The sequence below is a fragment of the Adiantum capillus-veneris genome, chromosome 24 (genome assembly GCF_014529385.1).
Source record: "Adiantum capillus-veneris isolate H3 chromosome 24, ASM1452938v2, whole genome shotgun sequence".
Classification (NCBI taxonomy): Eukaryota; Viridiplantae; Streptophyta; class Polypodiopsida; order Polypodiales; family Pteridaceae; genus Adiantum; species Adiantum capillus-veneris.
The window spans coordinates 77,361,627-77,433,715 of NC_140954.1; the positions used below are offsets into that span (position 1 = coordinate 77,361,627).

General features: G+C 41.9%; 1 protein-coding gene across 5 annotated transcripts; it reads left to right on the plus strand.

Moving 5' to 3' along the window:
- Window positions 1-2,204: 2,204 nt before the first annotated feature.
- LOC147426619 (RING/U-box superfamily protein) lies at window positions 2,205-51,170 on the plus strand. 5 transcript variants are annotated; one of them, XM_086499154.1, is made up of 5 exons: window positions 2,205-2,614; window positions 2,934-3,112; window positions 3,715-3,798; window positions 31,363-31,539; window positions 41,617-41,769. In XM_086499154.1, exons 1-5 carry the CDS (start codon window positions 2,464-2,466, stop codon window positions 41,662-41,664), a joined length of 639 nt encoding a protein of 212 aa, XP_086355280.1. In that variant the 5' UTR covers window positions 2,205-2,463; the 3' UTR covers window positions 41,665-41,769. The 5 variants fall into 5 exon arrangements, with proteins under 5 accessions (XP_086355280.1, XP_086355279.1, XP_086355283.1 ...); XM_086499153.1 differs by lacking the exon at window positions 41,617-41,769 and adding an exon at window positions 31,985-32,452 and having other exon boundaries at window positions 31,366-31,539; XM_086499155.1 differs by lacking the exon at window positions 41,617-41,769 and adding an exon at window positions 51,132-51,170 and having other exon boundaries at window positions 2,206-2,614.
- Window positions 51,171-72,089: the final 20,919 nt, after the last annotated feature.

The window sequence follows — 72,089 nt, forward strand, 5'->3', positions numbered from 1 at the left end:
TCCCATCCTCAAAATCATAGGTTTTAGACTTCTTTGCTCGTTGTTTTGTTTGGCATTTATTTGTTACTTCTTGATTCAAATAGGCTCTCAATCTCCACTCATCTAAATTCCTTCACAATACAATAAGGACCACACTACACATGGCTTAGATTTCCAAGAAACATCTCATGACGTGCATCATATAAAAAGACTAACTGCCCATCCTCAAAATCATAGGTTTTAGCCTTCTTTGCTCTTTGTTTTGTTTGGCGCTTCTTTGATACTTTCTTTATTGAAAAAGGCTCTCAACCTCCACTCATCTAAGTGTTCTAATGTACCCAACCTCTCTTTCAAACTCTCCTCCAAGGGCAAGGAATGCTCATGCAAAAATCTCAAGGTAGCAATCTCATGCTCTATAGGCAACACACACTCTTGACCATACACCAAAGAGAAAGGAGTAAACAACCATAATATGATTATTAGGTCTCAAATTTTTCTTAAGATGAGCAGCATGCTAGCACAAATCACAATGCTTACACTAGTCAAATGAGTCCCTAAAAACACTCCCCGCAATGTTATTAAAGTCAACTTTAATAATGCCCCCCTCAAAGGGGTTATCCACTATCTTCTCTGTCAACATCCAGGTATATTTGTTTTACTAACCCACTACCAATCTAACTCCAAACACCTACATACATCAAAAGTTCTCGAGGACAACCATAAGCTTTTGTGCATCCTCTATTGTGTGGAAGGTCAAATGCGCACATATTATTAATGTCACTCCTTCTACACCTTATTATACCTTGGTTGAGATATGATCAAAGTTATTACAAGCTTTATACAATCAATGGGATACATCAATAGGCTCTTTCGGAGTCGTAGAGCTTTTCTCACCTAGTGGGGACACATGCCAAGCTTCCTCGGTGTGGACTAGAGGCACATTACATGGCACTAAACACCTCCTTAGTGATCAATGTCTTGTACTCTTCACATGCCCTGCTCAAGTCCTCAATGGCAGCTCTGGTTTAGCACTCTATAGACTTCTTGGCGATGCCAACACTTTATAGACTTCTTGGTGATGCCAACTGGTTCTTCTCCATCACCTTCATCATTGAATATTATCTATTTTGTGATGAGGAAATGGTTCTAGTTGGTGGTTGACATTGAGTTACTGCCTTTAGCAAGCAAGCTCCTTTATCACGGACACTGCTGGTGGCTTTTTAGATGTCTTGGCATTTTGAAATATAATTGCAGAGAGCAAATTTGATGCAAAATGCCTATCTTTCAGAGGGAGTTGTCATCCTCTCTCTTCGTAGATGGCTAGGGCATTTTTTACTCTCTTTAGGAGAGGTTCCATGTGTCCTTTTCAGTTTATTAAGTTTTTCAAATTTTGACCATGTGGCTTGTTTTATATGAGTTGTTAGATGTCACGTTGGGACATGCGTTGTACTTCTGTCATGTACTTGTACTCAAAATTGACACTAATTGGGCTTATTAAGGGATTTTCAAGTAATAGAAATCAACCTCTCTTTCTTGTGTGTGTGTGTGTGTGTGTGTGTGTGTGAGAGAGAGAGAGAGAGAGAGAGAGAGAGAGAGAGAGAGAGAGAGAGAGAGAGCTCAAAAGTAGAGTATGTGGGCTGAAGCATGGGATTAAGGAAACGCCAATCAAAGTTGATTAAAGAACCTTACAAACGCTCATTATCGAATGCTCCATGATGCTACTGTAGTCAAATAGCATAAGCTTTTTTGTAAGTGTGGTGCCTTAGCTTGGTTTCTTTAGTAAAGTTATGCTACTTTTTTTTCCTTCAACTCAAAAATCACAAGCTTATGGAGATAATTAAATACTCCCTTCACGGACTAAGGGTAGGAATGTGGTTAGCTCAAGGTTAATTTGAGTTTGCTCATTGTCTTTCTCCTGATTAGGGTTTCTTCAACTCAAAAATCACACGTTTATGCAAAAGATTAAATACTCTCCTCGTCGACCAACGATAGGAGTGTGGTTAGCTAAATGCTAATTTTACATTGCTCATTGTCTTTCTCCTGCTCTGAGTGGGTTCCATTTTGCTCCTTTCTCACCTCGTTGGGATCTATCAATATATGGGGCTTCACACTATAACATTAGTGCACAAATGGGTGAGTTGGGCCAACCAACATATCATTGCACACCTTTGGCGTGACCCACCTCCCCTCTCAACTCTCTCTCCTCCCTTCCCTCCCGAGGAACATTCTCCCACTTGCATTGCGTAATCTTTCCAAGCCTCCCTTAAGAGGCCTTTCGCGCCTGTGCGCTACAGAGATATGCAGAGATGTATTTACATTTCTTTTTGCAGTGCATCGTCCCGCTCTCGTACACAGAGCAAGTGGGTTGTTTCGAGACACTTTGAGCCCACGCTTTCGCTCTCAAGGAACTGTTTCTGTTCGTGTTCGAGAGAGAGAGAGCGCCGACAACCAGATCAAGAGTGAGAGTCATTGCCTAATCCAGAGATGGGTGATGGGGATTTCGCCGCAGCTGCTGTGAGACAAGGTGACCTTACGGCCGCTGCTGACAGCTTGGTTCTCTCTACATCCGTGTGCAATGTACCTCGCTTACTCGCGGGCGCTCTTTCTGGCGCCCTCACTGGTGTATTTGCTGTAGGTTAGTCCTCTATTTTGTGCCCATCTGACAGGAGGCATGTAAGTCTCTTCAATTCAAATTATGCACGTTATGCCAATGAAATTTTGTTGAAGGATAGTATTTTCTCTTGGCAAGTACTTGTTTGATTTGGCTGTTTTCTTTGATGCACTCATTTTTATAAAAAATTGCGGGTGCTCTCTGAACAAGAACATCACAGTAAATGCTTTTTTGTGAGTAGGTTGAAAGGCTGACATCAAGGTATTTAGTGCTGTGTATAAGTATGCCCTTGTGCAAGGCAAGTTTGCTAAGCTTCTGCTCAATGTGGTTTTTGTACATGCAGTTGGCGCATTCACAGGGGCAGTGACTGGAGCCTTGGCAGGCCGTGCAACAGATAGTGGGCTGCTGAGGGGTGCAGGCCTAGGGGCAGTAGCTGGTGCTGTGCTGTCCGTCGAAGTGTTAGAAGCCTCCAGGGCCTACTGGTACTCAGAGCACGCCAGCTCACGGCTTTCCTCTTCTGTGGTTAGCATTTTACTAAGCACCTTTCTAGTCTACAGGGGAATGTGATTCTGCATATAATTTGGATAATTTAAGCAGCTTTGTACTTACAAACTGTAAAAGATTGAATTGGGAGATGAACGTCCTTTTGTCCTCAATAACGTAAAGAGCAGTGGGGGACTCAATAGAATCCTTACATTAGGTAGGAAGCACCTCTATCTCTATGATACATGAGAGAACATTTTTTATTGCATTCTCAACTCAAACAAAGTTCTGAAGGGGAGTTGGCTGCTAATGTTAGTATGTGATTAAATCTGAGGCATGTTAATTGTTTACCATGGAATTTTAAAAGAGAATAAGGCGCTTGAAAATCAACCCTTTGCGTGCAGCCACATGTGGACATGAACCGTTACCAACCGATTTTTTGCTTGTCAACGTTGTAAATTAGGTGACATAGGAGCCTGCAGAAATGTTTCTATGCCCCTTGAACTATTCACAAGGATCTTGGATAAGAGAATGCAAAACAATATATAGGATCCCAAGCTTTTGTCAACCTTTTTTACAAGATTATTCAAGCAAATCCCGCACATTTGTTTTGGTCATCATTATTTTTGTATTATCTGCAGGCTGAATTCCTTGAAGATCTGCTGAATGGAAGGTTTGTACAAAATCAGGTCGCTCCCACGATCCTAAATGTGCATAGATGGCAGGTACTATTCTTTGCCTTGAAGTATGTGCATGCTGGTTGTGTTCTGTTTAATTGCAAGGGTTGCATGCAGGTGTATTTGTTAATTTTAGATGAAAATGCTTGGTGCATTGTTTACACCTGATGATGAAATATGGCCATTGGCTATGGAGCCCTCTTTATAAAGGTTTCGCCCTTCTTAAAAGCACAAAATAAGGCAACAGCATAAACATCAAGCATTAGGCCAAACAGTTGCAAAATGTAGAGCAATCTCAAGAATAGCATCTAAAAAAGAGGGCCTTGCCATTTTTAGTGCTAGGATTTCTTTGTTAGAATTTGGCATCTCTCTAGAATGTCCAATCGGTCCTTTATCTAGTAGGGACAGGTTATAAGGATTGAGGGATTGAGGGCTATTTTGTGGCTGTGCCCGGCTGAGTGAGATAGATGCCTATCATCTTGGGTCATTTTTAGCCATGTGTAGGGCCCTGCACCCTCTTCCCATCTATTGCCCTACTTCTCGTGTGCAGTAAAGAACGGGTCAGTCAGGAAGCCTTGGGTCCTATATGAGGGCAGTGGGGATGTAACCGGCCCGTAGGGCGGTAGGCGTTGGCTTTCACCCGAAATTCTCTACTTTATACACACACACAAAGCACTTTGCAAAGAGAACCTGCGACGGGAGTTAACACTTCAACTCACACACGGCTCGGAAGCTAGAATGCTCCGAGCAGACGCCGACAACCTGTAGGCCCCAAAATTGGCGCCCCTTTCGGTATTTCTTTATTCTTTAGGAGGGTAAATTACAAGGTAAGGTCCTGGGAATCCTTCACGTGTATCCACCTAGATACCATTTGATTTGGCCAAATTTCGGCAGCATAACAGCCCCAAAACTTGCACGAAACCAATTCCCCTGCTGGAACTCGCTTGCACTGTCGTATACCCTCTGATTCCTGTCCAAAAACAGTAAATTCAGCACGCTGTATTTACTGGTTTTTGCCCTGTTTTCAGCCCCAAACAGTCCCCTAACTGTCCTTTGCCAGTGGGGCATGATTCCCAATGATCCTGGCGTCCGTATGGCTGAAAAACAGTCAAATTACAGCGCATACACAGCGCTGATTTTGCACCTGTACGGTGAGGTTATGACCCTCACCAGTGCCTGCTTTGGAGCAGCAGTTAGCTACCCCTGTTCCTGCTCAAGGAGGCTCTTGCCTCAGCACAAAAGCATGAACCCACACAACTGTACATCAGTCAAATGAGTAGCCCTCTTGTGGGGCATCACATAATTGCACGTAGGGGAGAGAGAGAGCAGTATGTAGCGTGCGGGGCATCACTCCCGTCACCATACTGTGCATAGAGGGCAAGGTAAGCATTCCATAGCTTCTGTACCTGTTGCAATCCGCCTGTGGCTGAAAATGGCGCCCCCTTTGATGATATGCAGCTCGTTTTTGCCTCCCAGAGTGGCAGAATCGCTCACAAGCTGACACGTCGCCCAGTTTCCGAGTTTGGGCTTTTCCTGCTAAAAATATCTCAATTGGTGCGTCAGTTGACTTCGCGGCAGAGTTGTAAAGTGTTCCCCTAGTCATACCGAAGGTAATGACGCGAACACATTTCGTGGCCCAAAATAGCAGTTCCCTAAATTTTAGGAGATGCTTCCGTTGGGCTCCCGCTGGTCTTCTGACCATCAATCCTCATTGGGACCGCATCCAAAAGTGCAATGTGGCCCAACTGTCGAATACTTTCTGTTGGTAGTCCCACCTTGACTTTACGCCTTAATTGAGTTCACTTCCTAGTATCCACCAACTTACTAAGTGCGACGGGGGGACCTATATGATCTTGCTCTGAGCCTAGACATCCTCTTACCATACAAATTTCCAGTGCCGACCACTTCCCGTCTGCGGGTGAATCTACCGTTCACATTGGCCATACAATGTCCGACCGTTTGCTACTTCAAAAAGAGGGTCTTAAACAAATAAAATAAACCCCATTGGAAAGAAACCAACAACCAAGGTTAGCAGTTGCCACATCTCTGTGACATGGTTAATAACTGCCACGTCCTCGTGACATACCCCCCTCTTGAAATCGCAAACGTCCTCGATTGCATACCATAAATACACGCCATTGATGATCTTGTGCTATTAACACTCTTTTATCATCGCATGTATCCGCAAGAAAGGTCGTAACATACATAGATACAAATGACTTAATGAGGCCTTCATACTTTTGTCATTTCCATCTATGGCACTGAATTCATATGTACATTTGATGTACTAGCTCTATCATTACCCCTCCTTTGCACACGTTGGGTTGGGGCATAAGTAGGCTGTAACCCAAAGGCTTCAAGGTAAAGCTGCAATACATTTGGTGACTCTGACAGTTCATGCTCTTCCATCCACTTTGCATCCATAGGCGGATAGTTCTTGAACTTCACCAAATAGCGTCTTGCAACTTGTCCTTTAACTTTTCTGTCCTTATGTGCCAAAACTTGCTCAGGTACCAGGATCTCATCAAGTTCCTCAACTTCTGGCTGATCCTCAACTGGCATATCTTCTGGCACATCACCCACGAAGGGTCTTAGAAGACTCACGTGAAACGCATTATGAATCTTCCACGCATCAGGCAATTTCAGCCTGTAAGCCACATCGCTGATCTTGTCAAGCACTTGAAAAGGCCCATAGTAACGCATGCTGAGCTTAGGAAACAGCCGTTCCTTGCCCTTCATCTTCTTTAATCTTGCCTTTTCGAACCTTAAGAGAACCCAATCACCAGGTGATAGTAGCAATTCACGACGGTGACGATCAGCAGCCTTTTTCTGTTTTGCCTGAGTCTTCTCCAAGGCAACTTTAATCTTCTTATACATCTCATCCATGTTCTCAACATATCGATCTGCCTCAAAGATCTTGTCCTTTGTGTGCAAAATGGGAGGAACCTTTTTGCCGCCTTCAACAATTTCAAAAGGTGCTTTGCCAGTAGACGAATGCACTGTATTATTGTACGCATACTCAAGCATAGGCAAATACTGTTCCCACTTGCCCTTATTATCTGACACATAGCATTTCAGCAGATCTAAGACAGTAGAATTGGCCTCTTCTGATTGTCCATCAGTTTGTGGATGAAACGAAGACGAGAACTTGAGCGTAGTACCCATGTTCTCAAACAATCCTCTCCAGAACAAACTGGTCATGCGAGGATCACGATCACTGATAATCGATTGTGGCATACCATGGTACTTAAACACATTGTACATGAACAAGCGTGCCATCTGATCAGATTTTATCTTCTTCCTGACAGGGATAAAATGGGCCTGCTTGCTGAACCTGCAGATAATGGTCCATATACCATCATTCCCTGTTGGTGTCCTTGGAAGATCAAAGATAAAGTCCATAGCAATGCTTTCCCATGGCTTATCCGGAATCGGCAGTGGTTGTAACAACCCTGGTGCCTTTTGCCTGTCAAACTTGACCTTTTGGCAAACTATGCATGCTCGCACAAAGGCATCCACATCTCTCCTCAAGGTAGGCCAATAGAAGAATGTCTATACTGCCTTAACTGTCGCATCAATGCCACGATGCCCTGCATACGGTGGGACATGACTCTCTTCCATGACCTTACGTCGCAATGGCCTAGTGAGACAAAGTCTGCCATGCATCATCATAAAACCATCTCTGAGGAGGTAGTGCTCGTGATGTTGCCCCTCTTGTAACTGTTCAAAGATCCTTGCAAAATCTTCATCAGCAGTATACTGTTCCTTCATGTCATCTAACTCATGATGATAAGGAATTGACACAGCTGAAATTTGTGGCTTTCTTGATAACGCATCAGCCACAACATTCTTCTTGCCTTCCACATGCATAATTTGGAAGTGGAACATGGAAAGAATGTTTGCCCATCGCATATGCTTTTCGGATAACTTTGACTGTGTCAAGAAGTATCGCAAGGTCTGATGATCTGTTTGGACAACAAAATCAGCACCTAAGAGGTAGTGCTTCCAGCTAGAAAGCGCATGAATCACGGCCAAGAGCTCTTTCTTATAGACTTGCATAGTCCTCTCTGGCCCTTGCAAAATTCGGCTTTCATAGGCTACTACCCGTCCATCTTGCATTAGCACTGCTCCGATGCTACTGTCACACGCGTCACATTGGACCACAAATGACTTCCTGAGATCTGGCAAAACAATAACTGGATCTGAAGTCAACTTTTCCTTTAAGAGACTAAAAGCTGAAATCTCTTTTTGGGTCCATCTGAAAGTGACCTCTTTCTTTTGCAATGCGTGAAGAGGCGATGCTATCTCTGCAAAATTTCTGATAAACCTTCTATAGTAGGAACACAATCCCAAGAAGCTTCTGACATCGTGCACAGTCTTCAAGTCTGGCCATGTCTTGATAGCTTCGACCTTTGCGGGATCCATTCTTACACCATCCTTTGAGACTATGTGGCCCAGAAAGTGGATCTCTTCAAGGAAGAATTCACTTTTCTTAGGATTGACAAGTAACCTGTGACTGCGCAGCTCTTCGAACACAATGGTCAAGTGACGCCTATGCTCCTCTTCATTCTTCGAATACACAATCATGTCATCGAAGAACGTTCCAACAAACTGTTGATGCGAGCGGAAAATCCGGTCCATCATTCTGTTGAACGTGGCTGGAGCATTTGTTAGCCCAAACGGCATCACTAGAAACTCATAAAGACCAAATGTCGTTCTAAATGCAGTCTTGTGCACATCCTCTGGGCTTATACGAATCTGATGGTACCCACTCTTCAGGTCTATCCTGCTGAAAATTGCAGCACCCTCTAAACGATCGAGAATATCATCAATGCGAGGAATAGGAAACCTATTCTTGATGGTATTCTTATTCAACGCACGGTAATCAATACACATGCGCCATGAGCCATCCTTCTTCTGCACTAGGAGCACTGGGGAGCAAAAGGGTGAAGAACTAGGCTGAATCAGCCCCTTCTCTAATAACTCCTCAACCTGGCCCATAATCTCTTTCTGCTGTGCCGCACTAACCCTGTAGGGAGGTCTATTTGGTGGGCTACACCCTGGCACCAAATCTATCCGATGGTCCTCAGGTCTATCTGGCGGTAATTGCGACGGTAATGAATCAGAAAAACAGTCACTAAACTTTTGCAAAAATGCTGACCTTTCTTTATCTAACACAGATAAATTTGACTGATCCCTATCTGAGACATCACGTGCAAAAATCAAGTACACAGAAAGATGATTCTTTATTACAGAAGTGATAGCAGAAGCAGATACAATAGGGACTGACTCTCCTTTAAGCTTTACATCCAAGATGTGAGTTTTGCCCCTATGCTGTACAGTGATCTTTTTGTTGTAGGCATCCAAGTCTCCATGCACTCGGAACATCCACGGGATCCCCAACAAGGCGTCACAACCTTCCAGCGGCATGATGTAAAACTCTTCAGTGTCCACATACGACTGAATATGCAGACGCAGTTTTCCAATGATGGGAGTAACACACTCTGAGTGGCCAGGACATGCCAACCCTGCCTCTGCTGTGTACCCCATCTCTTCAGCTTTGATGCCGAGCTTCATAGCTAACTTTGGTGAGATAAAGTTGGCTTTGGCACCTGGATCAAAGAAGATGAGTGCCGTCTGATCCCTAACTTTACCCCATGCCCTGCATAACTCACTGGCATCTGTGCTGGGCCTGTCACCCACCATGTCTGGCACTAAACCTGCCGTGGGTTTAGGCTTCTTGCCTTTCTGGTCTTCTTTATCCTCTGAGTCAGCTGGCCTTTTCCTTTGTGGACAATGGATAGAAATATGACCAGGCTGCTCGCATATAAAGCATTTGTTTTCAGCCATTAGGACCTTCTTTTCCTCGAGCGACTTGCGCACAAAAGGCTTCCTTTTCTGTTTCTTTGCCTGCGCTCCAGAAGTCCCAGCTGAATCCTTATCTTTGGTGGCCTGTTCTGACCCCTGTGACGCATCAGGAGCCGTCTTCACAAAGGGCTTCTTCGCTGAATTTTTCTTTTGCTGCCCTCCTTTATCACTGCTCGGAAATCCACTGTCCTCTCCTTTCAACAGGGCAAGACCAGTGTTCGCAACTTCCATAAGCTGAGTAAGGGTAGCCACTCTATTCTTTGTACAGTAATCGCGAAGCCCTTTAGGCAACCCACAACAATACTTCTCTATCTGCTCTGTCAGTGGCACAAATCTGTAGGAGGTCACTGAGAGTAATGCTTTACAAAACCTCCTATTGTACTCCAGCAAGCTCTTGCACGAAGCTGCCGTAAGCTGGTGCCAATCTGTCAAGACATCGGCTTCAAATTCATTTGATAGCCAAGCAGATGCAAACATTTGCTTGAAGTAAACCCAAGTGGCGGGTGCCTGTCCTTGCATTAACAATGTCGTCCACCAGGTAAGCGCATTGTCCTTTAAGAAAGTGGCAGCTTTCCTAACCTTCGAGGCCTCTGTAAAATTCCCTCCCGCATAAGCTGTATCAAACTGCTGGAGGAAAGTGAGTGCCTTTGTCTTGTCCTCGAAACCACTGAAGGTACTGAACTTTACTGCTGCACCACCCTCTTTGTAAGCCTTCGGCTTCTCTAGTGCCCCCAAATTGTCATACGGAATGGTCTGCAACATGGGCACTGTAGTAGGCATGATCGGCACGTGTTGGCCATTCACATTTTGCGTCAGAGGTGCGATATCTGGCTGCTGTCCAGAAAAACCAGCCATGCCAAAATGACCCTGTGGCACCCCAAACTGGCCTTGGTTGCCGTGGAAACCTTGCTGCATGCCGATAGTACCATACATGGGGTTTGGTATGATGCCTTGCATACCCCCGAACACTGTTCCTGGCAGGTACGGCTGACTTCCAGACACATAACCAGCCATACTTTGGAACACTGATCCACCCCCGAAATACCCAGGATGTACCGTGGGTGGTGGAAAAACTGAGTGCATAGCCTGGTATCCAGCTCCCTGTCCATTCAAGACAGCATGCTGGCTCTGAAAGGTGGCGGGCTGAACTGGCATAACCTGTGGAATAGGCGTTCTAGCCACCTGTTCAAGCACGGGAGGAACCTGCTTTGGAGCCCCCGACTCCGCAACATGCGAGTGTTCCCTTTCCTCCTGCGCCTCATGAAGTACCTGGGCTTGAGCTTCAACAAGCTCCGTACGCGGCGTAGGTTGTCTATTTTGATGTTGCACTGGTGGCGCTTGCAAGAATTCCATAAACCTCGGATTCTGCACCAGCTGCGAAAAGACATTCACCGCGGCAACTAACTGAGTCTTAAACGCATCATCCTCAAGTTGCCCTGTCATAAAGCCCTGTACTACTGGAGGGACATTCACGTTGACAGGAGGTACAGACTGACATGGCCGTGAGCTCTCGCCAATCTCAAAAACCATAGGAATCTCCTGCCTGTCCTTTGGAGAGGAACCCTCTTCCATAATTCCCTTCCCCTTGTCGGCCATAGTGTAATCCCCGTGTTCTTGCACTGTGTGTCTTTACCCTGAACAATCCAGGCTCACTCTTTGAGGAAAAAGTGATTGATATCCCGGCGATAATACCATGTAACCGGCCCGTAGGGCGGTAGGCGTTGGCTTTCACCCGAAATTCTCTACTTTATACACACACACAGAGCACTTTGCAAAGAGAACCTGCGACGGGAGTTAACACTTCAACTCACACACGGCTCGGAAGCTAGAATGCTCCGAGCAGACGCCGACAACCTGTAGGCCCCAAAATTGGCGCCCCTTTCGGTATTTCTTTATTCTTTAGGAGGGTAAATTACAAGGTAAGGTCCTGGGAATCCTTCATGTGTATCCACCTAGATACCATTTGATTTGGCCAAATTTCGGCAGCATAACAGCCCCAAAACTTGCGCGAAACCAATTCCCCTGCTGGAACTCGCGTGCACTGTCGTATACCCTCTGATTCCTGTCCAAAAACAGTAAATTCAGCACGCTGTATTTACTGGTTTTTGCCCTGTTTTCAGCCCCAAACAGTCCCCGAACTGTCCTTTGCCAGTGGGGCACGATTCCCAATGATCCTGGCGTCCGTATGGCTGAAAAACAGTCAAATTACAGCGCATACACAGCGCTGATTTTGCACCTGTACGGTGAGGTTATGACCCTCACCAGTGCCTGCTTTGGAGCAGCAGTTAGCTACCCCTGTTCCTGCTCAAGGAGGCTCTTGCCTCAGCACAAAAGCATGAACCCACACAACTGTACATCAGTCAAATGAGTAGCCCTCTTGTGGGGCATCACATAACTGCACGTAGGGGAGAGAGAGAGCAGTATGTAGCGTGCGGGGCATCACTCCCGTCACCATACTGTGCATAGAGGGCAAGGTAAGCATTCCATAGCTTCTGTACCTGTTGCAATCCGCCTGTGGCTGAAAATGGCGCCCCCTTTGATGATATGCAGCTCGTTTTTGCCTCCCAGAGTGGCAGAATCGCTCACAAGCTGACACGTCGCCCAGTTTCCGAGTTTGGGCTTTTCCTGCTAAAAATATCTCAATTGGTGCGTCAGTTGACTTCGCGGCAGAGTTGTAAAGTGTTCCCCTAGTCATACCGAAGGTAATGACGCGAACACATTTCGTGGCCCAAAATAGCATTTCCCTAAATTTTAGGAGATGCTTCCGTTGGGCTCCCGCTGGTCTTCTGACCATCAATCCTCATTGGGACCGCATCCAAAAGTGCAATGTGGCCCAACTGTCGAATACTTTCTGTTGGTAGTCCCACCTTGACTTTACGCCTTAATTGAGTTCACTTCCTAGTATCCACCAACTTACTAAGTGCGACGGGGGGACCTATATGATCTTGCTCTGAGCCTAGACATCCTCTTACCATACGAATTTCCAGTGCCGACCACTTCCCGTCTGCGGGTGAATCTACCGTTCACATTGGCCATACAATGTCCGACTGTTTGCTACTTCAAAAAGAGGGTCTTAAACAAATAAAATAAACCCCATTGGAAAGAAACCAACAACCAAGGTTAGCAGTTGCCACATCTCTGTGACATGGTTAATAACTGCCACGTCCTCGTGATAGGGGATACACCCTACGACATTATCTGAGGCCCTCGGGGTTAGGCACCTCAGGACGCCTTAGGGCAGCCCTCTCGTCTTTGGGCAGCTCCTATGTGTTCTAGCTACAGCCCCTTTAGAGGGGGCAGCACTATCCTGCTGGGCAGCAAGGGGGGGCAGGCCTTTTCCGTCTGTACTCGGAGTCGAGATTCTGTAGATTCCCAAGCGTAGGCCGAAGCCTTCCCGCTTCTCCTTCGCAATGAAGTACCTGCAAACACACACAAACACGGGACAACAATTCGTATGGCGAATCCACAATAGATACCTGTCGCTCTTGCGCAGGAAAAGCGACTTCCGTGCTTCGCAGTCTCGCGATCTCTTGCGTCTTTTGGCGGCAAAGTCTTCTCTTGCTGGCGTTGGTAACCCTTTCTCTGAGTGAGGGCATGTGGTGCTTTTATAGCTCCGTGGCCATAGCAGGAATAGCTGAGCAGAGGCTGCCCGCGTACTGCCAGACTAACGAGATATTCCCTTTCGATGCTCCCGTCACCCCATCACGTGACGCATCAGGAATATTCGTTTCCCGGTCTCTCCTACCAAACTAATGGTAAAACCCCTTTGCGATGCTTAATGTCACCCTTCATATGACGCATCAGAGTTTTCTGTTCCTGATGGCTTTTGATAATTCTAGTAGATCTGCAGTTTCTAACCTTACGGTTCAAGTGCACATCTTTAAATATCCTAATTTCAATAAAAAGAAATTACTCGAGAAAATAAGAAAATAGTCCATTTAGCAACATCCCTCTAGCTTCTAAACAGTTGTCCTCAAGTGTAGTGCTTGTACATATCCTTCCAGAATCTTGGGATAGGATGCTAATTCCTGCTCGGTCATCCATTGAGCATCTAGAGTAGAATAATTCTTAAACTTTACCAAATATGTAAGGTGCAGCAGAATGAATGTTTGTGCTTTGCTCAAGATGAGTGCTCCGAACCGTGATCAAGGTTCCTTTTGTTCTTATGGAAGGTAGAGCCTTCCGTTCTTAATGAGAGAATGCTATGATCACAAACAAAGTGATTGGACACTGTGCGTGCAAGTGTATGAGACTGAGAGATAGAGAGAGAAGAGAGATACGACACCAGAGACTGTTGTAAAACCCTCCTCCGAAGGCCCCACTCGTCGGCGAGCGTGGTCTACTTATGATTGCACAATCTGGTACAATGGTGATGCATGAGATTGATGCAAGTTTAGGCTATGATGACGGGGATGACGAAGTCGACCTAAGGGCTGAAATCTGCAATCTTTCTACTGTTGTCCCAAAACGCTATGGGCTGAAATCTGCGACTAGTCCAAAAACGCTGATTTGGGGGCTCTTTTCTGGGGGTCTTTGTCTCTGAAAATCTGCAAGTTTAGGGCTGAAAACAGAGGTTCCTCAAGGCTGAAAACAGAGGTTCCTACCGAGCTGAATCTGCTGCCTTATAGGGCTGAATCTTGCTGGTCTTTTCTACTGCTGAAATCGCCTGTTGAATATTGCCAAAAATGCTAGCTGCTATGTGTGGCGATGATCTTCTTCAAAAACGCTACTGGCTTGAAGCGGCGGTAAAGATGATCCAAAAACGCTAGGCAAGGGAAGGTACTGTGGCTTGTGTCTGATGAAAACCGCCAAGGCTGATGCACTCCAGAAACGCTAGGTAGCTGATGGTCTTTGCTTCCGTCGCGGTGATCTGTTGATGAGAAACGCTAGGGACAAGGGTCTGATGGCGATGGTTCTTCTTGCTTGGAGGGGGAACCGCCAAGGGGTCTTGTTGAGAAGTTGCCTGCTGAGCTTGGCTCCTGTTGTCTCTTCTGCCAATTAGTGCTAGTTTAGGTTTGCTTATATACAAACTTACTCAATTTGCCCTACCTACTTTCCAACAAAAGTCACTTAAAAATAATAAGTGAAAAATGTCAAAAATAGGTAAAATAGGCTAAATGCACTAGAAAATTCCCTTGAGTGATTCTGATGGGAATGCTTATGATCATGCTGTGTGCAACCAGAGGATATGCATCTACACTAAGTGACTGGGCATGCACGGTCTACGAATAGACTGACAAAGTGCCAGATCACTTCTAATCTAGACTGACTGGACTAACTGAATCCTGATCATGTTGTAGCATGTCCACGGACACATAGGGCTGGATGTGTCACGTGACATCCCCTCCTTTTCAAAGTGAGGTACCGGTACCGAACTGCATGGCGTCGAGGGAGATCACCAATAGCATCCGGAATCCTGGAAGGGACTCTTCGCTGGCCCACTTTGATGTGTGGGTCGTGCGGTACTTGAACTTCATAAAGGTCTGCAACGCTTGCTTCTTTGGGCCGCGCCGAAAATGACACAGTCTTTTGTGGCTTCTTCAATGCTTCAACTTCGTCGAGAGTCATGCTTCTTTCTTCTTGAAGAATCTCCATGGCTGAAAATTCCTGAAACCATTTCCAACACAAAACCATGAACATACCCATTCCATGTAAAGTGACTGGAAAAAATCTTGTCTTCTCTAAAGACTGTGCATGCAATGTAGATGAACAAAGAGACGAAGTGACAAACCGTTCATCAAACACATGCAAACAATGAGATCTAATCTTTCTCTTGGTGCTCATACTTTCCTGTGCTCTTTCTACACAACTGTGTCATGCCAAGGAAGAGACATGGAATGTGACTTCCTTACATACATACTTTTCAGTTTTTCATGAACAATCCGCATACATTCGTGCTCATTTATGAGTGAAACGTACTCAACGTACAATATGTCATGCCTAGGAAAAAGGATCACATAAAGACGCTGACTAAAATATAGGAAACGATCACGAATGCAATACTCGAACAATGCGTGCGTATCAATCATGCGAACACATAATACTTCCTCTGAGGGTTCTTTGGACCTAGGCTCGAGAGCCAAGATCAGTTCTTCGTGATTGATCGAATCTGCAACGAGGTTAGCTTCGCTAGAAAAAGCATCAACTAACACATTATCCTTGTGAACAATCACATCATCTTCATGCAACTCATCATGCTTGTGAGAAATCACATCTTGATCATGCAAATCATCATGCTTGTGAGAAATCACATCTTGATCATGCAAATCATCATGCTTGTCATTGGCATCCAAATCATCATGCTCATCATTATCATTCAAATCATCATGCTTGTCACAATCATGCAAATCCTGTGTATCATGCTTCGGAGAAGAAGAGTCTCCTTCTCCTGAATCCGTTTAATCTTGTCTTGCATATTAGCAATGAGAGATGGAGAATGAACAATGTCTTCTCTACGAATGACAATGGGAGAATCACTTTTGGCATTGAGAGTGAGAGTGTTAGCCTCCCAATCAATGAGAGGGTTAACATCACGAAACCATCGAATGCCCAAAATCATATCACATCCTGAGAGAGGACAGACAACAAATCTTCTAGTGAAGGCAACTAGTTGAATTGCAAACAACAAACCAAGACACTCCTGCGTGATGAGAGCATCCATACTGGGAAGAAAGCCAGAGACCTCGAGAGGAGATTTCTGACCAACTTCTAGGCGGGCTCTCTCAACAAGAGAGACTGATCACATCATGCATACTACCTGGGTCAAACAATATGACAAAACGTTGCCCCGACACCTGACCATAACATTTAATGAGAGAATCATCAATGGGAGGGTCAAGAGGAACTTGGGGCACACTCGTGTTATCATTAATTGCATTGACAGAGGAAGTGGGTTCTGTTGATTCTTTAGATTCATTCGATTCAAGCTTAGGACATGTTCTTTTTATGTGACCCTTAATGTGACAATGAAAACAACGACCTTCCTTAGAATAAGTGCTTTGCTCTTCCGACGTGATGTATCCTCCTACAATTCCTTGTGCTACCTTTTCATCTGGAGTAAGCTTAGGTTTAGCAATTGTGTTAGCCTTACCCTTAGATTCATTGGAAGAATTCTTTTCTGAGAGACTGTTGAAAGATTGGCTAGAAGAGTTACCATTCTTACCATTCTTACCGTTCTTACCGTTCTGAGAAGTCTGCGAGGTACTTGTGGAAGTCTTGTTCTCCTTAGGCTTTCCCTTGTTGTGCTTCATCTCCTGTGCGAGAGCAATCGCTACCGCCTTGTTGAGATCGATTGGATCGAGCACCTCTACATCGTACTTGATATACTGGTCCAATCCATAAAGGAAAGCCTCCTTGCGCTCATCATTAGACTTGCGTAATTGGGTACCTAGCTGCAAAACACGATTAGAAAAAGACATAACCGGCATATCATTTTGCTTGAGAGCGCGCCAATCGTCCTTCAATCGTGCGAGGTACTGAGGTGGCATAAACCACGCCTTGAGCTTGTCTTGGAAATTAGCCCAATTAAAGGAAAGGGGCGTGAATTCGTCGGCTTCCTTTAGGTGCGCGGCTAACTGTGCCTCTTGCCATGCGTGGTACCAATTGATGGCATCACTGGCAAGGTACATGGCTGCCGTCAAAGCTTTGCTGTTTCCTGTCTTCTTAGTTGTCGCAAAATAAGCATTAAATGGATGCAACCAAGAATGAATAACCGTAGCATCCATCGTTACCATCATACTTACTGAAAGTGAACTTCTCTATGACTGGATGGTTGGAATCCGCATCGTGGCTTCCGCCACTTGAGGAACTTCCACGATCTTTGGTTGGTTCGAACTTCGAGGCAAGTACTTGTCGCATCAATTCTTGAGTGCGTAGTTCTCTTTGAACCTCACGCTCGATCTCTAAGACCACTCTTTGAGCTGCACGCTCTGCCTCCAAGGCTGCGCTTCGTGTTGCCGCTTCCTTCTTTCTTCGTTCTTTTCTTTCTTTTCGTTCGTCGCGTTCGCGTTCCAAAGCAATGCGATTCTAATTTCTCTTCTTGTTGGGCCATCATGTTAATGCGATTTGCTTCTTGTTGTGCGGCAATTCTTTCGTTTCTTTCGTTGCGCTCGAGGTCCTTAGATTCCTGTTGTTCTGCTTTTCTTGCTAGTTGTGCCAACGCAACTCGATTCGTTTCTTGTTGTTGTGTCATCATGTCCAACATCGATTTGACCATTACCTCGATAGAAATTGGTACAACTCGTGGTGTAGATGGCGAAGGCGGAGGGTCGGAAAATTCTCTTGGTGGGGAGAACTCTTCGTCGCCTCTCTCATGCTCATCACCTGTATGTGAAGTATCTTTGGTTCATGCACTATGATCTTTGGTTCTTAAGTTCACGAGGAACTTGGGTTCTTGCGGGTCTTGGGTTCTTGAGGGTCTTGGTTTCTTGAGGTTCTTGAGGTTTTCTTTCACTTGCAAACCGTGTTTGAGAAGGATCTTCTCTTCACCCGAGCTCTACTCCTTTCCGTGGGCGCACCCCTTGGCGGCCTTGCGCTCACACCAAGGTTTCTTTTTCCCACCTCACGTCGATTGACCGGCTGCTAAGTGCATGGGCCGCTCTCAATGAGTGAAAAGAGACACAAGGGGAGGTTGGACAAGCCCTTCTTTCCTAGGATTCCCGTCACTCTTCAAAAACACGATTAGGAATCGATACGCCCAAGCGAACTTGGGTTCGTGCGACCGCAACAAGCAAAAAAATTCTTGTGATTCCCGTGGTTCTTTCCTTGAGTGATACAGAACACTACCAAAGCTCTAATACCAATGTAAGGTGCAATGGAATGAATGTTTGCGCTTTGCTCAAGATGAGTGCTTCAAACTGTGCTCAAGGTTCCTTTTGTTCTTATGGAAGGTAGAGCCTTCCGTTCTTAATGAGAGAATGCTATGATCACAAACAAAGTGATTGGACATTGTGCGTGCAAGTGTATGAGATTGAGAGATCGAGAGAGAAGAGAGATACGACACGAGACTGTTGTAAAACTCTCCTTCGAAGGCCCCACTCTCGTCGGCGAGCGTGGTCTACTTATGATTGCACAATCTGGTACAATGGTGATGCATGAGATTGATGCAAGTCTAGGCTATGATGACGGGGATGACGAAGTCGACCTAAGGGTTGAAATCTGCAATCTTTCTACTGTTGTCCCAAAACGCTATGGGCTGAAATTTGCGACTAGTCCAAAAACGCTGATTTGGGGGCTTTTTTTTGTGGGTCTTTGTCTCTGAAAATCTGCAGGTTTAGGGTTGAAAACAGAGGTTCCTTAAGGCTGAAAACTGAGGTTCTTACCGGGCTGAATCTGTTGCTCTTTAGGGCTGAATCTTGCTGGTCTTTTCTACTGCTGAAATCGCCTGCTGAATACTGCCAAAAACGCTAGGTGGTGAAGCTCTCAAAAACGCTAGTTGCTATGTGTGGCGATGTTCTTGTTCAAAAACGCTACTGGCTTGAAGTGGCGGCGAAGATGATCCAAAAACGCTAGGCAAGGGAAGGTACTGTGGCTTGTGTCTGATGAAAACCGCCAAGGCTGATGCACTCCAGAAACGCTAGGTGACTGATGCACTCCAGAAACGCTAGGTAGCTGATGGTCTTTGCTTCTGTCGCGGTGATCTGTTGATGAGAAACGCTAGGGGCAAGAGTTTGATGGCGATGGTTCTTCTTGCTTGGAGGTGGAAACCGCCAAGGGGTCTTGTTGAGAAGTTGCCTGCTGAGCTTGGCTCGTGTTGCCTCTTCTGCCAATTAGTGCTAGTCTAGGTTTGCTTATATACAAACTTACTCAATTTGCCCTACCTACTTTCCTACAAAAGTCCCTTAAAAATAATAAGTGAAAAGTGTGAAAAATAGGTAGAATAGGCTAAATGCATTGGAAAATTCCCTTGAGTGATTCTGATGGATTTTGATGGGAATGCTTATGATCATGCTGTGTGCAACCAGAGGATATGCATCTACACTAAGTGACTGGGCATGCACGGTCTACGAATAGACTGACAAAAGTGCCAGATCTCTTCTAATCTAGTCTGACTGGATTGACTGAACCCTGATCATGCTGTAGCTTGTCCACGAACACATGGGGTTGGATGTGTCACGTGACAAAATACTTCCATGTAATCTTCTCGGACTTAAGTGGCCGCTCTTGATGATGAATGATCTGCTCCGGTTGGAGTATTTCTTCCGTTTCCTCAACCTCAGGAGGTTCCTCAGCAATAGACTGACTTGGAGGCGGTCCTACATATGGCCGGAGTAAACTAACATGGAAAGCATTGTGGATCTTCCAATTAGATGGTAAGTCTAATCGGAACGTCACATTGTTCACTTGGTCAATTATCTTAAACGGCCCATAATAGTGATTGGAAAGTTTTACCACTTTCCCTTTATGAGTCGCTTGTTTCTTTAGTCTTGCCTTCTCAAACTTGAGTAAGACTAATTGACCGACTGTTAAGTCTAGATTCCTTCTGTGCTTGTCTGCAGCTTTCTTACTGTCACAAAGTGATGACGTGGCGGACAGCAGAAACCCTAATTTCTGTCAGAAATCCTAAAATTCTTGCAAACCCTAATTTTTGCCAAAGACCCTAAATTCCGGAAATCGCGGAGACGGATTATTATTATTATTATTATTATTATTTTTTTGGAAAATGATGAGCGACGCGAATTTTGCTTTTGCTTTTTTTTTTATAAAAAAAAAGAAAAGACTCTCTAAGAGAGAGAGAGAACTGATGCTTTTGATTTTTAAAGCTTTTGGGGCTCTGCTTTTGGGCATCCCTTGTAACCTTTAAATTAGTGGTGAGGGCCTCACTTCTCAGAGCATCTGGACGCAGAGTCTGAGAGTGAAACCCTACCGCTCTCTTGTGCTTTGATGATTGATTAATATAAAAAGAAATACCTAGAGGGGCGCCAGTCTTTGGGGCCAATATCTCTAGGCACGGAACTCCGCCGGGCCAGTGCAAATCTATTGTGATCGGTGAATTGTTTTGAAGTGGTTATTTGGTGCTGTCGTGGTTGATTCTTGACTTGGAGTGTCCAAGTCTGTTACAGGGGTATCAGAGCCCGGCCGATTTCTCTTCTACGGGAAATCCGATCCCCGAATTTTTTTTCCGCGGCACCTATGGCTTCAGGCAATGATCAGTCGACTCCCTCTGCATCTGGAGATGCGGGCTGGGATCACAACGAAGATTCAGACAGAGAGTATGGCCCGCCTCGGCCTACTCAGGCGGAGCAAAGAGAGATGGAGCGTTGCGAGTTGATCGGCGATGCAATAAAGATGATACTCAATTTTGCCAAGGATCCGAAGACCGAAGATGGCAAAATATATGAACCAGACCTCTTTGGAAGAGGTACAGACGGAGTGGCAGAGAACCACAACACCACTCCCGAAATCCGCTCTCAAGAAACCTTCTGCCTCCAAGAAAATATACGGAGCAGGAACTAGAGAACGTGGTTGATGCACGGATTGCTCAGCTTTTCGACGTGCAAAAGAAAGACAAAAAGCACGGCAAAAAGCAGAAGAAAGGCACTGACTTCCAGGGATATTTGGGTCGTCGGTTGACATTTGACAAGGCAAAGAAACGGAAGAAGCGTGTTCGATTTGAAGGAGTACCCAGTTCTTCTTCTTCTTCTTCTGACAGTTCTTCTAGCTCCTCGGATTAGAGCGAAGAAGACATAAAAAGCAAAAAGTGAAGCAAGACACAAAGCTCGGAAAGGGCAAGAAAAAGGCAAAGAAGGCTACATCTCGCCTAGAGACTGACAGTTCTACTGAGGACTCGTCTACAGACAGCTCAGATTCCGATGACGGAAAGTTTTATGCGAACAAGAAGAATTTTTTTTACAAAGCCAACCAGTATGACTTTCTCGAAGATAAAAGCAAGAAAGTCCGAGAGTTTAAGGAAGGTGGCCACTCGATCAAGTTTGATACTTTTGAGGATACTCAGATGCTTCGAAGTCTTTGTCTTTTATACAGCAGTTTGACATCGCTTTCGCAGGAGGGCGCTATTCAGAGCACTCCAAGATTCGGAGAGCTGCCTCTTACTTTAAGGGGAATGCTCGTACTTGGTGGTCCACGCTTCTATTAAGCAAGACTGTGCCAGTTACATGGCTGAAATTCAAGAGGCTTTTTATTTCTTCTTGGTTGACTCAAGAGTTTGAGCGAGATATACGAGCTGCTTGGAACCATCTCCGGATGACCAAGAGCGATACAGTGAATTCTTATTGTGAAAGATTCTGGAGCTCTTTTCTACCCGCCTCTTCATTCAAGAAGATCTCGTTCAGAGAACAGATTGAGCGGTTTACCTTGGGTCTACCTACAGAGATCCGAAATCATTGCTTGGAACAGAAGTCAGCTTCTATTCAAGAGTTGATGAGTCATGCGAAGCGGGGCTTTGCCATTCACTCTTGCAGTCTGACCTACCCCACAGATGAGGCCATGACACAACGAGCCAAACAGACTTCTGGGAATGAAAGTAGAATGAAAAAGAGCAATCCAGAGAAAAAAAAAAAAGGATGCACGACCCAAGCTTACTCCTGAGGAGAGAGCTCGCTTCATCAGAGAGGGGAAGTGCTTTGGATGCGGGGAACATGGACATATTTCCGCAAAGTGCCCTGATAAGGCACAGAAAGAACAGAATGATAAAGACGACGACAGGTCTGAGAGTTCGAGAGCAGCTGAGGAATTTGGCAGAAAAGGCAGATAGAAAAGCAGAACTGGTACCACATGGCGTGGGACCTGCACCGAATCTAATGAATGAAAGTACAAACTTTGCCGCTTTCGGGGCAAAGCGAAGGATCAGGAAGCTCTTTTGAAGGAGCCAAGGCCAACTTCTTTTCACTTGGAATTGGCGGCTCGATTTGGAACTACGCCCGACAGACTGACGCCACAGGCGGAGGTAGTTCGACTTGCCCCCGGATGGGATGTTGCCATTACACTGAGCATTGGAAACCTTCGTTTGCAATGACAGGGGTGTTTAGGGCACGCGAGTGACGTTCTACTCAGGATCCCTTGGTACCACAAGAACTATGCCGTGGTTGACTACCGGGCCGAGAAAGCGACTTTGATAAATGAAGGGCTTAGAGATTGTACTTGAAGAACTTCAGTTTTCTTACTCATTCTTTTGGGAGAATTGAACGATGGATAAAAGTTGAATATGTTTTGACCTGAAGAAAAGAACGCCAAGATTTTTTTCTCCACGCTCATGCCGATTGCTTTTGAGAGGGCCTGAAGATCATACCATTGATCTGATATCTGGAAGCACGCCACCGAATTGGCCACATTATCGTGTGAGCCGAGTACAGAATGAAAAGATTATGAACTCAGTGAAAGACCTCTTGGAAAAGTGTCTTGTTCAGCCTAGTACTTCACCGTATTGCTCTCCAATGTTGTTGGTTTTGAAGAAAGACGGATCTTGGAGAATGTGCATCGATTATAGCACTCTCAACAAAATCACCATCAAGAACAGATTTCCGATTCGTAGGATTGATGATATACTCGACAAGTTACAGGGATCCTCGTGCTTTAGCAGGATTGACTTGAAGAGTGGATATCATCAGATCAGGATCGGGCCAGGAGATGTCTACAAGACAGCTTTTCGGACAACTTTTGGGTTATTTGAGTTTTTGGTGATGCCTTTTGGCTTAACCATTGCTCCTGCGACATTTAATCGGATGATGGATAGGATTTTTCGAGAGTACAGGCTATTTGTTGGCACTTTCTTTGACGACATCATTGTTTTCTCCAAGAATGAGGCAGAACACAGAGATCATCTGCTTCAAGTCTTTCAGGCATTACGAGATCACACATTAGTGATTAATGCTAAGAAAAGTGAATTTTTCCTACCATGGATAGACTTTTTGGGACACATTGTGTCAGCAGCACAGCAGGAGTGCAAATGGACCCGGCCAAGATAGAGACTATGCGTGATTGGCCCGATTTGAGGAATGTCCATGAAGTTAGAAGCTTCTTGGGACTGTGTTCGTACTACAGGCGGTTCATACGAAAGTTTGCAGAGGTTGCTTCCCCTTTGCATACCTTGACATAGAAAGGAGTACCTTTTTCGTGGGGACCCACAGAGGTGACTGCCTTTCGGACATTGAAAGAGAAATTGACTACATTTGACTTTGCCGGACTTGCAGAAGTCATTTGAAGTATTTTGTGATGCTTGTGGTCGTAGTCTGGGTGCGGTCTTGATGCAAGAAGGCCATGTCATAGCTTACGAGAGTCGTTTGTTCTCTAGGCCGGAGATGATAGCACAAATTTATGAGAAAGAGCTTTTGGCGGTTATCCATGCTCTTACTCAGTGGCGGCATTACCTACTCGGAGCGGATTTTACTGTCTTTACAGACCCTCAGAGTTTGCGCTACTTCTTGTCACAGAAGCAGCTTTCGGAAAAGCAGATGCGGTGGGTGAACATGTTGTCACAGTTCCACTTCGAGATCGTCCATGTGCAGGGACAGAAGAATGTGGTGGCAGATGCTTTGTCTCGGAAACCGTTGGTTCTGGCTATTTCTGCGATACATCATAGGAGCTTTGAGGATATGGTCGATCAATGTGCCACAGATACAGATTTTGCAGATATTTTCACACGGATACGGGATGGGGAGACAATAGCTGGATACTCCCTTCGGGAAAGCTCCTTGATGAAAAAGACTATGTTGTGCGTTACACAGCCGTTGAGGGAAAAGGTTAGCGATTGATTGCCACTGTCCACCTTTTACGGGTCACCGCGGCATTGCTACCACCATGAAAGGGGTAGAGAGATATTTCTTTTGGCCGAGACTCAAGAAAGATGTGGAAGAGTTTGTGCGCAGTTGCTTGGTATGCCAGAAGGTCAAGTTTAACAGGCATAAAGCACAGGGATTGTTACAGCCTTTACCCATAACCACCCGCCCCTGGGAAAGTATAGCGATGGATTTCATTTTTGATCTCCCGAGAACACAGAGTGGTCACGATGGTATCTGGACTGTTATTGACAGATTTAGCAAACAGGCTCATTTCATTCCAGTGAAGAAAACAGTCAAGCCGGATCACTTAGCGAGACTGTTTGTGGCCCAGATTTTCAGATTACATGGCATGCCTGAGACAATTGTCTCCGACAGAGACCCCAGATTTACGAGTTTGTTTTGGAAGGCAATTTGGGAGAACATTGGCACGCGGTTGCAGTTCTCGTCATCGTTCCACCCGCAGACTAATGGGCAATCCGAGATTGCCAATTCAGTGGTTCTAGATTTATTGAAGTCTTATATCTCAGATCAGAAGACTCAATGGGAAAGATATTTACCTTTGGTGGAATTTGCCTACAATAACACGATACACTCGTCGACAGGGAAGGCGCTATTTGAGATTGTTGAAGGTGCTGCAAAGGTTCCACCCTTCCTGAGCACGAAAGATAAGATCTTTGAAGCGGATGAATATACGCGAGATCTGGATACGGCTTTTGCCAAGGTTCGCGAGACTTTGCAGAAGTCTCAAGAACGACAGAAAAAGACAGCGGATCGCCATCGTCGTGACATGAAATTGAAGGAGGATGATTGGGTGCTCTTACGTTTTGAGAAGGCACGCCTACGAATGAACAAGGGAAAGGAGAGGCTTTTTCCAAAGCTTAGTATGCGATACTACGGCCCTTTCCAGATTACTGAAAAGATAAATGAAGTCTCCTTCCGACTGAAACTGCCAGATACTTGGAGGATTCACAATGCATTTCATGTGAATCTCTTGAAACCTTTTAAAGGTGATGTGCCTGATGATGGGGAGCTTGATGAGCAACCCGAAGTGGAAGAAAACGAGAAGATCCTTGTTCCTGAACAGATTTTGGCACATAAGGATACGAAGAATAAGGGTAAAGTCCGAAGGCGGTTCTTGGTTAAGTTCAAGAATTATCCTGCACTTGATGCGAAGTGGATGGAGGAGGAGGACCTAGCAGATACTCCTCAGATTGTGAAACTTTACCTCGATGCTTTTGGTTTAGCATAGTCTACTCCAAATGGAACCCAGAATTCAGCTTGGCCGAAGATTTGGTGCAATGGGATGCACAAGAGGGGAGTTACTCCACTCCTTTGTCAACAGATGCCTCGATTTTGATACTAAAGTCACTGATGTCTCTTTGAGCTTCAGGGATACTGAGAGCTGACAATATTCTGCTGGATGACTTTATGAAATGGAATTCTTGATTATGATACTGATTTGTTCTTGACTTCTTGTGAGTGCAGGAACTGATAGCCGAAATGACTGCAGCATTTTGGTCTGATTGATCTCGAATAGACATGGTTGCAATAGGGGTTAGTCAATCGGACATCGATGAGGTCTCGATTGGACCTAGATGTGATTGCTAGCTACATTGCCGATAAATCATGGTCTAAGATCCGAATGAATGTTGAATGTCATGTGATGTCCTGTGATGTCTGGTGATGTCCTGTGATGTCGTGTGATGTGACTGTCGATTTTGTACATGTGCTAGATGTGCGTTCCTAGTACGTAGGTACTAACAGTCAGTGTCTGCTAAGACGGTTTATGGCCATTGTCGGTTTTGCAGGCGTAATCGCGGTCAATTACAATGCTTTCAAGAGGGGGGTATGTCACAAAGTGATGACGTGGCGGACAGCAGAAACCCTAATTTCTGCCAAAAACCCTAAAATTCTTGCAAACCCTAATTTTTGCCAAAAACCCTAAATTTTGGAAATCGCGGAGACGGATTATTTATTTATTTATTTTTGGAAAATGACGAGCGACGCGAATTTTGCTTTTGCTTTTTTTTATAAAAAAAAAAGAAAAGACTCTCTAAGAGAGAGAGAGAACTGATGCTTTTGATTTTTAAAGCTTTTGGGGCTCTGCTTTTGGGCATCCCTTGTAACCTTTAAATTAGTGGTGAGGGCCTCACTTCTCAGAGCATCTGGACGCAGAGTCTGAGAGTGAAACCCTAACGCTCTCTTGTACTTTGATGATTGATTAATATAAAAAGAAATACCGAAAGGAGCGCTAGTCTTTGGGGCCAATATCTCTAGGCACGGAACTCCGTCGGGCCAGTGCAAATCTATTGTGATCTGTGAATTGTTTTGAAGTGGTTATTTGGTGCTATCGCGGTTGATTCTTGACTTGGAGTGTCCAAGTCTGTTACACTTACGTTTTTCCTGAGAGCGCAAATTGCTCTCTTAACTTGCCCGTAGGTTGTGTCCAAATTTTGGACAAACTCATCTGCTGCGAAAATCTTATCCTTAGTGACAATGATCGGTGGAAGCAAAGGCTTACCAGAGAGAATCTTAAAAGGTGCTTTCTCCGTAGACGAATGCACGGTATTGTTATACGCGTACTCAACAAGGGGCAAATACTTCTCCCAGTCAGACTGCCTTTCTGACACATAAGATTTCAGCATATCCAATACCGTGGAATTAGCGATCTCACTCTGCCCATCCGTTTTGAGGATGATATGTAAAAGAAAAATTCAACTTTGTGCCAAGGTTATCAAACAAAGCACGCCAAAAGTTGCCCGTCATTCGAGGATCTCGATCACTCACAATAGACTTGGGGAGCCCATGATGCTTAAAGATCTGTGCTAGAAAAATTCTAGCCATATGGTTTGCTTTGATTGTTTTCTTAATTGGAATAAAGTGAGCTTGCTTGCTAAATCTGCTCACGATAGTCCAGATCGCATCATTTCCAGTTTGAGTCTTTGGGAGATCCATAATAAAATCCATGGCAATACTCTCCCAGGGTTGATCAAGCATAGGTAAAGGTTGGAGTAACCCAAGCGTCTTATGCCGATCATACTTTACTTTTTGGCACACCAAGCATTCCCTGACATATTGATCAATGTATGCTTTAAGGTTTGGCCAAAAGAAATATCTTTCCAATGCTAAAGTTGTAGGAAGAATTCCCCGATGTCCCGCATATGGTGAAGCATGTGCTTCTTCCATGATTTTCTTTCTCAATGGTTCTGCCATGCAAATTGCTTGGTGGTGATAGAGGTAACCTTCCCGAATAGAATAGGGATATTCATCCTCTCCGTTCTGTAACTTATTCCAAGTGGAGGAGAAGTCTGGGTCATTCGGATACAACTCTGGAAGTGATTCCAATTCTTGGTGATACACGGAAGTAACTGCGTTCACCCTAGGTCGTCTAGACAATGCGTCTGCAGCCACATTCTTGCTCCCAGCCATATGGAGGATCTGAAAGTGAAACATGGACAAAAAGTTGGCCCATCTTATTTGCTTCTCAGATAATTTCCGTTGCGTAAGAAAATACCGCAAACTCTGGTGATCGGTTTTGATCACAAAATTCGCTCCTAGAAGATAATGCTTCCAAGTAGACAAGGCGTGGATCACAGCCATAAGTTCCTTCTCGTAGATCGAGGCATGTAATTCTGCATCCTTAAGTCGTCTACTTTCATAAGCCACTGCATGGGCTTCTTGGTTAAGCACTGCACCAATGCAATCACCTGAAGCATCGGAGTGAACCTTGAATGGTTTCCTTAAGTCTGGCACTATCAAAATAGGTCCATGGCTTAATAGGTACTTTAGCCTACTAAAGGCACCTTGTTGTCTCGATCTCAGTGAGGAAGAACTCATTCTTCTTTGCATTCACATGCAACTCATGCTTTCACAATTCCTGAAACACTATATCCAAGTGGTTCCGATGTTCCTCCTCGGTCTTTGAAAAGACGAGTATATCATCAAAGAACACTCCTGTGAAAGCTCGGTGTGGGCTGAAAATTCGATCCATCATTCGATTGAATGTGGCAGGAGCATTGGTCAAGCCAAACGGCATTACCAAAAATTTATAAAGTCCAAAAGTTGTACGAAAGGCAGTTTTATGGACATCTTCAGGGACTATACGTATTTGATGATACCCGCTTTTTAAGTCAATGTGACTAAAGATGCTTGCTCTCTGCAACTTATCGAGAATATCATCAATCCGGGGGATCGGAAATCGACTCTTAATAGTGATCTTGTTTAGAGATCGATAATCTATGCACATTCGAAACGTGCCGTCTTTCTTCTGCACCAGTAGAACTGGAGAGCAGTAAGGCAAAGTACTTGGTTGTACTAGATCTTTTTCCAGAAGCTGGTTGACTTGCTTCAAAATTTCCTCTTGCTGAGCAACACTAATCCGATAAGGGGGTAGGTTTTGGGAGAGCTACCTGGTACGAGATCAATACAATGATCTTCCGGACGTTCTGGAGGTAGCTTGTCTGGTAGAGTATCCGTGAAACAATCTTTATACTTTTCAAGAAATTGAAAACGTTTAATTTCCAAACTAGAGAGCGAATCCTCTTTAGTTTTATCTCTTTCACGTGCGAAAATCAATCAAGCAGAAACACACTTCTTTATTTCCTTCTTAATGGAGATATGGCTTACAATAGGGAATAGCCAATCCCCTGCATCAGCAAAAATTTTAATGTTCTTGCCCTCATGCTCAAAAACGAGGGTCTTTTCTACATAATCTGGGACCGGTTGCATATGGTAATGCCATGGCATACCCAAGATGATATCACATCCCTCGATAGGTGCCATCAAAAAGCATTCGCGGTCCTTGTATTCACCAATCCAGAGATTGAGTTGTCCTTGCACGGGAGTTGCATTGGTGGTCAACCCCTCAAATGCCGATCTAGAAGAGACCGAAGTTCCAAGCTGAGCCAGTGTAAGGCCCAAGCGTTCTACAGTTTCCAGTGAGATGAAGTTGTTCGTCGATCCAGGGTGGTAGAGGATCAACACCCGCTGGTTATTCACAGATCCCCAACCTTTAAGGAGCTGGCGCTTTCCTTTCTCGATTTCTGTATTCCCTTGCACATCAGGAATGGAATTCAAGCTTGGTGGAGCGGGTTCCTTCTTCGATTGTTACTTCTTCGAAGATGCTTGTTTCTGTCGTTGTTGCCGAACAGGACAGTCAGGCTTTAGTCCTTTTTCACCACAGTAGAAGCACCTTCCTTGTTCTTTGAAGGTTTGTACTTGGTTCGGCGTGAGATACTTTAAAGTTGTTTTCCGGTATTGGCTTCTTAGGCTTATCCGAGTCCTCTGGGGAACGCTTTTTGCCTTGGTTGCCATGGTCATCATAGACCGCTCTTTGCCTTGCACGGTATGTGCAATGTTCCATCCGTCTGGGGGTACCCGTGGAATGTAAATCCTCGACAATGATTGCCAACTCCATCATCCGTTGAAGGGTGTCGTGTTGGTGCACCTTCATGCTCTTCCCAAGCGGTGGTTGAAGACCTGCTTCAAACTTTCACATCTTTTCCTCATAAAAAATCTTCATAAAAGGAGTAACTTTTAGAAGAACTGACCAAAACTTGTCAACATAAGCCGTGACTTTCTCTTGTTCCTTCTGGGCGAGCCAGTCCCATTCCTTCCGAATGTCCTCGAAATCAGGTGGAAGAAATTGTTCATAGAATTCAGCTTTGAATTGAGCCCAGGTTCTGGCCTTGAGTACCTTCCAGAATTTTGGCTAGCCACTAGTTGCTTGCAGTCTCCTTGAGATGCATCCCAGTATGATGCAACTTGGATTTTTCAATCAAGTTTCCGTTGGCAAAAGCAACTTCAAACTGCTTGATGAAAGACAGTGCCTAGAGATATCTCTCCGTCTTGTGTAGTTATCAAACTTCACATCCTTGTCACCGGATTTGAAAATCCGAATCTTGCGGTGATGTCTGCGGGGGTTATCCCTCTTGAACTGGGGCTTCTCTTTAGTAGTATGTAGGGAAGTAGTAGGAGTTTTCTTCTTGGGAGAAGATTTAGATATTGTATGAGAAGTAGATGTAGTGGAGTTTCTTTTGATCAAAAAATTATCTAGATGTACAAACTATTATAGGACTCCCAATCATGATATATTATATGCCACAAATACACAAATCACCGTTGGCGGCATAGTAAAAAAACAAGAAACGGAAACGGAAAAACCGGAGTTTCGGAGTTTCAACCAAGGTTGAACTGGTTAAGAAACGGAGTTTCTTTTGATCAAAAAATTAACTAGATGTACAAACTATTATAGGACTCCCAATCATGATATATTATATACCACAAATACAAAAAAAGTGGTCTATAATCATAACCTACTAGGAACAACGCCAACATGCTCAAGGCTCATGCATCTGAGTCCTAAGAATCATCCCCTTTCTCATCCTCCACCTTCTCCTAACTGTTCTCACTAGACGCAGAGGACCCTCCCATAAACCCCCACCATCTGCCACCCATTTTAGGGGTCCTGCCGGTTTGTTTCTTGGCCCAAGAAACGCCGTTTCTTGCGACTATGCTTGGCGGTGAGGTCTTGGTTGATAGTGTTGATGGTGCTATCAACCGCTTTCTTGTTTTGGTTGAATGTTTCCGTGAGGTTCTTCTCTAGGCTGCCTAGATTGTCTTCCAAGGTAGCCATTTTGTGTTTGTGCTTCTCTTGGCTTGTGGGTGCACAAAGTGTCCCTAGGTGTGGAAGTTCACCCCTCGTGAATTATTGTGCGCATAAGGGTTACAAGATGGGCACGACATTAAATGGGAGCACACTTGGAGGTGTCCTGATGGGTATGTTGCTATGTGTGTCGTGTCTAATGATGTATGTGTGTATGTGTGTGTTTTACAAAATTTTTGGGTGGGTGACGGGTCTGAAGTTTCTCAAGGCCGTTGCCTTCTCAGGGGCCTTTTACCAAAGTTCAAATTTCTTGAAATGCACCTTAGGTAACGGTTTAAATAATTTGGCTGCCGAATTTAATTTGTGGAGCATTCTCTAAATATAGTATGTGCTTTGTGATTTTAGCAGGTCAACATCTCCGAGATGAGCTATGAAGAGCTCTATGACATTTTTGGACCTGGGGAAGGTAGTCGAGAAGGGGCATCCAAAGCATGCATTGAAAATCTACCATCACACATTGTCACCGAGAAAAACAGAATCGACTCATTTGGGGAGATAATCTGTTGCACAATCTGCCTACAGGTAGGAAACTCGAAGAGACAGGAAGAGTTCCTCCCCCCCCCCCAGGGGCCCCGAATTCAATGCAAATGAACTTTTTGGGCTTTTTCCGGGGTTTTTTTTTGTGTGTGGGGGGGGGGGGGGGGGGGGGGGGGGGGGGGCGACACATGCAAAGACATTCACACACTTCCTGCCTGTGATTTAAGGAGATACTCCACTCTAGAATCTGCCTACAGGTATGTTTTAAAGAGGGTGAGTTTTTCTTCTCCCCCCCCCACCCCCGCCCAAAAAAAAAAAAAAAAAAGCAATGGGGGGCAGGGGAGGACAGACATGCAAAGAAGATACACTTGCTGTTCTTGCCTCTGGGGCTGCAACTTCATACTTGACTGCATCATTTAAGGGCTGCGGGCTCAACCATACTCCAAGCTAAGATCTTATTTAGATGTCTGGATTTTTGCTTTGATTTCAGGATCTTCTTCAAGGAGAGATGGCGAGGTGTCTGCCTTCGTGTCACCACACATTTCATATGCTTTGTGTAGATAAATGGCTCATTCGACAAGGCTCTTGTCCCATATGTAGGCAGTGTATCCAAAGAGACTATGCAGCTCAAGAGGTGGGCTTTGGTCACTAGGGTAGAGAACGAGTGTACATATCTTGGTTCCTTTCTTCCTACCCTGTCCATGTGGTCGAACTCCTTCGACAATCTGTGAACATGCGCTATTCTAGAACACCTGAGTTATCTCCAGCTAACTACGATCCCTCCTCCTAACAGAGAATGCCATGCAACGGCTCTGACTATGTAGTTCAACATGTATAGTGTGACGTTTCTGCCAATCATGGGATGAGCAAACACAAGGTCTTGCTCTGACTTTGACATCAGTGATGTACATGGTGAGTCTTTTTTGAATCTAATGTAAGTACCACTGGTTTTGCGGAAGGGTTTGTAGCATATGGATATGATCTCTCTGCTCTCTCTTCTTGCTCATGCATCATTTGTCGTCATGCTTTCTGCACATGGTATCAGAGCCCCGGGTGTTTAACTTTGCTACACGAGTCTTTTGGCTTCGCTGACCTTCAGGGTGCAGTTCTGAGCTTTTTGGATCGAATCATGGTGTTTGCTGCTTGGGGGAGTGCTGATTGTTGTGGCACGGTGGGGTTACTGCCTGCTGGCTGGACTGTTGTTGGTGGAGAAAACAAGTGCATAGGGCCTTTTCTTGATTGCGAATTACACAAAATATTCTTCCTTCGATGAGCTGTAAACAGCAACACATTTATTGCTGAGTTGACTCTGTTGGTAGTTTTCCATTCAGAGGGCCAAAACTTGTGGCTGGTGGCTGGATGGACTCGGATGGACTGAGCAATTCGTGCAGGATGTGTATTCAGCTAGCTGATTGGGACTAGCCCATATCCACTTTGGGGTGCTGCTGCAGTTTCAACCCTGGTCTGGGGGACTGTCACCCTTAGACCTGGTTGCAACCAGCAATGCCCTCGTCGGCCCTGAACTGCTGTGATGAGGGTGGCGTGGGTTGGAGCTTGAGGTAGAGATGCCCTATGCAGAGACTGGAAGGAATATGCGGACCTAGGATGCAGTTCATGATATACAGGGGACCCTGGGTAAGATAACATTGTTAGCTCCACAGTACATTCTGGCTAATGACTTGACGTAGAACTGTCTCACATACTCGCAGACATTGGTGTGGAAGTAGGTTTCATGTAGCTAGGAGGACAAAGGGGCTCTAGTTGTGAGAGCTCTTGATGCAGAGATGAGGAATTATAATTGATAGTAGCAAAAAAGAAGTTTTGGTGTGTTGGATGTTAATGAAACGCTAGAGATCATTATAGAGATGGTTATTAGGAGAGTTATAAGGATTTATACACTAGAAGATAGTCGCCATAGATCCTAATTTATGTAGGTGAGAAAGAGAGATTGACACACAAGACATCAATATGACCGACATAGATGGGGTAGGGAATGGTCATTTACTGACCATTACCCATACTATTGACGACCCCATGGCGACTGCCGGAGGCCGGGAGCCATGGTGGGAGTCAATATTATGGGAATGGTCAATGACCATTTCCGGCCGTCAAGGTACTTGGGAGGCGGGCCCCATGCTGATGACTGTAGAGTTGCTCACTCACATGCTGACAACTGTAGAGCGGCAGCGCTACAGAGCTTGATTTTCCCATGGCTGATGTGTTGCACCCTGATGTCATTCCCAACGCCGACTTGGCAAGAAATCGTTTGATTATGCAGGTAGTAATTACATTGGTTGATGTGGCGTGCATCCAGTACTTGCAACACTAGATTCTGCATAGTAACGGACAGTGAATGTACGGCTCGGATTGTTTGCCCGCCGACCAGCGACCTTGACGGAATCCCAACCCAGCTTATATGAAAAACCCTTCCAGAAGACTCTTCAGCGTTACCCTTCTTCACATAGAGTTTTGTTTTCCTTGGTGGATTTGATCGTTCCATTGGATCGTTCCATTGGCTCTGAAAGGGGGTAAACCCAAGAATGCTTCCAATCTTTGTGTTCAGAGTGGTTTGTTGTCTTAAAACACAAACACACACACACACACACACACACACACACACACACGGTCATAGCATCTGACCATGATAGCTAGTTCTAGTTGCACTAACTCAACCTATTCATAATACTACCCAAACTATGTATATAATTGATACTTTACCCAACACACTATGGGCAGTTAACTAGTAGCCTACTCTTAGCATAAACTTCTCCACCTTGAAGTTTGAAATCACTAAATTCAGATTTGAATTCCCTGTTGCCGGCTTACTATGTTGTCTAGGTTTGCTTAGTTGAAGGAGTACCTTTAACTGCTCCTTGTGCCATAAACCGATGCAATGTTTTTTATTCAATGTCTATTGCCACACTTAAAACTACCTCACAGGGTGATTCCAATTGGGTCCTTGATATCGATTATTACTTACACTGCTATCTTGGTTTGTATGGTTTAGTGTGAACCAATTTTTTAACATAGGCTCAATGGGAGCAATCCCTTAAATTGTTTTTTAACCCTTAAAGGAAGTTAAAAGCTAGGTCTCCTTCCCTTTTGGCATAAAGCGAATACACTCTGTCGCGATGGCACTCGTCCCCTTTCACTCATGGTGCTACACGATGAAACACTTCTTGATCTGAGAACCGAGCTTGATGGTGGGTGGCTTGGCACGGACTTTGTGACATCCATCACTTGGTATGATGCTAAGCGATAAATCATCTTGCCCTCCTATAAAGGTCCTGTGCAAGGAGCTTGATTGGTGTGGCCATACTTGGCTTACCCTTTATGGGTGTCGACTTTTGATATGCTTCCTTGTTGGCATATACCCATCCTTTGCCCCTATATCAAGGTGAGGGGCTCTTCTCCCTTCACTTAGACTTGGGTTTCTTTTTGTCTTTTGCTTTTTAGCATACAAGATAAGCAGTTATGATTTAGGTTTTTTTGCATTGGGTTTTTATACCGTCCCTTGCAACATTATAAACAACTTGCTACTGTCGACTTAATTGTATTTGTTAAAAAAAAAAGCGAAAGAGAGAATAAGTTGACATTGGAATTGTACTTGGCTTCCCCCTGGCACTTTGGAGATTATTTTGGGATTACTTTTGCTCACAGGTTGTATATTTTTACTCAAAATCTCAATGCTTAGATTATCTCTTGCTTTGTTGGGTGATTATAACAAGTTTTTCTTGCCATAAGAATATTGAACGAGATCTTTTCTGTCCCTATTAATAATTGAATATAAAGAAAAAATTGAACTTTCACATTGACTTTGCTTTGAAATCTGAGATGTTAGGCTCATGATTAAAGATACCTAACTTGTGTTGTTGCTGACACATGCCAAATAATCTGATAGTCTTGCTCTTTGAATTTGACATATGCCTATAATTAGGCTGATGAGATTGATTTCTAATGCTGGTTGAACTCTGGCCCTATTTTGTGTGAGAGGCCTTTTTCAAGGAAAGTTGTTAACAAAAGCTTGGACACAATACAAGAAGCATTTGAATTTCTGTTGGTCTTTTTGACTTGAAAATACTAAATAAACTCGTTTTTTTGGGGCTCCAGTCCTGCTCACTTTACTTGAGAATTTATTCTATGCAATCTCTATAGTAGTTGCCTATCCAAAAAACTTATAAAAAATTGGTGTTTTGCATAAACATACTACCTGTGGTAGGTATGGTGCTTGGTGGCCTTAACATACTAACTGTGATTTGATATCTGGCTTGGTTGATTGGTTTAAATCTGGTTTTATTAACCATATTCATACATACAACTAGTAAATATATGTATAAATTTATACATATTTTGTTCTTGTTATTGATCTGGTTTTGATACACATTTTGGTCTACCACACATTTTTTCTGGTTTTTTTTTTTAAAGGCCCAGTCTCTGTATATGGCTAATCATGTCTCTAGGACTTGATCCTATTCTCATACAACATCTATATATGGGAATGGTCTGAAGTGGTTGCTTTATGGCTGGCTCTGGCTCTGGTTCTAGCTCTGGCTAAATACTTCTCTAAACCTTGGCTGGTACTTCTTTGGGTTGATAGTTCAGTTATTATTTTAAATTCAAAAGGAGAACCTTTATGGTATTTTGTGTAATGATGATAAGTATGCATACATATGGCAAAAAAACTGGAGTACTCAGATATTTTTGGATTTGATATTTGGCCTATATCTGGTCTTGTGATATTTCTAGCTTTTTAAATCACTGTGGTGCTAACTTAGCAGGAGCAAGAGCTTTTACTTCTAGGTTTTGATCCGAGAAATCTTCTAAGCTTTTTTCTGGTTGCTAAGCCAAAAATAGTTTTTGCTATGATGGTTGAACTTTGGATTCTTTACAAACTCCCTGACATATGGTGGAAAAATGGTCCTTTTTTTGATAATCTTGTATAAGGCTAACATACCTTGATTTGAGAAGTTGCTTAAAAACCTCAATACTAACCAATGTTGCACTAAAAACATATGGATACAGTAGGATCTCTAACCATTCTGTTCTACTATGGGCAATTGGTTTATTTGAAGGGCTCGATCTTGGAGCTTAAGATGAAGCTACAAAACTTAGCAATGCATGCAGATTTTTTCATACATTTTTTAGCTACATCAATACTTATAATGATATGCATTGTTCGACATTTTTTACAATAAATAGTTATTAAAAAGAAGTTAAAACATATGGAGCAACTATGGCAGGATATGATGCTAAAGAAAATCCTTGAGATGCTAAATGAAGGACAATAGCTAGTTTAATAACTTTTAAGTTTGACATAGATAACAACTCATATATATTCTTTGAAGCTTGCCATACGTAGCAGAGTCTAACCTATTTGTTGTCTTGACTATATGGATGCATGTGAGAAGTCTTTCTTGGCTTAAAAAGGTTTAGCTTGTTGCAGTCCGACTTTGAAATCACTTGATGATTCAACTGGGATAGTTTCTGATACCTTTGTATAAACTCATTTGGAATGATACTTCATTCTTTTTATGCTGTACAGTTATAAATCAAAGATTGAGTTGTTTCTGTACTAATCTTTGCCTATACATCTTTAGCCAATCGTCTTTTTGAACATTTTGTTCATTGGTGTGTATTTATTATAATCAAAACAACTACACACACCGCCCTCCCAGGAAATTGGGTGGACCGGGACGTTGGCTTTGAATACTTCTTGTCTATAGGCTTTGATTGACCCACTGTCTATAATTCCTTGACAGGTTGACATGTGTTAGGTGGTCGCTCGTTGACTATAGATTGGATTCCTACTCACGACTATTATAGTCCTTTGGCTCAGTTAAGGAGCAGGTTAATCCAATCCTGCACACCCATGCTTTAATAAACTTTATTTTGATGATTACAGGTACATACTACACATATAAATACATGGCATATATCTTCTAAAGGCTATCAATGACAACCATACTTTTTTCAAATTGACTGACAGCCTTAAAACTTCTACAAAAGTAATGTCTTCCTTGAACATGGTATCAGACATTGTGTTAAATACAAATATTCTTTACCCTTTCAGGGACACTCTAACTTGGCACTTCCCTGCTAAAGACTTTGGTTTAACTCATCTTTTTGATGAGGCAGTAGGCCCATACACAATGGGCCTACTACTGAAACCCATTGTGTATGGCACCTGGGGGATAGGGCACACACACACACACACACACACACACACACACACACACACACACACACTTGGTCACAACATCTGACCATGATAGCTAGTTCTAGTTACACTAACTCAACCTATTGGTACTACTACCCAAACTCTGTATATAAATGATACTTTACCCAACACACTACTGGCAGTTAACTAGTGGCCTACTCTTAGCATAAAGTTCTCCACCTTGAAGTTTGAAATCACTAAATTGAGATTTGAATTCCCTGTTGTTGTCGGCTTACTATGCTGTCTTGGTTTGCTTAGTTGAAGGAGTACCTTTAATTGCTCCTTATGGCATAAACCGATGCAAGGTTTTTTATTCAATGTCTATTGCCACACTTATAATTAGCTGAGAGAGTGATTCCAATTGGGTCCTTGATACCTATTATTACTTACACTGCTATCTTGGTTTGTATGGTTTAGTGTGAACCAATTTTGTAACACAGGCTCAGTAGGAGATATCCCTTAAATTTTTTTTAACCCTTAAAGGAAGTTAAAAGCTAGGTCTCCTTCCCTTCTGGCATAGAGCGAATAAACTTTGTCGCGACAGGACTCGTCCCGTTTCACTCATGGTGATTCACAATGAAACACTTCTCGATCTGAGAACCGAGCTTGATGGCGGGTGGCTTGGCACGGACTTTGTGACATCCACCGCTTGCTATGATGCTAAGCAATAAATCATCTTGGCCTCCTATAAAGAAGGTCGTGTGCTAGGAGCTCGATTGGTGTGGCCATACCTGGCTTACCCTGTTTGGGTGTCGATTGCTGTTATGCTTCCTTGTTGGCATATACCCATCCTTTGCCCCTATATCAAGGTGAGGGGCTCTTTTCCCTTCACTTAGACTTGGGTTTCTTTTTGTCTTTTGCTTTTTAGCGTACAAGATAAGCAGTTATGATTTAGGGTTTTTTTACATTGGGTTTTTATACTGTCCCTTGCAACATTATAAACGACTTGCTACTGTCGTCTTAATTGTATTGGTTTAAAAAAGGGTGAAAGAGAGAATAAGTTGACATTGGAATTGTACTTGGCTTTCCCTTGGCACTTTGGAGATTTATTTTGGGATTACTTTTGCTCACAGGTTGTATATTTTTACTCAAAATCTCAATGCTTCAATAATATTTTGCTCTGTTAAGTGATTATAAAAGGTTTTTCTTGCCTTAAGAATATTGAAAGAGATTCTTTTTGTCCCTATTAATTATTGAATGTAAAGAAAAAATTGAACTTTCCCACTAACTTTGGTTTGAAATCTGAGATGTTTTGCTCATGAATAAAGATACCTAACCTATGTTGTTGCTGACACATGCCAAATAATCCGACAGTCCTGCTCTTTGAATTTGATATATGCCTATAATTAGAGTAGTAATATTGATTTCTAATATTGGATGAACTCTGGCCCTATTTTGTGAGAGAGGCCTTTTTCAAGAAAAGTTGTTAACAAAAGCTTGGACATAATACAAGAAGCATTTGAATTTCTACTGGTCTTTTTGACTTGAAAATACTAAATAAACTGGTCTTTTTGGGGCTCCAGTCCTGCTCACTTTACTTGAGAATTTATTCTATGCAATCTCTGTAGTAGTTGCCTACCATGAAACATATTAAATATTGGCGTTTTTCATAAACATGCTACTTGTGGTAGGTATGGTGTTGGAAGCCTGGTGACCTTAACATGCTAACTGCGATTTAATATCTCGCTTGGATGATTGGTTTAGATCTGGTTTTATTAACCATATTCATACATACAACTAGTTCTTGATGGTGATACTGCCATAAAGTATATGTATAAACTTATACATATTTTGGCCTTGTTACTCATCTGGTTTTGATACACATTTTGGTCTTCCACATTTTTTTCTCGTTTTTTAATAAAAAACGCCTGGTCTTCGGTTATGGTTAATCATGTCTCTAGGACTTGATCCTACTCTCATACAATGTCTATATATAGGAATGGTATGAAGTGGCCTGCTTTATGGCTGGCTCTGGCTTTGGTTCTGGCTCTGGCAAATACTTCTCTAATCCTTGGTTGGTACTTTTTTGGGCTGATAGTTCAATTATTATTTATAATTAATAAGGAGAACCTTTATGGTATTTTGTGTAATGATGATGAGTATGCATACATATGGCAAAAAAACTGGAGTAATCAGATATTCCTGGATTTGATATCTGGCCTATATCGGGTCTTGTGATATTCCTAGCTTTTTAAATCGCTGTCGTGCTAACTCAGTAGGAGCAAGAGCTTTTACTTCTAGGTTCTGATCCGAGAAATCTTCTAAGCTTTTTTTTGGCTGCTAAGCCGAAAATAGTTTCTGCTATGATGGTTGAACTTTGGATTCTTTACAACTCCCTGACATATCGTGGGAAAATGGTCCTTTTTTGATAATCTTGTATAAGGCTAACATACCTTGATTTGAGAACTTGCTTAAAAACCTCAATACTAACCAATGTTGCACTAAAAACATTTGGATACAGTAGGATCTCTAACCATTCTGTTCTACTATGGGCAGTTGGTTTATTTGAAGGGCTCGATTTCGGAGCTTAAGATGAAGTTACGAAACTTAGCATTGCATGCAGGTTTTTTCATACATTTTTAAAAGCTAAAGCAGTACTTATAATGATATGGATTGTTCAACATTTTTTTACAATAAATAGTTTTATTAAAAAGAAGTTAAAACATATGGAGCAACTATGGCAGGAATATGATGCTAAAAAAAATTCCTTGAGATTCTGTTGGAAGCGTGGTGGCCTTAACATGCTAACTGTGATTTGATATCTGGCTTGGTTGACTGGTTTAGATCTGGTTTTATTAACCATATTCATACATACAGCTAGTAAATATATGTATAAAGTTATACATATTTTGGCCTTGTTACTGATCTGGTTTTGATACACATTCTGGTCTACCACACATTTTTTTGGTTTTTTTAATAAAAAAGCCTAGTCTCTGGATATGGATAATCATGTCTCTAGGACTTGATCCTACTCTCATACAATGGCTATATATAGGAGGCTATATATAGGAATGGTATGAAGTGGCCTGCTTTATGGCTGGCTCTGGCTCTGGCGAAACACTTCTCTAAACCTTGGCTGGTACTTCTTTGGGCAGATAGTTCAGTTATGATTTTAAATTCAAAAGGAGAACCTTTATGGTATTTTGTGTAATGATGATGAGTATGCATACATATGGCAAAAAAATCGGAGTACTCAGATATTTTTGGATTTGATATCTGGCCTATATCTGGTCTTGTGATATTCCTAGCTTTTTAAATCACTGTCGTGCTAACTCAGCAGAAGCAGGAGCTTTTACTTCTAGGTTCTAATCCGAGAAATCTTCTAAGCTTTTTTTTGGCTGCTAAGCCGAAAATAGTTTCTGCCATGATGGTTGAAACTTTGGATTCTTTACAAACTCCCTGACATATGGTGGGAAAATGGTCCTTTCATTGATAGTCTTGTATAAGGCTAACATACCTTGATTTGAGAACTTGCTTAAAAACCTCAATACTAACCAATGTTGCACTAAAACCATCTGGATATAGTAGGATCTCTAACCATTCCGTTCTACTATGGGCAATTGGTTTATTTGAAGGGCTCGATCTCGGAGCTTAAGATGAAGTTACAAAACATAGCATTGCATGCAGTTTTTTTCATATATATTTTTTAGCTAAAGCAGTACTTATAAGGATATGGATTGTTCGATATTTTTAACAAAAAATAATTATTAAAAAGAAGTTAAAACATATAGAGCAACTATGGCAGGAACATGATGCTAAAAGAAATCCTTGAGATCCTAAATGAAGGACATTAGCTAGTCTAATAATTTTTTAGTTTGACATGGATAACAACTGATAGATTCTTTGAAGCCTGCCCATAAGTAGCCAAGTCTAACAGATCTGTTGTATTGACTATATGGATGCAGGTGAGAAGTCTATCTTGGCTTAAAAATGTCTACCTTGCTGCAGTTTGATTTTGAAATCACTTGATGATTCAATTGGGATAGTTCTGATACCTTCGTATAAACTCATTTGGAATGATACTTCATTCCTATTATGCTATACAATTATGAATTTAAGACTGAGTTGTTTCTGTACTAATCTTTGTCTATACATCTTTAGCTAGTCGTCTTTTAAACATTTTGTTCATTGGTGTGTATTTATTATATTTAAAACAACTACACACACCCCTAAACACCAAGTCCTCTTAGGCAACTGGGTGGACCGGGTATAGCTTTGATTGACCCATTGTCTAGAATTCCTTGAGAGGTTGACATGTGTTAGGTTGTCGCTCCTTGACTATAGACTAGATTCCTACTTACGACTATTACAGTCTTTTGGCTCAGTCGGTTTTAAATAGCAGGTTAATCCAATTCTACTCACCCATGCTTTAATAAGCTTTATTTTGATGATTATAGCTACATACTACACATATAAAGACATGGCATATATGATCTAAAGACTATTAATGACAATCATATTTTTTTCATATTGGCTGACAAAGCCTTAAAACTCCTACAGGAGTAATTTCTTCCTTAAAGACGGTATCAGACATTGTGTTAAATAAAAATATTCTTTACCCTCTTCATGGACCTAACTTGGCACTTCTCTGCTAAAGACTTTTGTTTAACTCATCTTTTTGATGAGGCAGTAGGCCCATACACAATGGGTCTACTCTTGAAACCCATTGTGTATGGCGCTGGGATAGGGCGGGTACACACACACACACACACACACACACACACACACACACACACACACTTGGTCACAACATGTGACCATGATAGCTAGTTCTAGTTAACCTAATACTACCCAAACTATGTATATAAATGATACTTTACCCAACACACTACTGGCAATTAACTAGTAGCCTACTCTTAGCATAAAGTTCTCCACCTTGAAGTTTGAAATCCCTAAATTGAGTTTTGAATTCCCTGTTTTCCGGCTTACTATGCTATCTTGGTTTGCTTAGTTGAAGGAGTACCTTTAATTTCTCCTTCTGGCATAAACCGATGCAAGGTTTTTTATTCAATATCTGTTGCCACACTTATAATTACCTCACAGGGTGATTCCAATTGGGTCCTTCATACCGATTATTACTTACACTTCTATCTTGGTTTGTATGGTTTAGTGTGAACCAATTTTTTAACAAAGGCTCAGTGGGAGCAATCCCATAAATTTTTTTTTAACCCTTAAAGGAAGTTAAAAGCTAGGTCTCCTTCCCTTCTGGCATAAAGCAAATACACTCTGTCGCACAGGACTCGTCCCCTTTCACTCATGGTGCTTCACGATGAAACACTCCTCTATTTGAGAACCAAGCTTGATGGCGGGTAGCTTGGCATGGACTTTGTGACATCCACACTTGGTATGATGCTAAGCAATAAATTATCCTCCCCTCCTATAAAGAAGGTCATGTGCTAGGACTTTGATTGGTGTGGCCATACTTGGCTTACCCTTTTTGGGTGTTGACTGCTGATATGCTTCCTTGTTGGCATATACCCATCCTTTGCCCCTATATCAAGGTGAGGGGCTCTTCTCCCTTCACTTAGACTTGGGTTTCTTTTTGTCTTTTGTTTTTTAGCATACAAGATAAGCAGTTATGATTTAGGTTCTTTTGCATTGGGCTTTTATACTGTCCCTTGCAACATTATAAACAACTTTCTACTGTCGACTTAATTGTACTGGTTTAAAAAAGGCAAAAGAGAGAATAACTTGACATTGGAATTGTACTTGGCTTTCCCCTGGCACCTTGGAGATTATTTTGGGATTACTTCTGCTCACAGGTTGTATATCTTTACTCAAAACCTCAATGCTTAGATAATATCTTGCTCTGTTGGGGGTGATTATAACAGGTTCTCCTTGCCTTAAGAATATTGAAAGAGATCTTTTCTCTCCCTATTAATTATTGAATGTAAAGAAAAAATTGAAGTTTCCCACTGACTTGCTTTGAAATCTAAGATTTTTTGCTCATGAATAAAGATACCTAACCTATGCTGTTGCTCACACATGCCAAATAATCCGACAGTCCTGCTCTTTGAATTTGATGTATGCCTATAATTAGACAGATGAGATTGGTTTCTAATACTGGCTAAACTCTCGCCCTATTTTGTGATAGAGGCCTTTTTCAAGGAAAGTTGTTAACAAAAGCTTGGACACAATACAAGAAGCATTTAAATTTCTGCAGGTCTTTTTGACTTGAAAATACTAAATAAACTGGTTTTTTTGGGGCTCCAGTCCTGATCACTTTTCTTGATAATTTATTCTATGCAATCTCTGTAGTAGTTGCCTATCCAAAAAACTTATTAAAATTTGGTGTTTTGCATAAACATGTTACCTATGGTAGGTATGGTGTTGGAAGCCTAGTGGCCTTAACATGCTAACTGTGATTTGATATCTGGCTTGGATGACTGGTTTAGATCTGGTTTTTTAAACAATATTCATACATACAACTAGTTCTTGATGGTGATACTGCCATAGAATATATGTATAAACTTATACATATTTTAACCTTGTTACTGGTCTGGTTTTGATACACATTCTGGTCTACCACACATTTTTTTGGTTGTTTTTATAACAAAGCTTGGTCTTTGGATATGGCTAATCATGTTTCTAGGACTCGATCCTACTCTCATACAATGGCTATATATAGGAATGATATGAAGTGGCATGCTTTATGGCTGGCTCTGGCTCTGGTTCTGGCTCTGGCTAAATACTTCTCTAAACCCTAGCTGATACTTCTCTGGGCTGATAATTCAATAATTATTTTAAATTCAAAAGGAGAACCTTTATGGTATTTTGTGTAATGATGATGAGTATGCATGTATTGTTCGTATACTTGCAATGCCCACCTCTCTCAGTTTTGCCACCACAATATATGTTGCACAAACCATTTTTTGCCCTTCATTGAAATATTCCTTTTCGTCGGAATATCTTGGCCGCACGACGGTCGGAAGATAATCCGGTAATGGCCGTCCGGTGGCCGGTGGTCCGTTGTCTTTGGCCGATGGTCAGCGGCCAGTGGTCTTTGGCCGTTGGCCGGATTTCCTTGGCCGGTGGCCGATTTCTAGGAGGACTTGTCTACCCAATAGCGGCTACACATGGGCGCATGGGAGAGTCCTACTTGGACTTGGCTATCTAAGGGTGGCTGCACATGGGCGTGAGGCTACCTTACATCTATATAAGGAGGCCTTCTCATGAGTAATTCGGCAGAATGGTGTGCACACTTGACACACACAACACATGCTTGTGTAAGGATTGTTAGTCCCTTGTATTCCTACTTGGTCTAGTTGTCTAAATTGCCATCTAAGCTCTACCTTGAGAGCGCATGGGTGGATGACGCCATCACTTTGTAATAGTGTGCTAATCTAAAGTTTTTGATTTGCCACTAATCTACTTTGCATTGTATCTCTCTCTACTCTCCTTGCTACTAGATCCTTATTGTATTCCGCATTTCTTTTATATTTATGGCAAAAAAACTGGAGTACTTAGATATTTTTGGATTTGATAGCTGGCTTATATCTGGTCTTGTGATATTCCTAGCTTTTTAAATCACTGTTGTGCTAACTCAGCAGGAGCAGGAGCTTTTACTTCTAGGTTCTAATCCGAGAAATCTTCTAAGCTTTTTTCTGATTGCTAAGACGAAAATAGTTTATGCTTTGATGGTTGAAACTTTGGATTCTTTACAAAAGTCTTGACATATGGTGGGAAAATGGTCCTTTTTTGATAATCTTATATAAGGCTAACATACCTTGATTTGAGAACTTGCTTAAAAACCTCACTACTAACAAATGTTGCACTAAAAATATATGGATACAGTAGGTCTCTAACCATTCTATTCTACTATGGAAGTTGGTTTATTTGAAGGGCTCGATCTCGGAGCTTAAGATAAAGTTACAAAACTTAGCATTGCATGCAGATTTTTTCATACATTTTTTTAGCTAAAGCAGTACTTATAATGATATGGATTATTCGACATTTTTAACAATAAATAGTTATTAAAAAGAAGTTAAAACATATGAGCAACTATGGCAGTAACATGATGCTAAAAAAAATCATTGAGATTCTAAATGAAGGACAATAGCTAGTCTAATAATTTTTAAGTTTGACATGGATAACCACTGATAGATTGTTTGAAGACCGCCATACATAGCCAAGTCTAACATATGTGTTGTGTTGACTATATGGATGCAAGTGAGAAGTCTATCATAGCTTAAAAAGGTTTATCTTGCTGCAATCCAACTTTGAAATCACTTGATGATTCAACTGGGATAGTTCTGATACCTTTGTATAAACTCATTTGGAATGATACTTCATTCTTATTATGCTATACAATTATGAAACAAAGAGTTGTTTTGTACTAATCTTTGCCTAGAAATTTTTAGCCACTCGTCTTTTTGAACATTTTGTTCATTGGTGTGTATTTATTATATTTAAAACAACTAGCATAAAAACCTTCAAAAATATTATATTCAAAGAAATCTAGCATAAAACCCTTCAATAATAGATGAGTGTTGCAAGAGTTGCCTCCCGTTGTCTGCCTTTTCCATCTCTTGAGCTCCGCTCCAACCTTGGGCTTGCCTGCCAGTCGTCTTTTTGAACATTTTGCTCATTGGTGTGTATTTATTATATTTAAAACAACTAGCATAAAAACCTTCAAAAATATTATATTAAAAGAATCTAGCATAAAAACCTTTAAAAATAGTCAAGTGTTGCAAGAGTTGCCTCCCGTTGTCCGCCTTTTCCATCTCTTGAGCTCCGCTCCAACCTTGGGATTGCCCGCCTTCTATCTTGGATTAGTCGGATCAAACTTTTCCAATTACGTCAATTCCCAATTTTATCGATTCTCGATTCTATAGATGGTGCTTTGTGGATTGATAATTATAAGACCAATGCTTATTCTCCCTCCCCTCTCTCTTTAGTGCCGGTGTGAGAACCCTCTTACCCCCCCCTCCCCCGTCTCTCTCTCTCTCTCTCTCTCTCTCTCTCTCTCACACACACACACACACACACACACACACACACACACACAGAGGATGAATTGAATGGACCATTTTCCATTTCTCAACAATATCAGTCACACACAAAAGCTTGTAATCAACAACATTCCATTCTCTCTCTCTCTCTCTCTCTCTCTCACTCTCTCTCTCTCACACACACACACACACACACACACACACACACACACACACACACACACACACACACACACACACACACACACACACACACACACACACACACACACACACACACACAAGATTACATGAGATCTTTCACTCGACTCATCTTTGAAATTTGACAAAAAAAAGCATGGCAGTTTAGTATGTTGGGATCCCTTCATCTACATCTCAATTAAACCTCCCATTACATGATCACACAAACAACTATCGCAGTAAAAACAGGTGTTCCGACGCTCAGCTAAAGGTAAGATACGAGTCGCCAAGACTAACCCATACTCCCGGGTGCTTGGAGTACTGTTAAAATATCCTCCAAGTGGATGACCATAACTACGATACAAGAAACTCTTATGTGGTGGTAGGAACTGGGCTAGCAGGTATAACCGCTCAGAAAAACTTGGCTTCAGTGAATGTTCTATGTAATAATACTGGGGCCCTAGGCCTAGAGCCTCAGTTACCATCGCCAATCTGATATTGTTCCTAAAATGTTCGCGACCCCAAAGAGTCACACGAGTCACTCGGGCCTGATAGGTCCACCATTTAGTTTGGGATACAGAGGTTCCCAAATGGGGAAATAGATGAAGTTCATAACGGAGCAAAGTTGCTCTCTGGGTAGATTCACCTGACTGATGAAGGTGAGCGGTAGCTATTGCAAAAGCCAATTCTTGAATGTAAGCCATAATAAGTTAGTTACTCCTGAAGAGCAAATAATCTGAAATTTTAACTCTTGTAGTGTTACTCCATACTAATACTATTGACTTGGTTTTGTCAAAATGCCTTCTGTCTTTTATAGACCCACCTTATGACTTTGAGACAAAATTGTAAATAATATATAAAATTGTGGGCTCTAAGTAATATAACTCACACCGTTAATATCGGGGCCTGGATCCCTTACCCTAGTTGGTAGCTGTATGACATAAGCTCAGTGAAGTGTTCAGTTGTATGGCTAACGGGTTGTATATAATCAACTGGTGCTAGGTACATTAAGCAGGTAATGAATTTTGAACCGGGTTTTCGATCGTGTGAGCGGCTTTCTTATTGGTTGATAGGTTGTAATATTGGACTAGGTGACTTGACCTGGTTTTTTACTTAAATTAACTCTGAGGTATACACATTTCTGTGTAGCGTTTATAAACTTCACTTCATTTAATATTCGTGCATATTGCTGCACGTTACCGCCGCTGTGCAAGGGTTTGGTCTACAGGTTCATGTAGCAGCGAAGGTGTGCGACCTGGTCTGAGCAACCGGATCTTTAGCTGCGGACAATCCTTAAAAATCTGACTATATACGCGACCTCGGGTGTGGGTAAACCTGTCCCAGTCTGTGGCGTACCCTCGTCTGAGAAGGCTTCAACCAGTATAAAGGCATCAGAAGGTGAGTACTAATACTCACTAGCATCGAGCTGTGTTATCACCTGTGTGTGCATTCTATACTGTGTGAGTAATAAGGCTATTCACTACTGAGTGCTCAACATGCCGAAAAAGAATGGGAAGGAAATTGTCGATGAGTCTTCGTCTCCTTATCTACAGGTTAACAAAGAATCCTTCTAACTCTCAAGACTGTCAAAAGATAATGAGATGCTTTGATGTAAGTGGTTTGAAATGCTGTGAAAAACCAATAATTAGACGTTTTTAATAAAAAAAACCTGTTCCGGATAGTGATCTTTCTGGTTTATTTGGTGGAATGGGAGTGGTAATATTGGTTTGCTTTAGGACTATTGAAAAATGTGATTCTCTTTGACTAAAGGTAGATGTTTTCGTAAAATAAAAAGGGTTATGGTAACAATATCCATGTTATATTATCTGGTTGTTTTGGATGTAATAAATCTGGCCCTAGAGGCTAAGAAAAGCCAGGTCTCTAGGAGATCTATCTGTATGCTGTAATGAATATTGGAAGGCATTATGGCTAAAAAGATAGGGTGGGTTTGTCTTGTTGTTGATGCTAATGGTTAGGAAAATGGTACTTTTGTAGGTAATTCTGCAGGGATTTGAATCGAACCGGTAATTCACAAATAATCATATATATAGCTCAAAACTGGGAGCAGTAATTGTTGGATTCATGGGTAAGTAGTAAAACTAGTAGGTCGGACTACTCTGGCTACACTGGTTGACCACAGACTGATTCAGTCCTTAGTACAGACACCTAATTTTTTAATAGTCTAAATAGACCTTGACTGAACTAAAAACTTTTTTCTGTTGTATTGCCAAATTGGTTGGTGTTCTGAAGGCGGTAAATGACATCACATACCCGGGTATGGTTGCTAATAGTTGTGTTTCTTGATTTGTTTTACCATATTACATGACAAGGGGGAAGTTTAGTGAATAGTGTGTTTTCACTAATTCAACTTATCGACTGATTTAGCCTTGCTATGCTGGTATGACCAGTAATTTAGACTTTTTTTATTAATAAACCTGTTCCAGTAAAAACTGATATTTCTGGTTTATTTGATGGAATGGGAGTGGTATTATGTGTTTGCTTCAGGACTGTTGGAAGATGTGATTTTCTTTGACTAAAGGTATAGGTTTCCGTTAAATAAAACGGATTATGGTAACAATATCTAGGCTACATTGTCTGGTTGTTTTGGATGTGATAAATATGGCCCTAGCGGCTAAGAAAAGCCAGGTCTCTAGTAGATCTATCTGTATGGTTGTATTGAGTATTGGAAGGTATTATGACTAATAGGATAGGGTAGGTATGTCTGGTTGGTGATGCTAATCTTTATGAAGAAGGTACTTATGAAGGTTATTCTGTAGGGATTTGAATCGAACCGCTAATTCAAAAATAATAATATAGCTCAAAAACTATGAGCAGTAATTGTTGGATTCCTTGGTAAGTCATAACACTAGTAGGTCGGATTACTCTGGTTACACTGGCTGACCATTGACTGATTCAGTCCTTTGTACAGATGCTTAATTTTTTAATAGTCTAAAGAGACTTTGATTGAACTGAAAACTTTTTTCTGTGGTATTGCCAAATTGGTTGGGGATCTGAAGGCGGTAAATGGCATCACATACCCTATTAAGGTGGCTAATAGCTTTGTTTCTTGCTTGGTTTTACCATATTACATCACAACGTGGGAAGTTTAGTGAAAGGAGGGTGTTCACTGATTCAGCTTATTGACTGATGTCTTCTTGCTATAGCTGGTATGACCTTAGGTTATGCAAAGAAGATAATCTTGACAACCTTTTTTTCTCACTGCGTATTCTTTCTCGTATGTATATAACTTTTTTAGGTACTTATGCTGACCTCAGACTGTCTCGGTCCTTAATACAGGTACTTAATCTTTTGAATAGTCTAAAGAGACTTTGACTGAACTGAAAGCTGGTTTCTGATGTGTTTCCAAATCAGCTGATGCTCTGAAGGCGGTTAATGGCATCACATACCCTATTATTGTGGCAATTAGCTTTCTTTCTCGTCTGGTTTTTACCATATTACATCACAAGATGGGAAGTTTAATGAATGGTTTGTTTACTAATCACTGATTCAACTTATCGACTGAGTTCTGCTGGCCGTGGCTGGTTTGACCTTGGGTAATGCAAATAAGATTAACTCTACATCATTTTACTCGCTTCGTATGCTCTCTCGTAGGTATTTGAACTTTACTTTGCCTACTATCGTGCAATATATACAACGGAAAGTTTGTAGGCGGTTTAAGTTTACTTCTATTCTTTCTCGGAAGAAGTATGGGCTTGCTCTATTGACGAAGTTGTCTAGAACATTATGTTATGATATCTGGTTTATAACCAGCTTGGACAAAAATATGTCAGTCATGGCATAATGACTTAGGCTTTTTTTTTGGGCTTTGGTTTGAAAATTAGGTAACCAGTTGTTGGGATATTTTAGTTTTTTTAAAATAAAGGGGATATATATATATCTTTTGGAATAGGAACTGGTCCGAAAGTTTGTTTTTTCTTTACTTCGAATTACGAAGGAGGAGTTGTCCTTAACAGAAATCTGGCCCAGGATGGCTTATAGAATGTAGTTCTCATGTATCAGATTAAGGTTGTAGCTCTTTTCAGCTTTGATTACCTTCCTAAAAAACCTACTTAAAACTAAAAAAAAGTAAATAAATTTTCTCAGCTGCTCTATGGGGACTTCACTTATTGGATTGGCAGTAATCCAAGATTCTCTTTTTCATTAAAACATGATACAAGTTAAGAATTGTGTGTTTTTTTAAAAGTGACATGGATAACAACTGGGATGCCCAGCATCACCTGCATACAGTCACGTGCTAACGAAGTGTTTTCTTGTGGCTATGGGTGCAGGTGAGGGCTACCTCCTTTGATTAAAGCATTCTGTTCTTAACTTATGGCGAATCTCTTACCATGATGCAAAATTTCCCAGACTGTGGGAATGCGTGTTCCTGCACTGTATTCTGTTATCTTCATTACCTTGTACAAAGTTTATTTTCAACTGCAAATAAATTATTGTACAAATACATTGTATTATTCTAGAATTGTTGGTCTGTGAACATGTAGTGTTCGTTTGCGTATATTTATAGATTTAGAACTGCTACACACACACACACACACACACACACACACACACACACACACACACACACACACACACACACATTTAACCACTTGCTTGTAGGCTTTTTTAAGCATCAAACTATGGAATATTTTGATGGTCGATACTCCAGGTTCTATTTTAAGGACCTATTACTCTTGGTACATGGGATAGGACCCTTAGTATGGTGTGATGGTTACAAAGCGTGATAAAAAGTAATTATTACAATCTTTTACTGCCGTGAGGTGCTTGGGTTTAACCTATTGTGCATTGCGGGCGGCTATTCTTCCACACTTCCCCAGGGGGAGATCGATCTACTCAGGATACGCTGTAGACAATGAGCCATAAGTGAAGGCGGCCGTCCTTCTTCTATTTAAAGATGTGAGGGCGCATTCTACCCCTCACTTAGCTTTGCATGTGTTTTACTTGCGTCAAGAGTAAGTGTGTGTTTTTGTCATCTATGTTGCACCAAGCATGGAGCTTATAACTCAGCCAACACAGGTTGGTCACTAAGCTTAACATCAATAATCTCGTTCTTGTCATTTTTTGATTAAATGGTAAAGTGTTGTTTCATAAAAATGCCTGTACTTAGCAAAGGGTGTACTTAAAAATAAATGGGATGACTATAGTTAGCATGTCATGATCTAAGTGATTGGATCTCTGTTTAGTGGGCTCTGTTCCTCGTTCTACAACATGGTAAGAACCACTACAGTGGTCTCCTTTTAACTGGCATTACATGATAAAGATGGTTTCTTTTGGAGCATTACTATGGTAACTATTACGGGTTTCTTCGAAACTGGTCATTATTTAACAGGAGGCTAATTATTTTTTGAAGAAAGGGGTTTTTCATACCCGCTATTTACTGTTTTTGTCCAATATTCAAATGTATTCAAATAGTCGGGATGCCTTTACTTAGTATGGCATGATATAAGTGATTGGACCTCTATTTGGTGGGCTCTGTTACTCGTTCTATAGTTTGGTAATAACCACTACTATGGTTGGCTTTGCACTGACAGTACATGATAAAGATGGTTTCTTTTGAAAGCATTACTATGGTACTACTACGGGTTTTTTTCAAAGGTGGTCATTGTTTAACTAGATATGATTTCCTTCATACCCAATATATATTCAATGAACTTAAATAGTCGAAATTACTATACTTAGCAGGGCATGATATAGGGGATTGTACCTCTGTTTTGTGGGCTCTGTTCCTCAGCCTGGTAAGGACCACTACAGTGGTCGGCTTTGAGTGGCATTACATGGTGAAGGTGGTTTCTGTTGGGAACATTACTATGATACAATTACTACTTTTTTTTTGAAAATTGGTCATTACTTAACTGCAGGTACCCAATATTCATTGTTTTTTTACTATTGATAATGGCACTTAAGCAATTTTTTTTTTGCGAGGCATAATTAGCAGTATAGCCTGATGAAAGTAAAACCACCATGTGGTGGGTTGTGGCAAAATATGGCACTTTTGAGGTGTAACGTTCCTTGCTGTTTAAAACAGGTATAATACATCATATGGGTTGGCTAAGTCTATATAGAAAGGCTGCTACTGCTTACTGTGGTGCAATATTATACATGGATTGGGGGTTAGCCGATTGGCTTGTGGCATACTAACTATCTTTCATACTTGGTCTAGCTTGACATCAGACTTATATCTAAAGATCTCTAGGCTTACTCATCGAACAATGAAGGTAAGTAACACTTGAGGAAGGAGAAGGACATAGAACCCTAGTTAGGGTTAAAATTTATCTGTAAACACTAAAAAACTTGATGATTATTCTTAAAAGAAATATCATTTATATGGATTTTACTTTATAGAAAAGTGGATATGAAACTTCATCAATGGAGCTAGTTCTAAAGGTAGCATGACCTTCTAAAATACCTTACACTTTGGGTGATAATGTAAATACTTTGGACCAAGGCTTGAAGTTTGATTACAAAAACTTGTTAAGGATGGACATGGATAACAACTGGTATAGTCCATTTGATACTTGTAAAACACATTCAAGGCTAACATATCTGTTGTCTTGTTTGGATGGATGCAGGTAAGGACTCTGTCTTATCTTTGGAGGTTTCTTTTGGCTTTAAGCAGTTGTCCTTACATGATTACACAGACACTCTTGACAAGGGAAGTACTTCTGATCCTTCTCTCTCCAGCCAACTATCTTTTGAATGTAAAAAGTTCAATTATGTCTTATTATTTATGGTAAAACAGCTATACACATTTCCTAAACATAAGGTTTTTCCATTCTATGGAAAAATCGAGACGTTGGCTTTAGAAGATAGTTTTGAAGCATAGTTCTAAGTGAGACCCACAATCTATAAACCCTTAACCGGTTGACTGGTGTTAGGTGGCCCCTCATAGATTGTGTTTCTGGTCTCCTGCTCACGGCTATCATAGTCTCTGACTTTGCCGGTTTAAGGATTGCAGGCCCAACCCACATGACTAATTCTATGTTCATATATTTTCCTTCAGGATCAGAAACACTTTAGAATGACAACCCACATGAAAGTAAAACACAACCCGGAGAATCATACAAGGATTCTAGAGCAGATTAAGTTTTACCTAAAAGACTATACTCCTAAAAAAGCCTTAGCAGCTAGAACGAGACCTTTTTTTACCAAGAAAAGGCCAAATGTTGTATTACTTATTACACTAAGTAGTCATATCCTCATTAAATTTTTTGTATATTGCAGACCCTTGCTCTCTTGCAAGGTTTGGAATTATCCTCTAAACCCCTCTATGTGGCCACATCTCTTGTCCTCAGATGTATTAGTAGCCTGGATGCTTCTCAACTAATTTATGACTCAGCTCTTACCTCAGACAAAAACATGTCTATCTTACACATGTTATCCTTTAATGATTGGGTCAAATTTTTGGCTACTTTGGATAAGGATTTAAAAGAAGGTGTTATTTTATTATCACAATACACAGCACAGCTTCTTATACTCTCGTTACTATACCAGCAAGAGCTTGCCTCGTTCTCATCCTAGGGCTGATCTTTCCAACTTTTGGAAGAAACTATGCGGCCTCAATTCTACCTTTATAAGTACCCCAGCTGCTACCCCGACTATCCCTCACACATGTGGCATCTTTTGTAGGGATAGTGCTACTTTGGAAGTTGTTAAATAATTTCAGAGCAATCTTTCCTCCCTCAATGACTCTACCCTCTTAGAAATGGTACCAAAAATCTCTAAAGTCTTTCCTTTCCTACCCGTTAGGCAGATTGAAATTGAATCCTTTGGGGTAGACCATCAGCTCTGGGTCCTATCTAACAAAGCTTTTTTAGCACCTATTCTAAGTGAAACCTGGGTTTTTCTTGCTAAACTCCCTGCCTCTACCATTGAAGAATGCATACTAAAAATTCTGAAAGGAGGACAGTTCCTTGATAAAGGGGAACTCATAAAAGCCGCCTTCAACCTCAACCTCATCAATCATTCCAAATGCCCTTCCAATATAGGCCTCTACATCTGAAAAAAGGGAAACATGGAGTTTGACAAAAGCAACCCTAACTTCTACACTGAATCCATTTGGAATGTTTTTTTGCCCTATGTTAAATGTGCCTGCAAGTTTCTTGACCCAAAAGCTTTATGCGAATCTAGCATCATGTGGTTCGATCATGCCATATGGTTTATTCTCAACCATCTAGACCTACTCTTCCCTGAGAAATGAATGGACTTTCATCTCTCCCTTATTTGCTCTTGGTTAGGTGGCCAAGCAAAACAGACATTAATCACTCAGATTGCTTTCAACATCGTTTGAGGACTAATGCTAGATATTTTGAAGGAACTAAAATCTAATGAATCTGGGATCTATCTGACCACTTATGCCAGATTATCACTAGCTTGCTCAAACCATGTATTGATGAAGATGATTCCCCTTCTTTGAAAAGACCCAATTCTCTTGCTACCCCCAACTCTTTTACTTCTTTTCTGACACCTAGCTCATCTTCTAATCGAGGAAAATCTCGTAGCTATACTTGAGGAAGAGGCATAAATACACCAATCAGGAACCTTCTTGAAATGTAATTATTGATATAACTACAGATTGCTGTGAGCCCATGTGGAAGGAAGTTTCTCAAAAAAAAAGTTCCAAGCCAGGACTTTATTTACGTACATTGTCTCTTCAAAATGAGCTTCTTGATTGGATACATCCGAAAACACTTTTTTGTGAGTGCTTCGACCTAGTTTTTGGCAATCACAAACTACTAGACAATGTACTAATTGAATGGAAATATAAAAAACCAGTTAAAAACTTGGTCTGCAGTAATGATTTTCTTCGACAAAACTCAGTCCCTGAATGCATCTGCAATCAGTTTATCACATTTTGTAAAGACTTTGATACATATGGTATGCATGTTTGTACTTGTGATCTTACCATCATTGGAAATAACAAAGTCCAAAATATCTTGGCTAAAGGGTTTAACCACATACCTAAATTTCCAAAAAACCCTTATCTTGCTCTATCAGCTTTAATTGACCTTGTCAATTCTCTCCATTGGAGAAGACAGTCCTATTGGACTTAACCAGAGTAGTGGAAGAATGCTTCTTTTAAAAAATCTCACAAACACCTAGGAAATGGTTACCTACAGATAACTCTTGGATAACACCACAATTCGCTATGAGTTTCAAAAAATATCTAAGATATGGTTCATTGTTAGATGCTTCAAATGGCATCTTCACGGATATCACCAAAGATATCACTCTTTGTCTTGACCTTATATTAGCAGAGTTTGAACTTATCTGTGCATCTAAAAAAATAATTTGCCATAAATTTCTACAAGTACAATACAACCCCTTTTGGATAACAAAAAATATAGTTGAGGTTTCTCTTAACCTCCCTAAACACATATTTCATCTTTTCTCGACAGATATTACTCAATGTTATGAGAATATTCCTTTAGAAGGAGATCTTGGGCTTAAAGATGTAATATCACAGGTTATCAAACTAGCTTTTGTTAATGCTAGTGAAAGAGGTTGTTTCTACATATCTCTTTCAAAAAAACCGAGATGGATTAAAAAGACAAACTCTTCACATCTCTTACACTTCAATGAAGAGAAGCTATGCGTCTTATTTTGCTTCATATACCCTGTGTTGGAGGGTATGACCAAAAATTTATATGGAAGAGAGATCTTCTGAAACTTCCTCTCTTTGAGTTCATCAAAAGAAATAGTAATAGACCCCACAAAGCAGCTCTTAGCACTTATATCAGCGTTCTGTAATTAATTATCTACTCCTCTTTAACTACCTCCTTGCTTGGGAAGATAATAAGATACTTATTAAAAAGTACTGCCTTAATGGCTTCAATAGATATGACATTATTAATAGAATTCTACTATTACTTACTAGACATGATCCTGCATTACATTTTAACCTTGACAATCTCATCTCTTTAATTAAGTAGTAGCCCATTCACAATGGGCCTAAGTTATCCACCCATTGTGTATGGTGCTTGGGACAGGGCGGGTACACACACACACACACACACACACACACACACACACACACACACACACACACACACACACACACACACACACACACACACACACACACACACACATCTAACCACTTGCTTATAGGCTTTTTTAAGCATCAAACTATGGAATATTTTGCTGGTCGATACTCCAAGTTCTATTTTAAGGACCTATTACTCTTGGTACATGGGATATGACCCTTAGTATGGTGTGATGGTTACAAAGCGTGAAAAAGTACTTATTAAAATCTTTTAATGCCGTGAGGCGCTTGGGTTTAACCTACTGTGCATTGCGAGCAGCTATTCTTCCACACTTCCCCAAGGGGAGCTCGATCTACTCAGGATACATTGTAGACAATGAGCCATGAGTGAAGGCGGCTGTCCTTCTTCTATTTAAAGAGGTGAGGGTGCATTCTACCCCTCACTTAGCTTTGCGTGTGTTTTACTTGCGTCAAGAGTAAGGACCGTGTGTTTTTTCATCTATGTTGCACCAAGCATGGAGCTTACAACTCATCCAATGCAGGTTGGTCACTAAGCTTAACATCAATAATCTCATTACTGTCATTTTTTGATTAAATGGTAAAGCGCTGTTTCATAAAAATGCGTGTACTTAGCAAAGGGTGTACTTAAATAATCGGGATGACTATAGTTAGCATGGCATGATCTAAGTGATTGGATCTCTGTTTCATGGGCTCTGTTCCTCGTTCTACATCATGGTAAGAACCACTACAGTGGTCTGCTTTTAACTGGCATTACATGATAAAGATGGTTTCTTTTGGAGCATTACTATGGTACTACTACAGGTTTCTTCAAAACTGGTCATTATTTAACAGGAGGCTAAATTTTTTTTGAAGAAAGGGGCTTTTCATACCCTGTATTTACTATTTTTTTCCAATATTCAAATGTACTCAAATAGTCGGGATGAATTTACTTCGTATAGCATGATATAAGTGATTGGACCTCTGTTTGGTGGGCTCTTTTCCTCGTTCTACAGTATGGTAAGAACCACTAATGTGGTCGGCTTTGGACTGGTAGTACATGATAAAGATGGTTTCTTTTGGGAGCATTACTATGGTACTACTACGGGTTTTTTTCAAAGCTGGTCATTATTAACTAGATATGGTTTCCTTCATACCCAATATTCAATGAACTTAAATAGTCGGAATGACTATACTTAGTAGGGCATGATATAAGGGATTGTACCTCTGTTTGGTGGGCTCTGTTCCTCAACCTAGTAAGGCCCACTACAGTGATCGGCTTTGAGTGGCATTACATGGTAAAGGTGGTTCTGTTGGGAACATTACTATGATACAATTCCTGGTTTTTATTTTCAAAAACTGGACATTACTTAATTGCAAATACCGGATATTCATTTTTTTTTTACTGCCCATACCCAATATATCATTGTGGCCACAAACTATCTCACAAAATGGGTCGAAGCCAAAGCAACACAAAAGCTGATGCACGCACCACGACACAATTTTTGTATGAGAATGTTTTTGTACATTACGGGTTACCAATCGAAATTGTCAGTGACCGTGGGACACATTTTCTCAATGAAGTCATTGAATATATGCTAGAGGAATTCATGGTCATACATAGGAAATCTGCACCATACCATCCACAGGCCAATGGGCAAGCTAAGGCCACTAATAAAACACTATGTACGGTTCTCACTAAAATAGTGTCAGAATCAAGAACAGATTGGGATCAGTAGCTACACTCAACACTATGGGCATACAGGGAAGCTTACAAAACATCAATCGAAACAACACATACAACATGGTGTTTGGCCTAAATGCTATACTACCCATAGAGTTTTTAATTCCAACTCTGCGAGTAGCAAAAAGCTTAGAATGGACAGGGCATGAGCTCTCTTCAAGAATTGATGATCTTGAAAAGCTAGATGAACTCCGCTTACGAGCTGTCGCTTCAATCTATGCTAAAAAGAGAAGACAAAAAGAATTTTTTGACAAACATGTGCGTACCAAAGAGTTCAAAACAGGTGATTACGTACTTGTTTATACCTTGAAGCAACATGCCAAGAAACTTAAAAAGCGAGGGATGGGACCATTTGTGATTAGTGATCTATCACAAAGTGGAGCTGTCAAGCTTGCTACATTAGCAAGTGAAGAAATGCCAAACTGGATTAGTGGATGTCGACTGAGGAGGTATCATCTACCACTCACACAGGAGATGCTCCAACAAATTCATCAAGGAAAAGAAAGAACGAAGGAAAAACAAAGAGTACGAGAAGAAGCTCAAGCCGAAGCACAAGAATGCATTGCAAAAAGACGGCTTTTGCGACAACAACAACAAGGTGGAACACCATTGCGAATCAATGCCATTCGACTGAGGAAGTTGGAGGAGGAAACAGTGGAGCCAATAATTGCGGTCAAAGTGTACATCAATCCAGTTGAATCAACAACATTGCTTGATTCAGGTGCTCAAGCAAATTTGATCTCTAACGGATTATACCAACAGCTCAAAGTTGCAGGTCAACTTCATCCTACTCCTCAAGTGCTGGAAAGTAGCACATCACATCCGTTGAAAACATTGGGATGGACTATATTGCATGTACAGGTACATCAATATATTTATCCACACAAATTCTATGTGGTGACAGACGAAAGCACACAACACCAAATGATGCTGGGGCAACCTTGGCAAAAAGCGTACAATGTGCTGATAGATTGGAAAGCAAAGGCAGTCAAAATTCAGCATGAACATGAACAACAGGTGATAGCTTTTGCTCAACAATACCAACATGATCAACTGCAAGCCATGCAATCACTGAAAACAGATCCAAAAGCACAACAATGGGGTAAAAGCCAACCATGCTAATTATAGACATATGAAGTCACCGGCCGCAATGCAAAGATGTAGGCTATCAAAACAAGGTAAACAAGTATGGATGCAGAAGGATAGAAATGCCATGAACCAACAACAAAATTCCAACAAAGCAGATGGTTCAACCACAAACCAAGGTCATCAAACATATATGGATCCCAAAGAAAATGCTTAGCCATAACCCAAATGTCACTCACATTTGGATACCAAAGCAAAAGCCAAAGGAACTCCCTTCAGTACAAGCAACAACGGAGAGCAGACAGCTGCATTTCAAAAAGGAAAATCGACATATGTGGATGCCAATGAAAGACAAACCAGTGGCAAACAAGAAAGTGCCAAACCATCTACAAAGATCGGTAGCAACAAAATACCAATGGAAAGCAAAGGAAATACGGCCCATAACCATTCCGACCCAGCCAATTCTATCCTTAGGAATAGTGTCGGCAAAGCAATTGCCGTTTGCAAAAAAGACAATTAAACAAAGAGCAGTAGAGTTACAGCTGTTACTTGCAAAGAAAGCAGGAAACCTCGACGGCGAATGCCAATAAGCATCTTGCTTATTCCCTTCTCTTGCACAACATTAATTTTTCCATGTATTGACAGAGTATGCATAAAATAGGGCCACATTAATCGGCCAGGCATTAGCACAATTGTTTCAACCTATGCACGACACATACTCCGAGGCGATACCATGTCGTCCGGGAGGACTTCGGCTAGGAGGGGGGGAGGAATTCTAGAGGCACTCTCAAATGAGGAACCAATGACAGAAACAGCAAGCATTCTAGAGGCACTCTCAAATGCGGAACCAATGACAGAAACAACAAAAAAGGGCATGATTTTCGACTATTTTAAGGGTTGTTGTTTGATTGCGAAATTTTCTGGAGTAACCCAAGTACATATGCCCTTATACAGCATGAAGCTACAGGTATATGGGGCCAAACGCCAAATCAAGCCTCTAGGTGTGTGTATATAAGTAGAAATAGCAATTTTTCAGGCAAAATATTGGTAAAACGGAGAAATCTGGCCATAAAAATTGCATGTAAGTGTATATAATGTGTTGCGGTGATGTTTGTGATTTATTATGATTTTTGGGGATTTTTTGGGTTTGATTTGCTATTTTCCTTTTAATTTTGCTAATTTTCGTCAGAAAAACGTCAAAAAAATAAAAAGCAGGTGAAAAACAGTCGTAATGAAAAACAAAAAATATGGTGATGATCAGTGACTATAGGACAACCTATGGTACAGTGGGGGTGCAATTATGAGACTGGAGCGGAAAGCGTGTTTTGGCCAGATTTTGACCGAAATGCCAAATTTCTAGTAAACAGAGCAAATGGAGTCCAAATCAAGAAATTTTTGAGCCTAAACCGTATCTCGCAAAAAGATAGGAGCACATGTCAAATTTCATGAAAAGTGGTTTGGGGACCTCCATTATAAGAAATTTTCACCCCATTTTTAGCTCATTCTCACTATTAACTTTGTGGAGAGAGCTTCTGCCACCTAGAGCGGATCGACCTTCCCGTAGCTTCTACGACACGCACAACTACCCGACGAGCTCCAGACATGAGAGGTAGGCTCACCACCTTGAGCTTTTCGCGCATGTTTGTCATTATGTCGCGAAAACTAGCATAGCCGGGGTCACACACAAAGCGGGCGGTAGAGACCTACAAGTAGAGACGGGGACTTATGGGGGCAAAGGGCAAGCACTGGGAGCACCAGCAAATGAAAAAATCATCAGGAGACATCCTACGCGTAGGATGTCTCAAGGGCACTTTTTGGCACAAACCCCATCATTTTTTATCATACACATGTTCTGAATGACATTTATAAGCCATACACCAAGTTTCATCACATTTGGACCAAGTTTGACCTCATATGTATGAAAAAACGCAAAGTTAGGGCATAGAGGCAATAATGGGCCATTCACCTACCAAATCTTGTTCAAATCCCATGAAACTTGCACAACACATTCACCAACACATCAGCAAACAATCTGTGTGGTCAGGTAGAAAAAATGATGAAATAGACATCCTACGCGTAGGATGTCTAATTGACCTTTTTGACATGCAATGGATGTTTTATCATTCCAGATCAAATCACCTCATCATCAGGAGCCCATATATCAAGTTGGAAGCCATTCTAATCACTTTTGACCCCCAACACCTTCAGGAAACACTTTTTGAGCCCAAAAACACCTCACGGAGCCTTACAAGCATCAAATCCTGTCTAAATTCAAATCCAAGAACATGGCCATGTTCCATAGGCCAATTACAACCCACAGAACAAGTTTCATGTCATGTTGATGAAAAAGACATCCTACACGTAGGATGTCTCCAGCATAAATTTAGCCTTTTGTGCAAAGAATGACATCATGGGAGCCTATACCATGGTGCAATGAGCCCATATACCAATTTTCAACCCATTTGGACATCAATTGCTACCTATGATGGACATTCTACCCAAATTGTGACCTAAAGCCTGAATCAGCCCAAAAATCCACTTTTTGATATCCAAATCCAAATCCAAGCATATAGCCATGTTCCATGAGCCTTACACTACCTGCATGTCAAGTATGAACCAATTCTGATGAAAAAGACATCCTACGCGTAGGATGTCTAGATAGAAATTTTTGGCCAGATTTGCACTATGAGCACATGCACAGCTTCACAAGTTCCTTTTAAGCTTGATTTTCAATTTTCAAGTCATTTGGATAAGTAAAACTCAGTTTCGCAGCTAATATGGAAAAAACGCTAACTTCAGACTACTGAGTGCAACAGGATCTATGGCAGGCTCGAAGTCACCGGCAAAGAAGAAAAGAATGACCATCAAGGATTATCTGGACGAAGTGGAACCCTTTGTCCTTCCAAAAGGAACACTAAAGCCCACCAGCACCTGGATACAAGAGGATCTGTTGGAGTCCAACGACCTAAAGATCTACCAGGGAGTGTTCAAAGACAATGAAGGCAATGTCATAGAGCTACCAATGCTGCCGAGAGAACTCAATGAGTTTGTACGAAGCAAAATGGCCGGCTACTTGGAGAAAATTGACCTCCACAACTACTTCGAAGCAATACCGGCAGGTGTGGACATCAAAAGAGTCTGGGAGTTTGTAACAAGCATCAAAGAGGATGGAGTGGCCAATGTAACAGATTTACAAGGCAGACCAGATACAGAGATAATAATCACTGAGCGGGTTGTAGCCCATGCACTAGACCTCTCCAATGAGGGAGATAGTGTAAAAAAAAGAAGGGATGAAGTCAAGGTGTACAAAGAGAAAAAGGCAAATTACGCCTTTGAAGACATTGCCAACCCAAAGGTGGCAATCATGAGCCAGTTATACAACCAGTACTTCCACATGTGCACGAAGAGGCCACAGAAGTACAGGATGCCGCCAGGTGCAATTGCCACAACGTTTACTTGGGCAATGACAAAAGGCACCCCAAAGATAATCAACTATGCGGCATATATACATGACAGATTAGTAAAGATGGGAAACAAAAAGCCAACCTATATAGTGCCAGGAGAGCTGATCACCAAGGTGGTTTATGGGGCACTACACGCAAAAGGAAGGTGGCCTGACCCCCCATCTCAGAATGATTGGCTGAGAGTAAAAGAAGACAAGGAAGATGAGCCGCAAAGGGCACCAAGGGTGGCTACGAGGTTGAAAAGACGGCTAGAGCCAGTTGAAGAGGAGCAACCCGAGCAGAAGAAAGGAAAGAAAGAGTTTGCTCAAGTGCCGGCCAAAGAGACGAGGTCACAAAAAGCTGCAAGACTAGAGATGTTGATGGAGAGTTTCCGAGCAGAGAGAGCCCTCAAGGGTTATTTAAACAAACTCTGGAAGCCATCTCTCGAGTCTATGTCCGGATCATCCAGAAGAGTGCAAAGGGACCGCTTTGAAGATTATATCAAGAATTTCGAGATTCTTGATGCTGTAGCAGAAAACATTCCCCATGTCCCTTTCACAGAGGAGGAAGTAGAGCTGATAAGGCAAAAACTGGTAGATGAACAAGAAAGCCAAGAAAGAGAAAGAAAAAAAAAAGCAGACAGGGACTTAAAGGGCAAACCTGCAACTTTACTAGCCAGTCCTAAACCCAGCCCACTGCCCTCACCACCTCCTAGCAGCCCTCCATAGGAAGACAAGGAGGCCGAGGACAAACAAGAAGAAAGGCAAGCAGAGAAGCAAGAGCAAAGGCAGGAACCTGAGCCAAAAGAAGAGGCCAAGCCTGAATCTCAGCAAAAAGGATTAGATGAGGCCTATTATGCATTTTTGGACCTGCTAGCTGCAGGCTATACAAAGGAAGAAGCCGCCACAATCGCATTCGACTTGGTGAGGACAGGGCCTAAAGAACAGATGCAAGGCATCAGGCTAGTTGAGCTAAAAGAAATTGCTACCGACATAGTAGACCTGCACCCGCCCTCTAATGACTGGGACATGGTGATGACAAAGCTAGCCGGATTGAGGGCACAATCCATGGCTTCGAAGAAAGAACTGACAACTCTCAAAACCACTGAAGAACAGATAAAAAAGGAAGTAGATTCTCTGCAGGCACAAAGCCACACGCAAAAGGAGAGAGAAGATGACCTGCAGGCCAGCTTGGCAACGGCTCTACAAAACTGCCAAGCAATGGAAGAAGTAAATCAGGAAGCAATAAAAAGAATACAAGTAGCTGAAGAAGAGTGTCAGTAGCTCAGCAAGTCATTGTGAGATGCCGAAAGAGAAAGAGATAATCTGACACTACAACTGGCAGAAGAAACAAAAGAAGTAGAGGCCATGAGGAATGCCAAGGAAAAAACAGAGATAGAACAAGAAGCAAGCCTGGATGAAGTCCTTGAGCTCAAGGACCAATTAAAAGTCAAAGATCAAACCATCCAGAGACTGCGAGCATCACTTGCTAGAATCAGAGCTACGAGCTAGACTCAAATGATTTCCGAGAGTCAACAATATGAAGAGCAAATGCAGGAACTTCAGAAGGAGCTGACTCTCGAGAAAAAGTAGAGATTGATGATGGCTGAAGGTTCTATAGTAATGCAAACAAGAATGGAGGAGGGCCAAAAAGCCCTGCAAGAAGAAGCGGAAAGAATAAACGCTGAACTTAATGACCTCCTCGTGAATATGGGCGGACAAGCTGAAGCGGAAAAGCAAACACTCCTCAGGAAAATTGAGGAGTTGAAAAGCCAGCAAGGAGGAGAGGCAGAAAGCTCAGGGCCAGCCGCCAATGAGGGCATCGACCTCAAAAATGTGGCAGATCCTGTGGACACACCCATGCAAGAGGAAAGCATAGCAGGATCCTCTCAAGAGCCACAGGATCTAACACAAGAAGAGGAAGAAAAATTGCGCAAGGCAATAGAGGAAGAGCTCAGAGAAACCACGAAGGAAGCCTTGGAGTGGGAGCAGAGGGTCTTCAAATCTATGACCATTCAGAAGATCGACGCCAACAATCTCAGGCCCGAGTGGCTTCAACCCTCTCTCCCATATCCATTGCTACAATATGAGGAAGCTACAATAAACAAGCGGATCAGAGAAGAGCCAACGGTACCTCTCTACAATGCAGACACCTCGAAGCCAGAACGAGTTAAGCTTATAGTGGATTCTCAGCCAAAGTGGAGGAAGGCTTGGCTTACAAAGTACCCACAATACCTAATCCACCTGGTAGAGGCACCTAAAGATATCAGAGACCACCTCAGCTTCTGTCCTCTACCAAGGGTTAGGACGTGGAAGGCACAATAAATTTTGCAAAGAAGCCAACCCACTTGGCTGAACTACCCAAAGCTGCCGGGCGTGAAGGCAGGTGAGAGAATAAGTGTCCAATACATGGTGAAAACCCTAACGGGCGTCATATGATGAGGAAAATCTGTAGAACCATTTTAGCAGTGTTCGAGACCTTCAAGCCAGGCCAGGTGACCGACATCATATTCTTCTTCCAGGATACATACAGATGCGCCTATGATCTGTCAGGTCAGCCTTCCAAGGAGGTGATACATGCGCTGTATCAAAGAATCATGTTTCTACCATCCTATCACCTCCAGGCTTTTGAAGAAGCATTCTATACAAGATTCTTCACCATGAATACAGACATCTTTGGCCCAACAATGCTGAACCTACATGCCAGGTACGAATCACTGCTAAAGATCCGGGAAACGATAAGATGAAGCAGCCGATCAAGGCCATGTCGGGGACGACATGAGCAAGGAGGGGGGGAGTGTTAGAAGCTGGACACACCCCACGGCAGTAGCTACTCGGAGGACTATTATTTTTTGTAATTATTCATTCATTGAGGGAAACCTGATTTTTCACCTTGTAATTATTGGGACTTACAGAAGTTTCCAGATTGTATCCCAGTTTTGATAGTTAGATTGAGTAGATGGTTGATTTTGGAACTTTAGGGTTTGAGAAATTGTAAGGTATATATACCACTTTTTGACCTTAATGAAAAAACCTTTTGTCATTTTAAAAAACAAGTTTGAAGTCTGTGAGTGAGCGTACTGTGTACGAGAGAGAGAGTGTGAGCTTCATCTTGATGCTACGTGTGCTCCGGTGGTCGGAATTGAGTGCGGAGAAGTGCAGCGTGTTGCCCCTAATGAGAGCTACGCGCCGATACCTACATTGCGCGTGTATGGTCCAGTCTTGCGAGCTCCTTCTACGAGCTTCATCGGGTGTTTGGGTGAGTATACGTTGTCCGATTTTGCATTGAAGCATATCCACGCGTTCACATTGAGTAGAACTACACATTAGGCACTTTAGATTTTGGAAACGAAGACCTGCAGATTTCGGCCAGACATCCTAAGTGTTTCTGCATCGGGTGTTTTGGGTCTGGATTTTGGTTCATAGATATTAGGGAGAGCGACCTACTGGTATTAGTAGGGTCTCCTTCAAGTTCTATGGTATTTCGAGATTGTTAGATGGGTGTTCGGCTCTAGAAAGCGTTGTAGGAAGTTTCCTCTTATGCACTCTTGAAGGCTGTGACTTAGACAATTGGTAGAGACCTCTGTAGGAATTAGTTAGGAGTCAGTCGAGTGTAGGTTGACACCTTATGCTTGCTTCCACGCGCCTGCGGGTCGAGCTTCGTCCTTAGCTGACATTACATGTTAGGTGAGTTCTCGCTGTGTTGACGTCCGTCGCGGCGTATTCGTCCAACAATAAGCACATGCGGTTTTTTGGGAAATGAATTTGATTTTGTGATTTGTGTTGCTGGAAGAGTTCAATGCAATGTATCAGCTGAAAACACAAAATTTACCAGTGAAGAGGAGTAGAGAGTACCAGTTGCATGAAGATGATTACAAGGCAAGCTATGATTTGGCTGTGAAAGAGACCGAGAATTTTTTTGTGCGAAAGGGACTAGAGATAACAGTCATAGAGAATCCCCAAAATGGAACAATTTTTTTTTAAAATGCATCTCTTTTGGGGGCTGGGGAGAGAAGGGTTGCAAAATGATCCCCTTCAGAGTCTCCGAGGTTACACATGCACGGATTAGTCCTTCGGAGTAAGTACTATCTGCTTTTGAAATCATTGTTTGTTATCCTTAATTTATCAAGAATATTATCCAATGATAAATTGCAAAAAAATGATTGATCGATATATTGGCCAAGGGCGATGTGTCATTAGTGGAAGAATCTATTCTGACGCAAGAGAAGCCCTTCTCACAATGGTTGAGAATGCACATATATTGGTGGTAGATTGAAAGGTGAGCGTACTAACACTAGAGTTTAGGGTCTTATCTAGTATTTCCACATTACTAATACTTAATGTATAAGGGTGTATTGAGTGTGGCCAAAAATATGGAGGGCGAGAACTCCACGTTAAAGAAGATACATGCACACGCTGCACGTGATTGTGGCATGTCGCTTAGCAACGCATTGTAGGATTTTTGACAAAAACACTTTGGCAAGGCTTTTGTGCGATGGAAGTAAACCATACGAGCTACCCACAACGCAAAGGAGTAGCCACATTTTACTTGTACTATCCAACGCATGCTATACAAGATTTGAACTATACAATATTAAAATTTTGTTTTATAAATGATAGAGTTCTTGCTCTTGTTTTTTGTAGATGGTGGTTGGGCGCCCTTAAAATAGGTCTTTTTAGTCCATACCTCAAGCATCCAAATCATGCGTGGGTGGAGTCTAAGAGAGAGGAGAGTTGTCTCTATCCTGATGATTGGATAGAGAAGCTTCATGGTGGAGTGACTGTCCATGGTTTTTGGACTATGCGGATGACAAATTTCCCAAAGACGAAGCTGAAGCATACAATGGTAAAGTAATGTTTTTCTTGTTCAACTAATGTGCTTAGTTTTCTATAGTGTCCTCACTTTTTTTTTGGACTTGCAACATTGCACAAGAAGGTTAAGGGTAAGGGCAAAAGCGGAAGTGTCACCATCAATCAGTCTCCCACCGATGCCACTTCCCCTAGCACACTTTGACGTCGAAGCCCAAAAACTACAGTGGACAGACCTAAACAAGGTAAGAAGAGAGGATGATCTGTCATCAACAATTTTTTAGAGTTCTCAAAGAAGTTTCAGAGTGAAAGGAGCAAGCAAGAAGATGGAAGGTCAGATTATGAGTAAGGTGACTCTAAACGTCACTTGGAGTCACGGAGATCTAGTCCTTTCCAAGCTTTGAGATCCCGAGGTCCCGAGCGAACCATATCCATTGCTATTGGTCAAAGCCAGGACAACCACCTAGTTTCTATTCAGCCACCCGAACCAGTTGACTCCTTTCCACTAGAAAAGAAATGCCACCACAAACAAATGCCTGTTTTGACAACAACAAAATTGTGGTACCTAACATTTCATTAAATTTTGTGTTTGATACAGTTTTGGCTCACTCTAATGCACAAATGGCAAAAAAATTTAAGTGTTGGGGTAGTCCCAGTACATCTCACAATACTTGTTGATGTATGCCATCTACGGAAGGCTATCATGGATCCAAAGATTTCTTCTGAGTGGGTTTATGACACTTTGGCTTCCACTTTGAATTTGATAAGCACTCTCTCAATCTTTTTTTGCGGTATTTATGTATTGAAGGAGCATTCGAGTGATCCAATGTTTGATTGGGTCTCTCTCACACTCCAGCAAAATGGAGCCTGGTCAGCGGCTTGGAGGGGTGCGACTTGTGTGGGCAAACCTTCCCACATATTGCAAACTTGATTCCGGCATCGGTGGCATACCCCAATGGAATGCATTCTTTGTCAAGCTCGTTGCCATTGTGTTCACCTTGGCTACAAAGTTTTTACTATCGGATGGCGCAATAGTCATGGTATGCCGGGAAGAAAACTTGGCATTCATCATCGAGGACGTCCGCTTGCACGGTTTTTGCCATCTTCACACTATTTTTCTTTGTATGGTGTCATGCACATATGCTGTGATAGATGACTTCACGAATCTAGTCAGTTCTCAACCATTTCTCCACGAAATTCATGGTTGGTCGATATTGATGTGTGTTTTGTTTAAAACAATACTAATATTGCAAGTCGCGACCTTATTGCTAGTCATGTTCACACGTAAAATTGAAGGCCTTCCAGTGATTCCACTGTATGATCATTAAGTAGGAGATTTGGCAGCTGGCAACGATGGGTTTGAGTTTGTCCAAGAGCCACTACGGGACTTGCCATGGATGCTAGATGCCCTAGGAGCACCATTTCGACCTAGAGTGGAGAAGAGCGAGTTGTTTCCTCGGTAAGTCTAGGAGGGCACCTTTATGCTCGGTTTTTGCCATCACTAATGTGCCATTGAAATGTCTGCTAATGTTTGTGCTTTTGTCAACATGTGGTTGTTGGATACCTTCACAAAGGTTGGGGATGCAGTTTTAGATAGTCTAGCAGGTTGTGATGGCTTTGCAATGGAGTGCAAGCGTCTACAACAACATTGCACCAACATTGACTGGGACAAGAAATTGTTTTTGGCATGAATTCAACCGCATCAGTATTCTAGGATTGACTCATCATGTGGATGAGCTATCACGTAGAGCACTGTTGAGCCGTCAGAGGATATCACCCACATTTTTGCTCACACTCATCATTTTGTAACCATTGATTGTAATAGATGTCTTTTCGACATTGATTTTGATTTGAGCCATTCATTAAGTAACAGGACTCAATTGAGTTTCCAGCTTGTAATCCCGAAGTAATTTCACTTGCTGATGTAATTAGTTAGAGATGTTCTCACCTCCAAGGCTGAGGTATATAAGCCAAAGTTTTTGTAACCTAAGGACATTCAGATTATTAATCAAAGTGAGTTTTTGAGCGCCGTGACTGTGTCTGAGAGAGAGTGTGTGAGAGAGAGAGAGAGAGTCTTATCTACTTGCTACGCGAGCTACGGAGCCGCCATTGGAGAAGCGACACCGCCATTGTGTTAGCAACGGCGAGAGCTACGCACAGATACCAAGAGTGCGCGCTATCGGCTTCTATGTGTGGTAAGTTCCTACGAGCTTCGGTGTGAGTTTTCTTCCAACTCGTGTGTCGGAATGGAGCGTGCAGCATATCTATAGAACCACAACGAGTAGAGCTACACATTAGTACCATCGGAGTCAAGTTTCGGTCACCTATATTTTTCGGCCTGTCTTCATACGCGTTTACCGCACGGAGTGGTTATAGGTTGATTTTGCAGTTCAAGTCTTTAGGGTGTTGTTCTTACCTAGTGTATAGACTTCCCCTTGAGTTTGAGATCGATTCAATGATTCTAGATCCTGTTTCATATAGCATTCGTTCGTAGTACGGATTTCAGTCACTTGCATATTTTAGAACTTAGATTTGATTTCCTTAGTAGTGATTGTCGTTAGAAGGTCGAGTAGGTGATTTGACACCCACCTAGTTGTTTCCATGCGCCTGCGGGTCAAGCTCCGTCCTCGTCTGACAAATTCTATTGTTGGTTGAGTTCTCGCTATTTAGCTTCCGCTAGCGGCGTAACCGCCTTAACATTTGGCGCCGCTGCCGGGGACGAGAGCCCTAAGTAGGTGACCTTAGACTAATCCTACGAGGTGAGTCGTATAAACTACTTTGTACACTTTAGTTAGAAAAGATCTAGGAGTGGTTGACTCCGAAGATCTCGAGAGATACTAGGAAGTGGGGTATTCCTGGGTCTTCCGTGTTGACAGTATTTTTAGTTTAGCTTAGATTTGTTTGTTGTTTTGTTGGTGTTGAGTAGTTGTTAATAGAAGAAGAATTTGCTAGTCCGTGAGTGACAGTGGATCTCTTTAAAATCACAATTACCAAACCCATTTTATGATTAGGAATAGCTTAGGTAGGACTTCATTTGATCCTGATCTGGAGCTAGTAATCATTGGAGTATTTGCTTGATATGGTTGATTGCATGTTAGATCACTAAACCGTCGAGTTAGTAGTGAAACTTGCAATAAACAAAAGTCAGAGAAATTTTCTGTGTATCTGGGAGTTGCTGAGCACTTGAGAAAGCTTTAGGAAGGATTTTGTGCCAAAAAACTGGAAATTTGTAACTTTAGACATCATACGCGTATGATGGCTAAATGACCAAACAGAGACCAAAACAGAAATTTTGACTTTACCAGAGTGTTCAAAAGGGGGGTTATACCCTAATTTCAACTTAAAACAAGAGCATTAACACTCAAAGAAACCCAAAAAGACAAGTCGGAGTCCAAGAAACGCAAAGAATAGGAAATTTTGGATTCAGATCTTGTTTTTACATTCAAACCTGACAAAAACACTTGAAACTCAATTATAAACATTGGAGAAAGCTTAAAACCAAGAATAGTCAAAATCTGGGACAAAAGACATCATACGCGTATAATGTCCTTTAGCACATCCACTGCTTATTTTTGATATCTGACCTGACAAGATTGTTGCAAACACTGTAGAAAGCATAAATATCAAGTCTTGACCCAAATTGATGAAAAAGACATCATACGCGTATGATGTCTTTTACCTAATTTTGGACATATTTTGATACTTTGCCAACACAGATCCATTGTAATAGCTGTCTAGAGGTTATATTTTAAGTTTCATCCCATTTGGATCACAATTGACCCAAAACAAGTCAAAAGCGGAAAATTGCCAAGAAAAGCCTAAATTAGCCATAACTTGCTCAAACAGAGTTCAAACTGAATTTTGTGAGTGGACAGAGCATAAGGGGGCTACTGAGAGTGAGCATAACCAAAATAGTCCAAATCTGTGAAAAAAAAGACATCATACGCGTATAATGTCTTTTTCAGCATAAGTGCAACAAAATTCTCACTTGACGAAACAGAAGCTGTCCAACTGACAAGATTAAACAATTGACCAAGTATCAGTCAGTTTGGATCAATTCTGACCACAAAAACTTGGGAAAACAAATTGCCGAGACGGAAAAGTTAAAGTCCTTTAGGGGAATTGATGAATTTGAGATCGGGCAGGAATCTCCAGAATAACCAACC

Bases quoted from the DNA above. Each gene is read 5' to 3' on its own strand.
- LOC147426619 (XM_086499152.1), top strand. From the start codon at position 2,464: ATGGGTGATGGGGATTTCGCCGCAGCTGCTGTGAGACAAGGTGACCTT. The intron at 3,113-3,714 runs GTTAGCATTTTA...TATTATCTGCAG, and splicing joins CACGGCTTTCCTCTTCTGTG to GCTGAATTCCTTGAAGATCT. The intron at 3,799-31,362 runs GTACTATTCTTT...TTGTGATTTTAG, and splicing joins TAAATGTGCATAGATGGCAG to CAGGTCAACATCTCCGAGAT.